The sequence below is a fragment of the Amblyomma americanum genome, chromosome 7 (genome assembly GCF_052857255.1).
Source record: "Amblyomma americanum isolate KBUSLIRL-KWMA chromosome 7, ASM5285725v1, whole genome shotgun sequence".
NCBI lineage: Eukaryota > Metazoa > Arthropoda > Arachnida > Ixodida > Ixodidae > Amblyomma > Amblyomma americanum.
Genome location: NC_135503.1, coordinates 68,193,158 through 68,254,607, shown reverse-complemented (window position 1 = coordinate 68,254,607; position 61,450 = coordinate 68,193,158). Strand labels below are relative to the sequence as shown.

Below are 61,450 nucleotides of genomic sequence, written 5' to 3'. Positions count from 1 at the left end.
CCGCCAACCATCGCTCGTCGCTCCTAGCGCGCTGGTTGGTCACGGCGAGCATGGACCGCGCGCTGTTGACGGGAACGTGGCGCCATCTGGCGCCGCCACCCGGTGATCCTCCACAAGCTGACTAAGCGCCCTGCCTGCTAAATGTGAAACGAACGCATCCTTCCTTGGAACCGAAACGAACGCTTATAGAGTGCAATGGCTCGATCTGATCGATTCCGCAAAGCCACTCTCGGATACATAGAGAGTAGCCATAAGTGATGAGTGCAAGGTCATAGGATGTTTACAGAGGGGTGCGAAGTCCTTTGATGCAAAAGGTAGACAGAGCCTCTGGTGGTGTATTTTGGTTTTACTTTATTTACAGTGCTTTTATCTAGGGCAAACAAGTTGGTTTTGTTAATGTAATAAAATACAAAAACTTGACGAAACGCATTTCTAGTTATTTACACAATTTGCAGTATCTTTACTCTTTGTCCAATCGTCAAGCTCGCACTAAGTGATGTCATATCCGCTGCTAAAAACCGCCACTGTATGGTGACACCGTCAGCGCCACGAATTTGTTTTTGCGAGCTAACTAAATTATTAAAAACCGCAGTATACGACCGTGCTAATAGCATCACTATAACTCATTCTATGCAACCAACAGGCAAAACAATGCACAGAAAATGTGTTTCCGGGCCCCTTTAAAGCAGACGTTATATGGTAGTAAAAATTCAGGGCCGGGGGCAGGAAAAATTAGATACAGATGAGCAGAAACTTACTCGTAGAAACAGTCGAATGCATATTGGTCCTTTACAGCAATATCTTCTCGACCGGACGGCTGGCTGCCTTCTGATTGGAAGGAGGCTATACTTATTCCTATTGTAGAACAAGGGAAAGATCTCTATGCTTTTAGACATTATAGACCAATAGTCTTGGTGAGTTGTCTACGCAAGTTGTTCAACAAAATAGTAGAAAGACTTTTTGTATTTCCTAGAAAATAACGGTATCTTGGATCCTGTCCAACCTGGCTTTCGAGCTGGACGGTCTACAACAGATAACTTGCCGCTGGTTGAGGTGTGCATTAAACGCGCATTTATGCGAAGCGCTTCTGCCTCTTTGTGAATTTTTACCTTGAAACAGTACATTACGCGACTTGGTGTAACGGCATCCTGAGAAATCTGTCAACTTTCGACTACGTAGGAATGCATTTCAAACAGCTACTTTTCTCAGCGGACCCTCAATGTTGATAAAAAAAACGCCCTATCAAGATTTTATGCACAAGGAAACGGTGTCCCTATGGACACCGGAAAATGAATTTATTGTGCAGAGTCTTTCCAGCCTAAGTTCTCTGCGCCATTTTGTGGATGGCCATCAGGCCAGCTTTCGGCCTTGCAGTTTGGGTATTTATAAGTGAACAGTGAAGGTGAAGGTTGCACGCTTGCAATGTGAGTCAATGAGAATGCTTTCAACTTCATTGCTGCGAAAACCGTCTGCGTACTTTTCTAACGGAAACGAGGGCTGGTCCCGAAGCCTTCTGTCTCTCTCGGCAGGCTAGAATTAATGATAGCGAGGGAGCGAAAATTCTCAGGTGTTATTTAAATTATAGCCTTACATTTTTATCCTACGGCAAGTGTATAAAGGAAAAAAAAATACAAAAATCTTGAATATCTTGAACGTCCTACCCCTCCCCGGGGGTACTTATATAAAATACCTGCTAGACTTTCAAGAAACACTGCGCGTGCGTAGTGTACCAATCCACAAGATAATCTTTGTCGATCCAGTACATCACAGGGGGGTTTATTTTTCTGTTTGCGCCTTCCCAACTAGCTCAGTTCGGAGCTTATATCTCGCATCCATTGCGTGGAATCTATCCAAACAGCGAACACACCTATCAAGAATGTAGGCTCTGAGTGTAAAATCCCTTATGTGTCACCCGTGTCGCCGCTCGGTAATTCAAATCTCAGCATCGAGGTTGCACGCCAGCGAACCAAGTTCTCAGCTGCTGTTGCTCACACGCATGAGAAGGCTAGTTGATAAAATTCCCTTCTGGCTGTTACAAAGTGAAATAACTCACCGCAAGCTATTCCAAAGTGTTTTCTGTTTGTTCAAGAAAAATACAATTGTGAAGTGTTGCGCACTGTTCGATTTGAATGAGCAGATTTTATTACATCTGCGATTTTTGCAAAGACGCCGTCGGCAGCCGGAACCGCTAACAAGTACACAACTGCATGCCTTCACTGCTGAAATAGGCGTGATCCTCATGTCTGTTAATAAAAACATTTATATACACGGACTCATTTAGTGTTGCATCATCCCTTTCGGCGACATTCCATAGAGGTTCTCCAAAAAAAATCTGTTGAATCTGAAACTATCGCGGGATGCATGGAAATGAAGAAACTTACAAGGCGGCAGCAACGTTAAAAAAATGGGACTTATTGATATTACCCATATTCGGCAGACAATGCATCCAACATGAGATAACAAAGTGCGGAAAACTGAAAGGGACAAAGACACAGGCAATAATCTTCATGCTATTACGTCTCATGTGGATTACTGGAAGGGAAAGCTCAAAAATCGCTCTATTGAAGTGGCTTTTACAAGTTGATGATAAGCCGTACATACCCAACGCATTCTTATCTACTCATCAAGCTGTCGCCCTGTATGCGGTAAATCTGGGCAAAACGGCTTTGTTGTGCATGCTATTATTGACTGCAGTCGAAGGGAAAGCGATAAGAGAGCATGTTTTTCTGAACTGTGCAGACGGTGCACCCCACTCAGCTTTCTAAAGGAAAGTCGGTTTTATAACTCGTCCTTTTTTATGCTATCTGCAGAGCACATAATTTTGAAGTTGTCCGATTTTGCAGTTAATTTATTCTTACTTTGTCTATTTAATGAAGCGCACTCCATGTTACATAATATTCGTCGGTAGCAATAAATTGCTCTTTGTTTCCTGGGGTGTTTCTATATATGTCAGTCTCTGGCGCAGTTTGGCCTCACATGTTCTTACGCAAATAAATATCATTAGTCGACACGTTCCTCAGAGACTTCTCTTTATGAATGCTTTTATCGCGACCTCTTTGCAGCACACTCGGACCATTAAGTTTACAATAGGAACTTCGCGGAAAACCACTCACGTAGTCCTCCCCATAGCGTTCTCCTATTTACGCTATGATAACGTTTCTTTGTCACATATGCAGCAGCTCAGCCGAGCGAGCGAGATAAAATAGAGCACGACAAATGACGGCAGCGCATTGACCCTATGCACAGGCAAATTGCATTACCCTTTTGATAGTGAGCTAGCAAGGCGTGCAGCCTGGTCTGCTACTCATGTAAGCAGTTCCGACAGGACTGTTTTGAAGAGGAATCCGGCTTTTGGTCCCCGCCTACAATTGCGCAAGTTTCCGATCATTCGCGGCTGCATAAGATGTTCGCGGCTCAGTAAGATGCTCGTTAGGTTTTCTAAGCTGAGAATAAAAAGCTCCCCTTAACTATATGCATCGCACGTACTCTACTTTGAACGCGGTACCATTTAGGTTGTCGTCTTGTAAAAACCACCAGATTTCTCTTGAACGAAATTCTCTCATCGGTTGAGAATTTCGTGACGTCATCATCCCAGTGAAATTTGGAACTCTGAAGTCTAGAAAAATGTTCGAGTACCCTCTACTGCATTATCGTATGGGATCATACATACCCCACTCACTCGGGTACATTAATCCACCCAATAATCCTTACTAATCCACCTTAATTCGCCCACTATTGCGCACTAATTCATTGATGCGGTAGCATATAGGTTGTCTTGCAAAAGCCGCCGGACTTCTCTATAACGAAATTCCACGATTGACCGAGAGGGTCGTGACGACATCATCACCAAATTTGAAAATCTGAGGACTAGAATGTTCGAGTACCTACCATCGAATTATCATATGGGACTGTGCTAACCCGGCCTACTCTTCCGCCTTAAGCCATCCATTAATCACCATTAATCCACCCACTAATTCAACTAAATTTAACTACTAATCCCCACTAATCAACTAATGCGACAGCACACAGGTTGTCGTCTTGCAAATACCACCGGGTTTCTCCGTAACGAAATCTTCTGATAGGGCCACAGGGTCATGACGTCACCAGCACCAACTCTGAAAATCTGAGGACAAGAATAGTCGAGTACCCTCCTTCGGGTTATCATAAGGGATCATAATAACGGGACCCACTCTTCCACCTCAATCCACCTTAATCTATTTTCTGGGCCGGGCCTACTTCCAAAACTGGCAGGGTCCTTAGGAATATTCGGAGGTGGGCCAACTTAGGAAGACCCTATCTGTTTTTATCACCTTGTGTGTCAAACCTTTTTTTTTTGACAATTTTCCTCACTGCGATTCTTCCCACGCAAGTAAACAGACTGCCTTTTCCTCAAGTCCAGGCCATCCTCTTCATTTCGTACACCTTGGAGGTTCGAGTTGTACTCCTGCCAAAGCATACCTTGCTCTCATCGTCATCACCACCACGGCGTCATCGTCATAAATCTGACCACGCCCACTGCGGTACAAAAGGCTCCTCCTTTAGCTTTCCAATTAACCCGGTCCTGTGCCAGCCGCGGCCACCTTGCATCCGCAAACTTCTTAAACTCAAATCTTCGACTTTCAATGTGTGACTGAAAAGTTGCCCTCCATCTGGAATAAAAGTTGGGATCCCGCGCCTTCCCGCAGGCTTCAATGCGTCGGCCATTGAAAGCGGGTCCAAGAGGAAAAAGTAGGACCCGTGACACGTGAGCAGGTGACTTTAGATGAAGTTTTTCGGCCCAACGTTGTCATCACGAGGAACACGCAGCTCTTCGAAGAGACAGTCCCACTTCCCTCAAGCTGTCTGCCTTTCAGGGTGACCCGAGAAACGTTATCCTAGCTAAGTATTCTCCTACAATGCATTACAGGTCATCCATAAGTGAACCCACACCTGCCAACTAAATCCCCCCATTGTTGCAATAGCATTCTCATCGATAACGGCACAAAGCCGCTTTGTAACACCGGTTCTTTACCTCAGGCACTCTTTGTCGCTATCATTTGTGAAACCGGCGACCTGCGCGTGTCTGTTAAATCGCGCTGACTGCGACGCGCTCTGTGAACAGCAACGCGCGCAGCGCACTGCCATATTCCACACACCGCGATATAGTGGCAGAAATCGGATCACGGAAGCCTCTTGACGCACCGGGTGAGCCTCCTGCTTTTCTTTTTTTGCCTTTTCACACAAAGCGTTTGATGTAGCGCTCGCCATGAAAATATGGTGATTTATAAACATCTATTTCTCACGGCTGTATCATTCAATGGCGCGTATGCTACAAGAACCTGACAGAAACGAATTATGTAGTTTCCATAATCAAGCTTGCGGGCTCTTTAGACGTTAGCTACTGAAGAAAAAATTCTTAACTTGAACTTCGACCAAGCCATGTCAAAAGGGAACCGCAGACTTTAAGTTCTGCAGGCCTCTTCATATGCTATTGCACCCAGCGTGCTGCCACGCCCACCGAAAAAGCAAGTAAACTTTGGGAGCGATATTGTTCCTTCTTCATGCTTAAGGCCTAGAGCGGCATGATGGTGGACCTTGTGTGCAACGGCTGTCAGGAAGCGAGAAGTAGCTTCACTAATCGTTCTGTGCTAGCAGCACTCGACATTCTGGGCAAGCCGATGGTCCGTACTACCAAACTTTAGAAATTTCAACGAAATGACACCCTTGCCTGCCGATAGCCATGAAGTTGGTAGAAGGCGGGAAAGCAATTACCATAATTTCCGGCATAAAGTCCGTACCTGATGCATAGTCCGCAGAGCTCAATTTCGGATCCGTTTTTTTTTTATTGTTTTTCCGCACCAAGTACACAGCCAGCAACAGTCACGTGTGAAACCTGTGCATAAAGATATACGTGCACATAAAGCAAAAGTGTCACAAACCGTTCGTAATAGAATAAGCATTGAGAAATTCTTGCTATATTCGGCGATACTTACAAAAAGAAAATTTATGGTCTGCCCCTCTGGATACTACGCCAAGCGCACTATTTAAGCCTCTAAATATGTATAGCTTCCGGAATGTGTACCGAAAATTACGGTAACAGCTCCGCGGTGGCAATGCTACTGCATTTTTCGCCATTACAGGTGCAGTTTGTTTTGCTAACCCAATCCGCACATTCCGCCATCAAAAGAAACGAACATCTCTAATAAAATGCCGAAATCTTAGAGAGGAAAAAATGCCGCGCCACAGAAAAACACCTGCCCGATATCGTTCCTTGCCCTCAGGCAGAGAGGTGAGTGCAATAAGCGCAGCCCCCCGCGTCTACAAGTGGACAAGCGAGCAGACAATGTACCTTGCGCATCACTAAGTCCGCCACTAATTTTTAAAATATGCTGTTGGAGGCAAAAATAGCATTGCTTGGCAGAATAATACCAGTGTTTGGGGACAATGGAAAACAGGTGAACCATGATGACCAGTAAGTTGGTTAACTGAATAATAAGTAAATTTTTAAGTACATTTAGGCACCTGGTTGCAATTAGGGATGTCATCATCAGCCTCACTACTCCCACTGCAAAGCAAAGGCCTCTCACTTTGCGTGCAACTTTTTGGTCACTTACAAATCTCTTATTGAAGCCATATGCTTACCTTTATTAATGAAAAAGTACACCATTATATTTTAGTTAACCGCTTTCTTGTTGCCACTATTCGATTTTTGTCCGACGTCTATAAGTGCTGGTATTCCTTTGCCGAAAAATTCATCCTTTTAAACTCAAAAAAGCCTCGTTTAAAAAATCAGTGGCGCGCTTCCCAGAAACACCTTGATACGCACGTTTTGGAAGCGCGAAAAAACATTGCAGGAACACCGATGACGCAAGAAAAAGCGCAATCTACACTTTATTCCGACAGGATAAACGGCAAATCAAACCAAAATCTGCAATGAACCTGAGGAGTAGCAGAACAACAAAACAAAAGCTAAACACGGACTCTCATGACCGACCATCCAGAAACTTAAGATTCCCTGAGCGGGATAAAAGCGTGGCGCATGTTCCAGGCTCCTGCCTTTGCGATTTGATTTGCTTACACTATTTCATGCACCCGTTGAACTTAAAATGGCACCAGTTTCAACAAAACCGGAAAGCTATCCCAAGAGCGATAACGGTGAAGAAAAGTGGTCATGGTTTATCATTCTAAATGAATTTTTGTTCCGCCTTGCCCCATTTGCCGAATGATCAAACATTCGCCCTTTCGGCCCATTTAGTTCGTTCCTCACGACGCCGGAATGCTTTAGACGACGGAATCGTGACGGAGCTCAAAGCGTTCCTCATTTTTTACCGCTCAGCCACCTGAACTTGCAAGGAGACTGGCGAGAAATCGAAGCTGGCCATCATTGGTACATCAAGGCATTGTAATGCCGACGACGCTACTTGTAACTTAAATCGGAGCTGTTTTAAGCTAGGAAAATGAAGCGCGCATGCGGTCGGAATTGAATTGCAGTAAACCGATTGGTTTTTTGGGCGTGGATTCCAGTAAAAAAGTTCCACTGCTATTCTCTTTAAAGCTATGCTCTCGGAGTTTGTGTAGGTCACGAATTTTAATCTATTGGCGAAAAATTTTCGTACTGCAATTTTCTCACCAAAAATAAAAACCATTTTTCTACGGGGCAAACGTGAACGCTCCCAGATAGAGCCAGAGATTAGAATTTAAAGAACTGCTGGGGTTGACTATGACTTGAACCAAGTTATCGGAGCGAAAGGTCTGTTAAGCATGGTCTCAACTCTCTCAAGCCAAATGTCAAGGTCAAGCTCTGGTACCCAATGCTCTTAGTCATATGGTCACGTGGTCATACTCCATAGGCACCACGCAGTTAAGTTCGGTTTCCCATTGTGAGGCACTAAAGGTCTTTGTCGTTGTGGTGCAAATTAGGGTCAAATTCTAAGATAAGGGTGAGGCACCCAGTGGTCAGTAATATGATGACGTGGCCAAACTGCCATATTTTGGGCCATACTACCACGCAGTTAAATTCGATTTGACCTTGTGAGGCTTGAAGGTCATTGTCTCATCCACATCGAAACCGGAAGTTCTACTCGGAGGAGCATAGCTCTCGCTCTAAAAACAATTTTTATGAAGCTTTCCTCAGTGTCTTTAACTTTCCTCCTTGCGTCTGATCAACTTCCAGAGGGTCATATTGTCTATCTTGTTTTCAAAAACTATAAATTTACACCAACGCTGCCAGCTTTAAGTTTCAAACTTCATATGCCAAGTGTCCTATAGCTAAGTTACCCGAAGAATAAAAATATACCTGGACAAAATAAATTCAAGGGGGCACTTTGTTTACCTAAAGTGCGGTGAGGCGAAAGCCTTTAGCGGGTGTTTTGGTGCTTGTGTCACTGATGTGTGGTGAAGATATTAAGCACAAAATTGTTTGTGAATCTTAAATGCTGGAGACACTGGAGGGCGTTTGGGAGGCATCCGTCTTATTCGACGAATTTCCGCAAACACTCTCCAGCGTCCTAGACAAGAAAAACTACATATTCCTTGGCAGGAAGTAGCGTAGTCGTTAGGATGGTGGTTGGAATTCCAGCGTGCACAAAGATGTTTTTCTTTTCGAGTTGCTGAAGAGCGTGACGTCGGACGGACAGGCTCGTGGCCGCGAGTGTGACCCATTATAGGCTTTCGCCTGTGTACGTGGTGGCAACGTCAAACCACAGTGATCAACCGATGTTGACCACTGTATGTGGGAAGATCGAGTATTTTTATTTTGTTCATTTCAATAACCAAATTTAGAACATTCAGTTTGCAGCTATTTCATTTCCAGCTACAGTGTCAATACCAAAATGTAGACTGTCCCAAAAAGGGTCTAATTCTTCAGTTTTTATTTTGTTGTGTGCAGTAGACTAATATGTTACGCGCTGAGAAGGAAGCGTGCGAAATGTGCGAAAACTCCATTTGACCATATGCTCGCAGCGCGCAGCGGCAGTAACTACCTCGAACAAGAAATTCTTTAAGGTAGCCGCGTATTGTTTCGTGGCTCTATTCGCCTCCTCACATTCGCTGCGCCCTTTAACGCGGCGGCGTTCACGAATTTCGTGTTTTAAGATCGCTGATGTGGCAGAACGCGGCGCTTGGTCCCGCGGAATTTTTCCATATTTCGCGTGCTTTCTTATCAATGAAGAAGCAACTTGTCTAAAGCACGTATACAAATAAAAACTGATGAACTGGCCGTTTTCTGGCACGATCTGGAATTTGACACCAGAATTTTCGTCGTAAACGCAATGCTCGGACTGACCGCACACAGTGGTCAAACAAGGTGGTTGAAGTTGCCTACGCCTATTGTGCTACCATGTGTTTTTAAACCTTGACCCTGTCTTGTTCCTGTACATATGTCCCACGGACATTAGACATGTCGCAGGCGATGGATACAAACCTACCGTACCCCTCCTAGACCACATGATCGCTGCTGGCACATTCACAAGAGCATTCATTCCACTGTACATGTGGGCCTTGCGACTCAGGCCTAAGGCCAGGAAGGTCATGGGAAAGAAGGTGGAGCTAATTTCGGTTGCGACGTGCTGCGCCAACGCCGCGTGTGTCTTTTACAATGCAAAACATTATTCATGATCCAGTCACTATAAAATGGTAGGGATGCATCGCGTTGACAGCAAAGTTGTTAACACCCGCAGCCTCGTCTATAGTCGCAGGTACAATAAAACACGCGTTAAAAAACCACATTGTGAGCGGCAGGCAAAGTGTACAACAATTTCCGACAACGCATGCAGTCCAGGATATATTCAATAATTATTTAACAGATACCCAAATGTTAGTCGGCCATTTTCTCTATGAGCGTGCTTAAAGGACACCATACGCGAAAGAAGCCGCATTGCCACTCAAAGCGATAACTAATTAAACGTCATAGGAACGAATAGTGAAAGTCGAGACAGCAATCCTAATTTTTATCGCCAGCCATTCTTTTTCAGCTCACTGGGATGCTGTACCAGAAAGCTATGAGGAAAAAATAGTGGTTTCGTAACTTTCGTTGTATCGCATTACTTCGTCATAGTACGCATGCAATAACTTCAGAGACTGCCGCGTTTATTTCTGTTCCTGCACGTGATTCTATATTTTCTAAATGCTCATTGCACGGAAGGTTCTATCGCTATGGTCTTCAGTTAATGAACAAAATTCAATTCAACGACGCGAGAGAATTTAGTAGCGAACTGTTTCAGCGCTTGTCACATTTAAATGGCCTGTATTAAAGTTACGCGGTCCGGAGAAAAGTCTCCGTTTCATGTGTGTGCCGTTCCATTCGCAGGTTGCTCAGTCTGGTTCTGCGCAGCGACCGGAACAAAAGTATAGTCCAGGCGCCATGGCCGTAGACGTGAAATCGCCACGAGGACCCATGTACCGAATTATAGACGGGTTCACCGGAAACCGGTACTTCTCAACTGAACTATTCCGTTCGGCACTGCGGTACGTACCGAGAAAAGACGACACCTTCCTCGTCACATTTCCCAAAAGCGGAACAATATGGATGCAGCAGATCACTTACCTCATACTTAACGACGGGTTTCCGGCTCCCAGCGGGCTCGAGTTCTACAGAAGTTCCCCCTTTCTTGAAATGGTCGGCGCCGAAGACGTTGTCAGAATGAGGCAGCCGGGCGTTATCAAGACGCATCTTTACTACGACTTGGCACCGAAAAGCCCCACGGCGAAGTACGTGTGGGTATGCAGGAACCCCAAAGATGTATGCGTGTCTTTCTTTTATCACACGAAGGCTTTCACAGCGTACGACTTCACAGATGGCAAGTTTGAAGACTTCTTTGAGGTCTTCATGGAAGGTGCCAACGATTTTGGCGACTACTTTGATTACATCCTTTCCTGGTACGCACACCGTAACGACCCAAATGTGTTTCTGATGCACTTCGAAGAGCTTAAAGCCGACCCCAAGAGTCAGGTGCTAAAGCTTGCAGCTTTTCTGGGAGAAGAGTACCACCGGAAGCTCACGCAAGAGCCGGAAGTTCTGGAAAGAGTAGTCAAATTCAGTGGAATCGACTACATGAAGGAGAAGACAGCTGATACCATAAAGGCTTTCTTCGCCAACGCCTTGGAAAGCGACGAAGAGGTATGTCCGGGAATTAGGCACTATCTGGAAGCTACAGTAAAGTACCCGAGGAATGCGAGCTTCATCCGTAAAGGTGCCTTGGGGGACTGGAAAAACCACTTCACGCCAGATATGAATTCAAGAATGGAAAAAAAGATTTACGAGAAGCTTTCCGGCACGGAGCTTATTGACCTCTGGAAAAAGCACGCAATCCTGTCATCACGGGAATCGAATGTCGCATAGGCGTTTTCAAGAGAAGCTGTTGTTGTCTGAGACGTCAGCTGCCGCGTTAGCGCTGGTCCCAGCGACAAGAGTATGTTCACCGACTCTCTGCGTTCATTTTTTGTTCAAAGCCGCATGAACGACCAGAATACAAAAGAAAGGAAGAAATTCATTTTACACCTGAAAACTGAGTGGTTTATATGCGTCTAAAATCTCTTTGCAAAAAATAAAGGAAAGGACGCTTAAGGTGTAGCATTGCGTTCATCGTTGATTGATTTAAGAGCTTTGCTGTTTATTAGTAGCGACAAGTGCAAGCTGACTTCGTAATCTCCGGGAATTGTTTGAGCAAGGTATGAGTTCCGTCAGAAAGCGAAAGTATGAAAGGGGGTGAAGGTATCCCTCGCTTTTGGCAAGTTGATATTTAACGGCTGTATTTTTTTTTTACCTTGGCACCAAACTCGGCATGCTGGGGTTGAAATAAAAGGCATGATCGTACTTATAAGGTACGGCCAAACTGGGGCAACTGCAAGGGTTAACTCGAACAGCAACGCTAAAGGACCAAGCTGAACAAAGAGGTACATTTAAAGAAATTGTAGTAAACTCTGGGGGTTTGATGCCACTAAAAACGAATGGGGAATCAAATGCCGCAGGGAAGCTCTCTGGTTTAATTTAGTCCACCTGGAGTTCTTTTACGAACGCTGACACCACATAGCAAACCGGCGTTTTTGTAGGAAAGTGAAGTGCTCCTTATGAATTCTAACGAAGGAAGTCTACAGTCGCCGAAATAAAGGAAAGTATAGGAGGACAATTCGAGGCTTCTTTTTCATTTCGTTCTGTTGTTCAATGGAAAAATGGTGTTATTATTTTACGGCTAGAAGATAACCGCGAGCGCCACATCGAACGTGACACTTCTGTCTACAGTGTTTTCGGTGACACTCTTGAGGGGTGATCACAGTTCACGGAAAACGCATGTGTTTGCGGAAAGCATCCTTATACTGAGAAATAAAGCGCAGCAGCAGGGTGTGCAACTGATGACCACTAGGCAGCTAAATGGCGCGTTCCTGCTTTCCGAGGCGAATACGAGAAGGGTAAAGCTGGGCACGACAAGTCGTCCAGGCCTGCGCGCTGATATCTTAAAATTCTTACTGTAGTGAGAGCACTTTTTTCAGAACTGCCGGAATTTGCACTCTGGCTACTGAAAATATTGCGCAGAAAATGAGCATCTGTAATAGTCAAACGAGATAAAACAATTTTGTAGCTCAGTTATGTGACCGAAATATTCAAGAATTGTATTCCTGGCTGTACTATGCGGGTAATCACCGCGCACGCTTCAGCGGACCCTTTTGCAGTTTCGGTTTCTGATTTCTTTTGTAGCGAGAGCTACACTGGGCTATCAGTCTAGCATTTCGCGCTGGCTGGGAGAGCACAGTTGTGCGCATGTGCCGTTACCATGGCAACCGGAGAGCAGTAGAAGGTGCCGCGTGCGCTTCGCCGTCGCCGCGGCCGCGCGGCCGCTCCACCGTCGGAGCTCCGCGTGACGTCACACGGATGAGCAGTTGTGCGTATGCACCGATACCCTGGTAACCAGAGACGCCACTGGTGCTCCGCGCGCTTCGTCGCCGCCTCTTTTTGGCTCTCAGGGTAGCGTTTTTTGTGGGTTTCGTTTCTACTCGCTTATGAGCGCGTAACTGCACACGAATGCTGCGCATTCATTCTTAAACTGTCTTAACAGGCGACTGTTTCACTTTCATAAGCTAAGTGAAGAACAGCGATGGGAAAGGTGAAATCAATGGAACAGGCATTTGCCAGGTAGGCTTTGACCGGCATTCTCAAGACAGAGAGAGAGTGAAAGACACCACATTCACTGAGACACCTTTTTATTTCCGCCTTTTTGAAAATAAATTACTGAACAAGTGTCTGAGCGCTAAGCGGCTGTCAGTGTATCAAACTGACTCGAGGCACGTGTCAATTCCTCCACTCCTCTCCGAGACCTAGCACCCGCGTTCAAACCTAATGCCGTGCCGGGAACGCCTACACTGGGAACATACTAGCATGTAGACGTTTCAAGTTCTATTTAACGCACAAGGTTCGAAGCCATCTCTGTAATTTCTTCACAAGCACGTGATGCACACGACTCCTTCACGCATTTTCTTTTCAAGGTTGCGTGCATAGTCAGCATAAACTACCAATCACCGCTGTGCATCAAGGACCACATTGCTACATCGTCCTGTGCTAGCAAAAAGGCACTCTGCTTTCTTTGCCAACGAAAACTGCATTTTGCATGCGGCTTGCCGCAGTGTTTCGACTATGGCTACCATTGGGACGTTACAATTAGTTCACGCAGTGCAAGCAATACGCCGGATACATTGCTCAGTGCAGCCGCCGCGATATTCTTTCGATAACATCCTTATGCCGTGCAACAAAGATCGATATTCTAAGACACTTTGACTGCTTTGTCACTGTTCAGGTTTGAGTGCTCGACTCATACGCGGCTAGCTTAATATATGCCTTCATATACCTACAGGACAAAGAAAATATCGGCCGACAACATGAGAGTGGATATGCGCCTTCAGTATAGCCGCTACATACAATTTGAAATGTTCCAAACACAATGCTTCAGTTGTATACTCGCCGCTTACAGCTGCACAGACAGGAGGAGAGTAGCTTTGTACAACGCGAACGCGCATTCACGTGACAAAAGAGTTGGAATAAGGCAGCGCTTATCCTTCACTGGAATGCATTGGCTGGATGCGCAGCTCTACGTCTAGTGCCTCTATGGCATCTCTGTATGAACTATATGGCGACGCACGCGAATTCACCGGAAGTCAGATGGCCTGCCCTCGATGTCGGGCTTCGGCTGGGCTTTTCAAGGTAAAAAGCCGTGCTTTCTGTCTTTTCGTTCGAAGTTTTTTTAATTGTTCTCGTACAATATCTGCTCTAATACTAAAAGAACAGGAAAGCTGAATGAGAGAAATGTGAACATCGTTTGGAGAACCTTGTGATTCCAGAGAAATCTAGGAGGAAAACAGCCATGCAGGTTTCACTGTGCCGCTCTAAATGGGTGTGTATAGGTGCTGTACGATCAAGAGTGCTGCATCCGACCGAGCGGACGACTCGGGCGTTCTGATTGGCGCTCTCGGCAGCGCCGCCCGTGCGGCAGTACAGGCATGTACCGTAGCAAAACACGAAGATATCCTGCCGTGCGAATACTCACACATCAATATAGTGGCTCACCCGAGACATGTTTAGCTGTGAGATTTTTAGTAGCAGGTAAAACCGCGATTGGCTGTGATAGCGATGGATCTCGGCGTGACTGATTCCGACGTCCGCGAACGAAGTCGCAACAAACTTTGCAACACCGCAGGCGAGGTTCTAAGGCAGCGTCGCCGGAAACTATTAACATTTGCGCTATTTCTACTTCAGAAAGTGATAAAAGGCATCATACCACGATCGTGACGCAACTCGTTCGACCGCTAGTCGGCAGGACTCAGCTGAAGACCACCCATATATATGCGGCCGTTCTAACTACGTTCTAAGGTTTTTGCCTCCTAATATTTTAAGAGTACCCCCATTAACAGTTACGCTATACCCTAACATGCAATAACGATTTCAGAACGACGACGCGATCCCTATCGCGAATTCTCGCAGCCAAGGATACGGGACTAGAACAACCTATGGTTAGCAGTACATATTCGATCGTTTGCAATTATAACAGGAAAATCTACATAGCACAAGTTAAATCATCAGTTATTCAAACTAGCACACTGCAGTCTTTTTAAATGTATAATAATTGCCTTTATTTTATAGCTTTTCCATTAATCCATGCACACTTCAGTAGCCATCTATAAACGCTGGTTGTCACTCTCAAGTAAACAGGCCTCCTTGTTGTCTCCCCACTTTACTGTTATCGCAAAAGACACTTATCTATTCATCGCTGTAAGAAGTTTGTCTGAAATGTGCATATATTAAAAATTTTATATTTTAACACACTGCATTCGAATACGAGCCCAAATGCACGAGAAAGTTATGACATTCCCAGTAATTTGGAATATGCAAAATCAGTTGGAACTGCAGCAGTTGTGAATTTCACAGAACAGTGACCGTGCAACATTGCTGATTTCTCTCTGTAATGTTATTATATCAGTTAGAAAAGCCAAAATTGAAATAGCACAGTGTGGTGACAATTAAAGGGACAAGCCATCTATAACTGCACTGAAATGCATGGGATTCTTTTCTGCACAGTGACAGCGGGCGACAAGTTTTATTTTAGCAGTCATTCCTTAGCTCATATTGCAATGCGAATTGCACAAGCTAGAATGAAGCAGTGCAAACAAGCCTGGAGAGTTGTGCTCAGAGCCAGTCAATGGTGACACATGCAGAAACAAGCTGGCATGTTGTCTGTAAAACTCCAAAAAATTCTGAAAGTGCCCATGGGAATGAAAACAAAGTGGCTACTTAGTACTTAGTAAAAGGCCATACATGCCTTTTACCTTCAGTCTAAACATAACATTATGTGGGAGCTGGTAACCTGGTTTACATCTAGACGGCTCCTGGTTTAGTTTGGGAAGATAACTTCATACATACAAGGAAAAAGGATGCGCTGATCATGCATAGGGGTTATCTCAAGCCGAATTAGTAGAAATATATTTACAAGGTGAAAGTTGTCTTGTTGCAAAATACAGTGAAATAAAAAATAATCATTAAGCGTGTGTAGGGTATAGATGCATATATCATCTCATATAGTTTTAAAGTAGTATTTACGACATTTTTTGACCAGAATGAGAAATGACGGATCGTAACAGTCATTCTGGTTCCCAAAACAGCAGATAAAGGTGAGCATTGTCCGCACCACTTGTCATGTATAAAATTTTGGAATGAGCTAGATGTTGTTATTAGCAACATCTTCTGCAAAGTAAAGTTTATTTCATTGCCAGTTTAGTTTTCAAACTGCCAAAGTTCCCTTTAGGCATACCTTATGCTAAAGTGACTTAGTCGTGAACCTAACTGATTGAAGACCTTTGCCTAGGCTATGCCTACTTTTCGGCTTCATACAGGGAGTGTATGTGAGTTTAAACAATCCAATAAGGGCTGCATGTATTATAATGCACCAAAATGATAATCCTCCTTAGGGCCTTATATGAAAACTTGTGTTACTAATGCAAGGAAAACAGCAAACCTATGAATAAATTAATACTGAATACAGGTTTGTGCCTTTCCATGCGTTTCACTGCCGTCAATGTAAGAAGATCACATTCACACATAAAATACACAGCAGCTGTAACCTGACTCCATTCATGACGACAGAACTGGTGTGAAATTTAGCTTCATTATAGAGGAGAAGGAGGCACCCTTTTAAAAATACTGTAAATGCTGGCCCCATAACATACCTGGCTGGCCATTTCAGATGAGGATAAGAATCAAATGACACAAGCGCATACAAGTCACATGCGTAAACGTACGCACCTAGCATTTTAACCACATGACATAATTGAAGTCTATGGGTTGCTTTGCTTGAAACAGGGTAGGATACAAGCACAAAGGAAATACTGACACATATCAGCTCTTAATGGAGACGGGTATGAATGGCAGTAAAAGCTATTAATGCAATCCTATTAACGTTGGCGAATAGGCAATTCCCGAGCACACAGACGGTTGTTCTGTAGGGTAGGACTGTTGATATTGAGAGTGGGATGGCAGGCCATACATCAATAAATGAGGACTAGTTTAATAAAACAGTGAAATGAAGGTCATTCATGAATGTAAGAAAAACAGAAGGGCCTAGTATGATACCTATGGGGTTGCCCGAGATTCCAAAATAAGGAAGGCAGGATGAGCAAGAGTTAGCATGGGCCAGCTGCTGTTAGCTGGTTAGGATTCCTTGAGTGCAACGGCTGTCAGCAAGCGAGAAGTAAGTTCAGTAATCGTTCTGTGCAAGTAGCACTCGAAATTTTGTGCAAGCGTATGGTTCGTACAATCAAACTTTACAAATTTCAACAAAATGACCCCCTCGCCTTCCAATAGCCATGAAGGTGGTACAAGACGGGAAGGCAATTACCGTAATTTCCGGCATAAAGTCCGTACCTGATGCATAGTCCGCAGAGCTCAATTTCGGATCCGTTTTTTTTTCTATTGTTTGCCCCACCCAGTACGCAGCCAGCAACAGTCACGTGTGCAACCCGTGCATAAAGATATACGTGCACACAAAAGTCATAAGTATCACAAAACGTTCGTAAATAATAAGCGTTGAAAATTTCTTGCTATATTGGGCGATACTTGCAAAAATAAAATGTAGGGTCTACTCCTCTGGATACTACGCCAAGTGCAAAATTTCAGCCTTTAACCATGTATAGCCTCCGGACTATATACCGGAAATTACGGTAACAGTTCCGCGGCCGCGATGGTGTTGTTTTTTCGCCAGTGCAGATGGAGACGTTTTGAAAACCTAATCTGCATATTACGCCACCAACAGAGAGTAGCATCTCTAATAAAACGCGGAAATATTAGAGGCAATAAAACGCGCCTCCAAAAAACCGCCTTCCCGATATCGTTACTTGCCCTTAGGCATATATGTGACTGTGCAATAAGCACAGCACCCCGCATCTACGAGTGCACACGTGCGCAGACAATATACCATGTGTTTCACAAAGTCCGCTACTGATCTTTAAAATATGCTGTTGGAGCGAAAAAGAGTTTTTCTCGGCAGAGTGAAACCAGTGTTTAGGGACATTAGAAAACAGGTGAACCATGATGACCACAAAGCTGGTTAACTGAATAATAGGTAAATATTTAAGTATATTTGGGCACCTGGTTGCAATTAGTGATGTCCGCATCAGCCTCCCCACGCCCACTGTAGGGCAGAGGCCTCTCATTTTGCGTGCACCTTTGCGTGCAACGTTTTGGTCAGCTAGAAATCTCTTATTGAAGCCAGATGCTTACCTTTAATACTAAAAAAGTACACTATTACAATTTAATTAACCGCTTTATTGTTACCACGACCGCCGCGGTGGCTCTGTGGTTATGGCGCTCGGCTGCTGACTGGAAAGACGCGGGTTCGATCCCGGCCGTGGCGGCTGAATTTCGATGCCGGCGAAATTCTAGAGACCCGTGTACTGTGCGATGCCAGTGCACGTTAAAGAACCCCAGGGGATCGAAATTTCGACCGGGTTCGATCGCTGAGTAGGGAGATTTGCGAGGTAATAGCTGTCGACTCGCATATGATACCGGGTGGAGGATTCCATCATGCTCCTGCAGGCGAACGTCGCCTTACGCTGACCTCGGAAGCATTTGTGCGAAGCACGACCTCCTTACTGAGAAGTGGAGCTCTTAATACGGGCCTGGAAGTTAACGCGTTCTTGAGCTCGTCAAAAGCGGTTTGCTGCTGTGGTGTCCAGGGACAAGGTTGCGTTCATTTTGCGTATCAACTCCACGTGTGGTTGGACTTTGTCGGCATAGCCAGGGATGAAACCCCTATAGAATCCGGCAAGCCCTAAGAAGGAACGCACTTACTTTGTCTTTGGAAGCGGTACGTTGACAAGCTTTTCCACCACCGTTCCCAGTAGTCGGATGGTCCCTTCTCTAGGCTGGTGTTCAAGAAAAGAGATGTTAGTGGCTCCGATTTCACTCTTCTGCAGCTTGATCATGAGGCCGGTCTCGCGTACCCTGCAAATGGCCTATTTAAAGTCCAAAGATGTTCTTCACAGGTAGAGGTCGATACAAGAACATCGTCGATGTAATGAACGACATTGTCTATGTCTTGTAAGAAAATGCGCATCCGGCACGTAAAGATAGCCGATGATGTCTTAGTGCCGAAGGCCATATAGACGAACTGCACAGTGACCGCATTGGGTAGATAACGCTGTTTTCGGTCTCGAAGCTGCCTCCAGGGGCACTTGCCCTTACCCTTTAGCAAGGTCAAATTTTGAAAAGAACCCCTTGGTTCCAACCTTGGTAAATATTACATCTGTCCTTGGAATCAGCTCTGCTTGCGACACAAGAACATCATTCATGCGTCGAAAGTCGATGCAAGTCCGATAGGTGTCTTTCTTTTTAACCAGAACGAGAGGGGAATTGTATGGAGATTTTGAACGGTGAATGACCCCGAATTTGATCATCTCGTCTATCTCTTTTTCGACCACGTCCTTCGTGGCAAAAGACAACGGGTATTGAGGGGTATTCACGACTTCAGAAGTGGAGAGCCTGAATTGACACTCCACTAGATTAGACTTTCCGCGAATCTCGGAAAAAAAATGTCAGCGTACGTGTCAAGTAAGCTCCGAATCTCCTGCTGTTTTTCCTCATCGAGCTTGGTGGAGATCTGCACGGCTTCAATTCCTTTACCGTGGTCCGTGCTAAGGGTCGGCACAAACTATTCACTCAATATGAAAATGGTTTGCGTATATTATCTCTCCCCTATCCCAAATTAGTAAAGAATAATGTCTTCAATATTTCGTAATCTCCGTTTATCAGTGGTATGGGATGCCAGTCAGCAGGGTTGGTCGATGAGGTATCTGTCTTGGAAATCCAAACGACTCGGCCATTTCTGAAACGATTCAGGAAAAGGTGCTGCTGGAAACAATATTTTACGTCACCTTCTTCGATTACGACGAAAGATGACGCTTGCATGATCTCTTGGGACGCACGCTCTTCGTACCGTTTCAGAATATTGATGTGGAATCTAAAATCCTAGCGTCTAAAATCTCTTTGCGAGAAATTACGGAAATGACGCTAAAGGTGTAGCGTTGCGTTAATCGTTGATTGATTTATGAGCTTCGCTATATAGTAGCAGTCACAAGTGGAAGCTGACTTCATAATCTCCCGGGGGGTTTTTTTTGAACAAGGTATAGTTTCCGTCAGAAAGAAAAAGTGTGAAAGAGGGCGAAGGTATCCCTCGCCTTTACCAAGTTGATGTATACCGGCTGTTTTTTTTTCTTTTTTGCTTGGCACTAAACGAACCATTCGGGGGTTGAAAGAAAAGGTACAACCGCATTTGTAAGAAGAGCTCAAACTGTGGCAACTGCAGGGGTTAACTCGAACAGCAACGGTAAGGGACCAAGCTATATCCAGAGGTTAAGAATTTAAAGAAATTATTGTAAACTCTGGAGCTTTAATGTCACGAAACAACGAATGGGGAACCAAATGCCGCAGTGGAGCTCTCCGGATTAATTTAGGTCACCTGGAGTTCTTAAGGCACGCTGACATCACATAGCAAACCGGTCTTATTGTAGGGAAATGAGGCGCTCCTGATGGCATTCTAACGAAGAAAGACGGCAGTTTACAAAATAAAGAAAGTATTGGGGAACGTTTCTAGCCCTTTTTTATTTTGTGGTGTTCATCAAAGGAAAACAAGTGTAATTACTTTATGGCTAGAAGATAACCGCGGGTGTTACTTGGAACGTGACACTTCTGTCTACAGCGTTTTCGGTGACATGCGTGAGCAGGCACAGTTCAAAGAATCTCCATCTCCTAGTGAAAAAATTACCCGACGCTGAAGCAGTGACCGAATATCGAGCTTTGACACAAAGTTCGCCGGTTCGAATTCCTGCCGCGAGCTACTGTCAGCCTTAGCTGGTACGTTTATGCTGTATAAAACGCGAAATCGTATGCCGCCATCCCGAAAACACTGTGACAAGCGGTTGAGCCACAACATTTATATGAAGATTCGTAAAGATGTGGAATTTAGGAAATTTAGGTAGCCGATTCGAATCCCTGCCGCGAGCTGGGCTATAACTAGTAGGTTTATGCTGAGCGAAACTCTGAATCTTACGACACCATTCGAAACATTCTACCACAAACGATTGGCCCACAAATTTTACAGGAATGTCTCGACTAAGTGACCCGACTTTGACGCCTACCAGATATATATATATATATATATATATATATATATATATATATATATATATATATATATATATATATATATATATATATATATATATATATATATATATATATATCGTATCGAATCAATTTACTTCCGAGTTGTGGTGCCCGGGGGTCAGGCTGCCGCCTGTTATTTTTTCTACTATATAACCGCCTCCGTTACCACGGCAACCACAGGGTTACGATTTGCGTTACAGCGCTTATCGCTGATGCTGAAGTCTCCTTACGTGCTATGAATGCGGAAGCATTTATGCTATACTAGTGTTTTCTTCGCTGCGCTTGCGCTTGATTAATGCTTCTGGTCTCGTGACACCGAGCTTGACGCTTCTATCGCCTGGCCGCATTCACTCGTTCTCGATGTTGCGTGTCTGATGCGTGCTTCTATCTCTCGAGAATCGCTCTCCATGGCAGCGACCGTTCAGGACTGAAGGGGCACTCCGAGCGCCAATACTGATTTTGCACGCTTGAGAGTGATCTTGGGAGGCGAAAATGCCAAGGCGGACAAGGCGACGGACGTCTCTGCAAGACAGAGAATCTTGGCTATGGATGGTTCTTCATGAGGACCTACAGACAATGGAAGGGTTGTACCGAGGGCATACCAGGGAGGGGGGGGGGCGAGTGTAGAGTAGGAAAAATGTGCTGAAGACAGTGGTCTTGCGCCGTGCGGCAGGTGCTGAAAGCGTAGGCGATGAATGGCAGAACACGGCCCCAGTTGTTGTGGCTTGAATTAGTGTACATTGAGAGTATGTTGATGATCGTTCGGTTTGTACGTTCAGTTTTAAGAACGGTAAAGTGATGAATGAGTGTGTAGCGCAGGAAGGGAGAAGCAGCTCCACAACGAACGCGGTGAATTGGCGACCATGGCTGCTAATGATAACAGATTGAGGCCCGTGGCGGAGAACTATGAATCGATGAATCGAAGAGGACACATGACACGCGATAACCGAGGTCAGGGCTGCCGTGTATCATTCTGACTTGAAAATGCTCTCACATATGTTTAACTCACTCAGTGTATATAAAACAGTCATCATACCTACTTTGGAAAATTCGAATCAAACCTGCAGCCTCTAGCAAAACCACTTTTGCCGGAACAATTTGGGTACTCACATTATGTACGAAAAACCAGCACTACCAAGCTAATCGGCCGGGCGAACTTACAACCACTCACACATCGAAAAAATTTCACTTCAAATGTCGAGTTCCTACTACTCGCACCTTGCTTTTAAACAGTCATCAGGAACAACTCATAGTAAATTTGTTCGCCGACCACTAAAATGTTCACAAGCACACTCTCTTTCCATCCACCATTTCCTTTTCCCATTCGCTCCCAGTTCTTACAGAAAAGTTCCGAATATTGCGGATAAGTTCGGCATCGTGTTCTCCTTCAGGCTATTCCTCAAGTTCTTCAAGTTCGAACAATGTTCCGTTGATTTTGGCGGCAGTATGCGCCCAAAGAATTTCCCGTTTAAAAAGTTGGCAGTGACTTAACTTCGCTAACCCTGGAATTCAGCGAAAAGCAAGGGCGCTTGCTAAGCGTCTGAGGCTCGTCCATGGCAGCTCCGCTACACGCTCGCGACAGCCGCTCTATATATGCCCGCACGACCCCGTGGCTATGACGTAGTATCACAGGGTCTTACGGCACCCCCATCGGATGTGATCACGAGGCTTCACATCACCCCACTGATGTTCTTAAGGTCAAAGGTCAACCCAAAGATCACCCAATGTCAACAACCAGAGGTCAAAGGTACTTAGTTTGTCGTACTTAGTTCGTCGACATAAAAAAGGTGCCCAGTGTAGGAGAAAAAAGTTGAATCAGGACGTTTGTCGTGGCTAGTTGGCGAATGCATAATTTCATAGCGATTCAGCCATGACCCTGGTTAACCTCGTTACCATAACGACCTTTCAGTCGAGAGCTTAGCGCCCGTCCTGTCTTGTGTATTCCCTCTTATCAATGTTCTTTCGCACTGTGGCTTCCGTCAATTAGCTATGCACCAACTAGACCGCACAAAAATCCTAGTTCAACGTTTTTTTCCTACATTGCACTCTTTTCTATGCCAATGAACTATGCATAATTCAGCCATCACCCTCGTTCTCCTAACAACCTGTCAGTCGGGAGTTCAACGCCCGTCCTGGCTTTTGTGTTTCCTCTTGTCAATATTCTTTCGCGGTGTGGTTTCCTATGTCCGGTCGCACTCCCGCCTTCCCGGTTGGCCTCCCATTTTCGGGTCCTTTTGTGTATTCGAAGTACGTGGCAAAGAGACATTTAATGTCCAAAATGAACAAATAAACCCAGCCCTCATTCGGAATGTTTTAATCTTCGCGCAGCACGAAATAAAGACAATAACACGGCGTCTGCCTCGTCACTCACATTTATTTCTTTATGAGGTAACAAAGCACGCTCTTTCGAGATGTAGCAGGTGAAGTACGTGTCTTCCCCTTAAATGCGAGCACTGGTATACCCTGCGTCGACAGGCCTTGAACTGGAATAATTGCCAGGTGGCAGAAAGGCCTACACCACGAAGTATTGTGGCGCTTACAGAATGCCGTAACTCTTCCAGATATCAATAAACTCCGTTCCAGAAAGCTTGTCGTAAATCTTTTTTTCAATTCTTGCGATCATATCTTCGGTGAAGTGGTTCTTCCAGTCTCCTACGACACCCTTCCGGAAGGGAATTACTTTCCTAGGGTACTTCTTCAAAGTTTCCAAGTAGTGCTTAATCCCAGGACAGAGTTTCTCGTTGTTTCCCAGTGGCTTGTCGAAGAAAGTCTTGACGGTGCCAGCTGTCGTATCCTTCATGTAGTCTATGGTACTGCACAAGAGGACCCGATGTAGCATTTCCGGTTCCTCGACAAGTCTATGGTAGTACTCTTCTCCTAGAAAAGCCGCAAGTCTCAGCACCTGACTCCGTGGGTCCGCCTTGATCTCCTCGTAGTGCAGGAGGAGCACGTTGGAGTCGTTGCGGTGGGCGTACCAGGAAAGCATGTAGTCGAAGTAGTCGCCAAAATCGTTAGCGCCTTGCATGAATATCTCGAAGTAGTCTTCAAATTTTCCGTCAGCGAAGTCGTACGCTGTTAGAGATTTCGTGTGATAGAAAAAAGAGACGCACACGTCTTTGGGGTTCCTGCAGACCCACACGTACTTTGCTCTCGGACTCTTCGGTATCAAGTCGTAGCTGAGGTGAGTCTTGATAAGGCCAGGATGCACAATTTTCTCCACGTCCTCGGCCCCGAACATCTCGAGCGAGGGTTGGTTCCTGTGCAATTCGAGCACGCTGGGAGGAGGCAGCCCATCGTGAAGAATAAGGTAAGAGATCTGTTGCAGCCATACTGTTCCGCTTTTGGGAAATGTGGCGAGGAAGGTGTCACCCGTTCTCGGCTCGTACTGCAACGCCGAACGGAAGAGTTCGACAGAGAAGTGCCGGTTAAAAGTTCGGCCATCTATGACTCTGTATATCGGTCCCCGAGGTGCCCTGATGTCCATGGCGAGGCTTTTCGAAATATTGGCTCCTTCCGATCGTTTCCGAGAACTAACGCGATGTCCCTGCGAAGAATAAAAGTGCACAGAGGGTTTTGCATATGCCGGAAGGTTTAAGAAAGCCTTCTTGGTAAAAGAAGATAGGAACTTAGTCACTGCTTAGTGTTCAAGACATGTTCCCTGAAACATTTTTTTTCAGGCAGGACTGCACAGGTCTTATATGTGTAGGTATAAAAAATGTATCGATCGGTTGGAACACGCCTACCTGCAGGAATAACGACGGTATAACACAGGCACTTGCGTCGCCATTTTCCTTCTGGAGATAACGAAAAGTCGGAAATCTCGTGCAGGATTATAGCTTTTACTTCCGTGGTTGGTGGATCCCAAGCACTGAATGCCTATTCTAGGATTGGTCTTACATTGACCTTACAAAGGAAATCCTGAGAGGCTAATGAGCAATTTCCAGCATTGCGGTGAAGAAAACCCAATGCACGACCCGCCTTGGCAATTTTGTAATCGACAGGTCGATGCCAATTTAACTCTGGAGTAAAATACACATCTAGGTATTTGTATTCAAATACACGGCAAAAGACAAAACTATTTAGGACGTAGGTTCGAACTTGAGGGTTTCTGTTTTTTGTGCATACTACGTACATATATTGTTTTGTTCTGGTCAAGTTCATACGCCACTGTGCGGACTACTAAGAAATTTTATACAAATCATGTTGAATCTTGTAGTTGTCTGTTGCAGAAGTAATTGTTCTGTAAAGCACGCAATCATCTGCAGACAGCCTCATATGGGATGCAATACCGTTAGTGATGTCATTAACATAGAGTAAAAAAATATGAGATCAATGCGGTAGCAGCATTGGAGGAATGCGCGAGCATTGACGTCTCCTCGCCCCTCTTTGCTCCTCTTTGCCTAAATGAATCAAGTTCCATAATTGCCCATGTTGAGTTTTCAAACTTGGCGCCACGCTTCGCTCCGTCCACACTCTCGGTTTTTGAAATTATGCGCCACGCTTTCGCTCCGCCCACTTCCGATTGTAGACATTGTCAGGATGGCGCGAAAGGAACAAGGACGAGAGAGGCAGAAGAATAGAACAGGACACTCGTCCTTGCTCCTTTCGCGCCATCCTGAAATCATCTACAGCCATGAACCAACTTGCCCAAACCAAAGTATTTCTTGACCACTTCCGTCGTTTTAAAATTTGGCGGCACTTTTGCTCCTTCCCCGCCCACTTTTTGGACATTTTTGGCGACAGAGAACAATAAACCGTGTTCTTACGCAAGTAATCTGTGACCCAACATATCACACGAGGATTTATATGGTAAGTATATATTTTTTGAATAAGCAGGTTATGGGTTTCTGTATGAAATGCCTTCTTAAAGTCTAGACACATACAGTACGTCATGTGCTAAGTCATGTGCACATTCTTTTAGTTGGGTGACGCAGGAAAGCCTTTTCCGAAAACTTTGTTGACGTGTGTTAAATAATGAACTCGCATTCATATGCACAATGACGCTAGTGGGCAAGGCAAGTTCTATTATTTTGCACGCAACACACGTCACAGATACAGGGCGGCAGTTTGGGGCAGAGTTTCTCTGGCCTACTTAATGCACAGGCACAATGCACGCACTTATCCAGTCATTTGGCAGAGACGCCTTCCTCGGCAACTCGTCAAAAATTATCTTTAGGAGGAGGAGGAGGGCGAAAGGCAGGGAGATTAACCGGAAGAATAATCGGTCTGCTCTCTCCCCAATTCCACGTACTAATCTTTCATCTTTAGAAAGCTATCTCACAATGCATCCGGGTCCCCACTTTCTGTACCTTTCAATTGCTGCAACAATGCGTCAATCCCTCGAGTACCGATCACGTCTTCTATATAAGTTACCTGCCTATTGCCAGGCTGCTCGCTTGAGTCACCTTTCTCCGTGCCGGAGTGAAAACGGAACTGAAGTACTGACTAAAACATTCTGCCTTATCGACGACCTCGTGCTCACAGCTTTCGCCAGCTGCAAGAGGCGGTATCGAAAGATCTTTTCCGTTTCTTTGACATGCTTTCAAAAGTTGTTAGGTTTTTTTTTTTGTAGCAGTAAATGAAATGATTCGCAGAACGAATCTTTAGTTGTGCGTATAGCCAGTTCTACTTGACCTATTCGTAATTCAGTTTATCGCAGCTTTCAGTAATATAGTCATTTTTAAAATTACAACTTATCTGTCTCTTACGAGTGGCACTACGCACCTGTTTTGTAAACCAAAGTTTACTGATACTTTGGCTACCAGTTAATATTCTTGATGGAGAAAATAATGTATCACTTCGTACATCTTCTTTTGTATGCTCCAATTTCTTTCTGTGATAATTTGATATATATATGCAGCAATTGCAACAAACTTGAAAAGAGCAGCAACACTTCTGCTTAAGAATCTGGTTAACCGTAAAAGCTACAGGCTGTCACAACTTGCCGGTTTGGAAGCACCAACTGGCACAAGACAACTTCTCATATACCGACATCAACTATGATTTGAATTGAAGATATTTAGCTGTCTACTAAAATAAATATTCATCCGCAATCGGTGCCTCTATCTTTCCTGTAGCATGTATCGGCAGCAGGAAATAGCTCATTATCAGTAATACAATCGCTTAACCATGAATCTGTGCCCAATACTACGGACGGCTGGATCGTATTCAAAATGTCTGCAAATTCTTCGGCTTTATTTTGGTGCTCCGGCAGTTTATAACAAAGACCGGAAACTTGAATCAGAATGACCCGGTCACTTATAAGCGACCACTTGCTTTTGTCATCGTCATAAACAAATTTGCCTTTGTTTGGGCTTAACGTATTATGCTTAAGAATTACGTTGTGTCTTTCTTGCTATTGTGATTTGGCAAAATCACTCAGAATCTTTAATTTCCGGCGCTATCCTTCCGAATAGTCCTCCGATATACTAATAAAGTCCCCTTCAAGGTTTTCGCATTCCCTATAATATTTTTCTTCTCTTTCTACGAAGCAAAAAATGCTATTAACGGTCGGTTATGGCCATCTTTCGATTTTCCCAATTTATGAGCGCGGTTTATACCTGAAAATTGCGCTCCCAATTTTGATTTACAGATGTCTACAATTAATCTCCCTGACTGTGCATTTGGTTCAGATGCATGTGTGTATTTTACGCCGAAAAAAAATCAAATTGCTACGTAGGCTTCGATTCACGAGGTCATCGGCCTTGGCGAATAGTGTTCCTATCAGGCGTCTCTGGCTTTTGCAGTCACTGCGACATTCATTAATGACCTCGTTTAATTGATCAATACATGTGTCACTATCTGTCTAGAACGTGAGTCAGTACCAGAGAGGTGTACGTCTCCCAAAACAAGATTTAATGAAACAATTAACATCAACTACAAAACTCAATAAAGAAGGGGTTTACATAACACAGGTAAGCATGCAAAAATCAGGCAGAGTTTCCACACGCAGGTGGGGTCAAGAATAGCGTCAAATTGTTCTAAATAGAGTCTTTAGAGTCCATGTAGCAGTCGAATGGAGAATAATGAAAACAGTCCAATCGGTTCTCAAGCTGGATAGTGGTGAGGAAAGTCGCTAGAGGAGACGGGGCCTGCGGAGCGTAGCCGAAGGAGCGTCTCGACGGTCCGGATCGTTGCCGGGATGCATCGGCCTAGGAGGGCAGCCTCAGTGCGTGTTTCCTACACCGGGTTCAAAGCTCGAGTCCCTCAGTTGCCTCCCCTCGGGGCGGCCGCACGGAGGGGACGCCGCTGCATACCGTCCTCCTAGCCCCGCGGGTGCTTTGCGCCCATGTATCTTGACGGCCGTGGATTCACACGCACTTGCGGTGCCCGGAGCTGTGCCGTCTGCTTTTCTTCTACCTACACGCAAACGATTACTGCTTTCGCGCAGACGCGCGCACTTTGCGCCGTCTGCTTCACTCCCTCCCAGTGTCTATGTCGGCTTCGTCCACTGCGTGCCGTGGTTTCTTTAGTCGTTTCATTTCTTGCCGAGGCGTCTCGCACTCACTCGTGACAACATGTGCACTTGCATTCTAAAGACTCAATGCGGGAGCTTGGGTCTTCCATGACATTCTCATTTTCAGTCTGTGCGGCTTCTATCGCATGAAGTTTAGCCTTTATCTCAGTTTGACCTTAAGAAAGCTCCTGGCGAATTTCCGCTGTGAAAGCCCCCGGATTTAGCTGAATATCTCCGCAGAGCAGAAAAATAAGCAAGTAACAGGCATAACGTTGCAACAATATGAAGCAATGCCTGAAGCGACATTTCGCCTGAGAATGTAGTCATACATGCAAACAACGCTTGGGGTGGAACCGGCAAAGCATAGATGCTGATTGTTCTAATTTTTGTTCGAGAGCACTACTTAACGGGGTAAAACCCAACCAAGAATCTTACGTGAAGGCTCGGAGTAACTCGGATAAGCTCGGGTTAGTTCGCAGGAGCGTCGCGCAAGCTGCAGCGATTAGGAGGAACCTCGGGCAAGTCCGGAGGAGCCAGCTGTAGCCAATGGGAGGAGGGCGAGCGGCAGCTGCCGCCGAGTGCAGAGAGGGTGCGGAAATTAAGAGCGAGGAACCCGGATGCGTGCGCATGCAGATGCCAGAACGAAAGGACGAAGAATGAACACATATGCTTTCGCATGTCTACTCATTTTAACCGCGTTAAAAACCTGCCACTATTTTACTAAATCTAGTTCACATAGAAGCACGTCTACATCTTTCTTTTTTAAATCCTGGTTAGGAAAATGAAAAGAGCTGCGTATTTCACTGAGCTCAGTGCGAATTTCTTCACTCGACTTGCTCTATGCTACTTTTTTTGTCTCTGCCCCATAACAGTCCAACTTACTTACAAGATAAGTGTGCACTTTGACAACTTCCTTAATACTGTTAGGCTGATTTTCTCAAAGGCTCTAGGCTATATCGACTAAAGTTAATTTTGCAGAAGTCTTCACAAGAGAAGTTTTACAACCTTAACCAAAAACCAGGCTCCCAGCTCAGAACAATAGCTAACACAGCACCATTGGCAGCAGCAGCGACGACACGACAAATATATCGAGGCGTACAAGTGAACACAATTTCACCAACCTGGAATAAGCAGAAAAGTCTGGTTAATTTGTGTGCGCGCTCCGTCGCTGCCGCTTCTACAATGATCGTAGCCTGAGCCGCGACGCCCACTAGATATGAACGATAAAGGCTCGTTCACATTACGCAGACGAGACGCCGATGCCAACTTGAAAGCGACAACGGCGATTGGCCGACGATCGTAGGTCGATGTGGTCGTTGGTAGGCAGGCTAGTCATACTACACCGATGACGACGACGACGCCTCTAACGACGAAAAATCGTCGTTGTGTGATGACCAAAAATCGCTCTTCTGTATCTCACATGAAAAAAAAAACTAACATGGTCAAAACGAAGTCGCAATGGTCACCATAAGTGACTCCTATCATGCACGGGGAAACGCAAAGGCGCCCGTGTGCTGTGCGATGTCAGTGCACGTTAAAGACCCCCAGGTGGTCGAAATTATCCCGGAGCCCTCCACTACGACACCTCTTTCTTCCTTTCTTCTTTCACTCCCTCCTTTATCCCTTCCCTTACGGCACGGTTCAGGTGTCCGCCGAGATATGAGATGGGTACTGCGCCATTTTCTCTCCCCAATAATAATAATAATAATTGGTTTTTGGTGGAAAGGAAATGGCGCAGTATCTGTCTCATATATCGTTGGACACCTGAACCGCGCCGTAAGGGAAGGGATAGAGGAGGGAGTGAAAGAAGAGAGGAACAAATAGGTGCCGTAGTGGAGGGCTCCGGAATAATTTCGACCACCTGGGGATCTTTAACGTGCACTGACATCTCCCCAAAAACCAATTTTCATTTTCATCATGCACGTCGCAGCACCCCGCATTTATTTCTTTTCTTTTTCTGTGTTCGTACATAGTGTATATTACCCGCTACCACTGTCTTTTCTTAATATCGCTCCCCCTTTCTTTCCCTCTTCCTGTCCTCTCCCTGTCCTTTTATTGCCGCTAGCATCTGTTTTCGATGGCAGATGCCGCGACTAGCAACATCTTTTATTTCCATTATTATTTCGTTAATAAATGGCCACTAACAACAACAACACTGTAAGTATCCGCGAGCACGCTCAAGAGCACGTACGATGGAGACTGTGGAATCATCCTTGAAAGCAAAAGCGAACGCATGTGAAAGAAAGCTTCTTTGTGTGTTCCAAAAGCATTAAACTTTTTCGAGGCGTCTATCTTTGATCATCTCTTGAGAATATCGTACATATACAAGGGGATAAAATTTGCCGTTAGTTTGGAGTATTTTATATAAATTTGCATTTGTCTTCACGCTTCGCTAGAGCCACTTTCTATAGCAGCGCTGTTTTTGTTATTGTCGCAGATATTGCAAAGTAGCTGTTACATACATGAGCAAGCACCCTTTGCCTTAGCTTTTATGACCTGAATGCCAGGTGACAGAACTGTATGGGGGGTGTCTCTTCGTCAAGACCGCTATGTCCCTGAATGGCCACACTGTGAGGTTCTAGCAACTTTGTAACACACAGTCTCGGCTTGCCGTGCCTTTCAAGTGGCCCTCGTACACCTATGCCAACAGAAGTGGGCTGGGACCCGGCCCTTCATTACCTCTGCCCCCAGACGCTGTATAGGAAGCCGCCATTGCAATTCACACCACCCACACATTTTGTCCGGTACATTTTGAAGACTAGAACTACCAGTATAAATTTTACTCGATGCCGAGTCCATGTGCCTGCTCCTGGCATACTGGGCTCGCCCGATGCACCTACTCCGTTAAGAGCAGCTGACTGCACCAGGATGTCAAATGCTTGTGCTGTTTTGCGCCCAGTGGCTACCTGCAGATGTAGATTTTTAACTTGCTCCTCCTGCAAGAAAAGATACCATCTTCGCAAAGGCTGTTCGGCGGTTGCTGAGGGTACCTATATTAAGATGGTGATCGAGAAACGCAAAGCTTGGTCTTGCCAGACATGCAGGCAGTCTGGTTCATCCAAGTGTGATGTTCAGTTAACTCATCACTTAACATCTGTGAATCAGAAACTGATTCAATTCACGACTACTGTAGAAGAACTTGTAGTTGAAATGGAAGAACTTCTGGCCTTTGAAACAACGGGAGAAAAGTTGGCCGAAACTGTAGGAGAACTGCAGACGTCCATCGAGTTTTTGTCCTCAAACAATTCCGTACTCTTTGCGGCCGGCCGATAACAAAGCTGAACTTGGCCAGCTTCGCGCCCAATGCTTGAAGCTGTCCTTGACTTGCTTCCCAGGCTTCAGTCATTCACCGCATGACTACAGTGATCAATTCTCTGGCTTTCCAGTTGAATACAAGACTTTCCCGTTGAACGCAATAAGGTCCTTATATCTGTACTTAGACAAGTTAGAGACAGGCTTGATATAAAATTTCAGCCTTGGGATGTTTCTGTTGCACACAGGTAACCGGCTCGCAAGGATTTAATTCTGGCTATTCTCGCTCAAATGCAGACTGTTACAAGAGTGGCTGGGTGCTCGCACTGGTCTCCCAGATCTGGTTTTCAATGACTTGCATCAGAACCCTCGTCTCTATTTCAATGTTAATTTGACGCGCGCCACCCGACACCTAATTGGTTCTCTTTCGTCCTGGTTTCTTCCTGACCTTTCTCCGAGGCCCGTCCGGTTCGGCCTCACCTGCCTTAGCGGTGTTCGATTCGCTTCTTTTACTTTTCACCTTTTTTCACCTTTTTCTCCTGGGCACGCCAGGTTCATTTTCACATGCATCATCCGAGCTACGCTCTCGTGATGAAGCTACTGGGTCAGCTCCCTTTTGTTCTTCGAAGACAGAACTTTCTTCTTGGTCAGATGTTCTCTTCTTTCTCTTTCTGATCTTGCCTCGTGTAGCATGCTGAGAGCATGGCTCACTAGAGGCTGGAGACTCATTCTCCTCACTACTGCTGAATATTGCTTCCTCAGTTTCTTCCTTCACTTCGTGAGTTTCGGCGCAGTTGTCGCAAGACTTTCTCTCAATTTACTGCATTTCTTGAGCTGCACTTTCGCCTTCCTCCGCGGGAAAGGCCCCCTCGCTGCTCGAGGCTTCACTCGCCACAGACTCCTTTTTTTCTCTTGTAGACTCTCTGCAGCTACACTGACATCGGAGTTTTCGTACTCTGGCATTCGACCACTCTGTCTCATGGTTCCTACTGCAACATTCAGGCGAGCACCCCTCTGATTTCTCGATGGAGTTCCACCTTTCTTCCCCATCTTCAGGCGGCTGCCCTAAGGTGCCGTCTGACTGAAGCGTCAAGTCGGCCTTCTCCTCTATGCCTACTTACTCGGTAGTAGCTACACTTCCACTTTCTTGGGGAAGCAACACTCCGGTGCTGTCCTCACTCTCAGTTGCAGGAACCGGCTATTCCACAACCACACTCTCACAAGTGGAGCTAGTTACAACCTCTTCCGTGGTTGTCAGCAAATCAGACTCGTTATTAGTCTTCCACCCGGCCTCACCGGAGGTAAGCTCCTCTGGCTCCCTGACGTTGTTCAAACGCCCAACCCCAGCAAGCTTCCTCGCAATGATTGCATGCTCTATTTGAAATTTTCGTTCTCGCTCCAAATCGAGCTTCGCTGCTTCTCGTCTCCTCCGCCATTCTCTCTTTCTTTCTTCTCGTCGCTCCCTTTGTCTCTCTATCTCGGCGGCTTCTCTAGCGCGCTATCTTTTTCTCTCTTATTCTTTGAGAACCTCTCTCTAGTTCTGGTCCACACACTGAACAAGTTCAGCTCCTTTCAGACCCCTTTTAAGGCCCAATTCAGCAATCTTTTTGAGCTTCATTAGGAGCCTGAACTCTTCAGATGCAGCACAAAACCTATGCACAGTGAACCTCACGAACCGCTTCAGCGCGGTACCTCACAATATCACTCTGCTGTTAAGACTTGTTTACGACCACTTCGTAAACACCTTTTGACTCTTTCTCCGTTACCTGCGCTTACAAAGCACCAAACGTCCTGTCTTGAACGCCAGAATATGTCACCTCTTCGTCCACTTTTGCGTGCACTCCCAGGCACCCTTAGAGCGCGTCGGGGTAGCAATCCCGGTCACAAAGGAGATAAACTCGACTCAGCGTGGCAAGCTCAGCCGGAGACCTCCTACCAAGTAACAAAGGGGGTGGTCGTTTGGTGCCCAGCTTTCGCCGGTCGCAAGCCAGAGAATGGGTCGGAGCGAAAGGTTGACAAACAAAACAAAGTTTATACAGCAAAGAGACGATACAGAGTAATTCGCAGTGACTCGTACGAGCGCATACAAAGTGGTTCACAAATACAATGCAACGCGTGCAAAGTAACAATCGAGAGAGATTACAATTCAGCAGAATCTTTGCAGCTAAAATGCACTAACACAGAGAGAGACAAACAAACAAAACACAATTGGTTCACCGGGCACTGCGACAGTCCGACGACCTGAGGAACACGATGGTGCCGCCCAGCAGGTTGGCGCACACTGCCTTGCTGGTCCGTGGCTGGGCGAGGAGTCGACAGCCTCCCGGTAGCCAGGCGGCGCACCGACAACCACCCGCCTGCTGACTCCAGCCTCCCGGTAGCCAGGCAGCCCACCGACGAGCACCCGCCTGCTGACTCCAGCCTCCCGGTATAGCCAGGCGGCCCACCGACGAGCACCCGCCTCCTGACTCCAGCCTCCCGGTATCCATGCGACCTACCGACGAGCAACCGCCTGCTGACTCCTGCCTCCTGGTAGCCAGGCGGCCCAGTGATGAGCAACCGCCTGCTGACTCCAGCTTCCCGGTAGCCAGGCCGCCGACCGACGAGCACCCGCCTGCTGACTCCAGCCTCCCGGTAGCCAGGCGGCCCACCGACGAGCACGCGCATGCTGACTCCAGCCTCCCGGTAGCTAGGCGACCTACCGACGACCACCCACCTGCTGACTCCAGCCTCCCGGTAGCCAGGCGGCCCACCGACGAGCACCCCCTGCTGACTCCAGCCTCCCGGCAGCCAGGCGACCTACCGACGAGCAACTGTCTGCTGACTCCAGCCTCCCGGTAGCCAGGCGGCCCAGTGACGAGCAACCACATGCTGACTCCTGCCTCCCGGTAGCCAGGCAGCCCACCGACGAGCACCCGCCTGCTGACTCCAGCCTCCCGGTAGCCGGGCGTCCTACCGACGAGCACCCGCCTGCTGACTCCAGCCTCCCGGTAGCCAGGCGGCCAACCGACTAGCACCCGCCTGCTGAATCTAGCCTCCCGGTAGCCAGGCGTCCTACCGACGAGCACCCGCCTGCTGATTCCAGCCTCCCGGTAGCCAGGCGGCCGAGTGACGAGCACCCGCCTGCTGACTCCAGCCTCCCGGCAGCCAGGCGTCCTACCGACGAGCAACCGCCTGCTGACTCCAGCCTCCCGGTAGCCAGGCGGCACACCGACCAGCACCCACCTGCTGACTCCAGCCTCCCGGTAGCCAGGCGGCCCAGTGAGGAGCAACCACATGCTGACTCCTGCCTCCCGGTAGCCAGGCAGCCCACCGACGAGCACCCGCCTGCTGACTCCAGCCTCCTGGTAGCCGGGCGTCCTACCGACGAGCACCCGCCTGCTGACTCCAGCCTCCCGGTAGCCAGGCGGCCAACCGACTAGCACCCGCCTGCTGAATCTAGCCTCCCGGTAGCCAGGCGTCCTACCGACGAGCACCCGCCTGCTGATTCCAGCCTCCCGGTAGCCAGGCGGCCGAGTGACGAGCAACCGCCTGCTGACTCCAGCCTCCCGGTAACCAGCCGGCCGACCGACGAGCACCCGCCTGCGGACTCCAGCCTCCCTGTAGCCAGGCGGCCCACCGACGAGCACCCGCCTGCTGACTGCAGCCTCCCGGCATCCAGGCGGCCCACCGATGAGCGCCCGCCTGCTGACTCCAGCCTCCCGGTAGCCAGGCGGCGCACCGACGAGCACCCGCCTGCTGACTCCAGCCTCCCGGCATCCAGGCGCCCTACCGACGAGCACCCTCCAGGCAGCTTACCGACGAGTTCCCGCCTGCAGATCCCAGTCTCCCGGTAGCCAGACGGCCTACCAACGCGCTACTGCCTGCTGGTACCGGCTTCCAGGTGTACAGGACATCATCCGCGAACCGGTTGCCTGCTGATACTTCCCCAGTGACGCGCTGTACCTGCGCCGCTGTGGGCTTCGGCGCCGGCAAAGACTGTCGCACCGGAACAAATAGTAGGACGTTGGTGTTCATCTTGTCATCTGTAGGTTGTTAGTGCCCTGTAGTGTATCTGTGTGTCAGTGTGCAAGCGGGCGAGGTATGCTTTCGTCCTCGTCGCTCAAGAAAACAGTGTCGTGATGCTGAATGCGGCCTGTTTATTGCCCAGAGCTCGTGGACGGACCAGAGCCCATTTATTACCTTGCATCTTCCTAAGTTTACATCTGCGGCATCGTGGCTATATTTGTTTTCGACCCTCCCAAGTCGGTCTGCGTAGCTGTCTTTTTCAACGGAAGAGTGCATACTGTATTTGGCAAAAGGTATGCCAATAAAACGCGACGAACCTGAAATCCCTAGTCCTGCCCTTTTGTATTAAATACGTGGGGTTTCTCATTCCTTCCAACTTTCACGATAGGCACCGTCACAAAGTCCGGAAGAGAGTCGACGGGTTTTTAGCAGCCAAGCATTGAAGTAGCAAATACGGTAAAGCCGGTCAGGCTGCCTCGTAGTTGGCGGAGTCAGCATAATCTCAGTGGTCATTGTCTGATTTTAGATACCGAAGAACAATAATAATAATAATAAATAATAATTGGTTTTTGGAGAAAGAAAATGGCGCAGTATCTGTCTCATATATCGTTGGACACCTGAACCGCGCCGTAAGGGAAGGGATAAAGGAGGGAGTGAAAGAAGAAAGGAAGAAGAGGTGCCGTAGTGGAGGGCTCCTGAATAATTTCGACCACCTGGGGATCTTTAACGTGCACTGACATCGCACAGCACACGGGCGCCTTAGCGTTTTTCCTCCATAAAAACGCAGCCGCCGCGGTCGGGTTCCAACGCGGGAACTCCGGATCAGTAGTCGAGCGCCCTAATCACTGAGCCACCGCGGCGGGGAAGAACAAGACACGCCTACCAATATTTTCAATGGTTGCTTCTTAATGAACCTTCGGACATATGGTAGCGCAGCGAAGCATTTTAGACCTTCGCAAGAAAGAGCAGTGACTGCAAGACGAACGCAAGTAGCGCACATTAACCGGAGGAAAAAAAATAGGAAGAGAAAGCTACGTTAGGGTGGCTAGAATGGGGAGGTGTGAAGACCGCGGCGCTTTCTCTCGGCTGCGCGTGAACTATCTGCGCACTGATGCCGCTAAGCGGAATGTGGCGCTGCTACTAGCGGTGCGGTATGCTCACCCGCTCAGCCGCGTTGGCCTTGCACACGCCGTTGGAGTTAGTTCAGTTCGTTTCGTCGCCTGTATTGGAGTGTCTGTAGCAGTGTTTTCTCATGCGGGGGCGAGATGCCTTCAACGGCAAAAGTGGATGTAGACCGTCGCAGCTATGCTGTGCCACACAGCGATGCGCGGCTGATTTATTACATTGCAGGCTATGTGGCTACGAAGCGTGTTTTGACAACTCATTGTGAACCTTGCAGAGCAGTACGTCTCTGTGACCAAGGCAAAACTCCCAAAGAACTTCCAGCTGAGGCAACTAATGAGAGGGACCTCGGAGGCCTTTTATATCCGTCAGTATCATTTTACAATCTTGTGAACGTCCTTGAAAACAAACTTACACATGCGTTTAAGTGAACGCGCTTGCATGCAGAAGCTGTGGTAGAGACTTTACAGACAGTTGGCGATGTGCCAAACTTTGTTGTTCTGAGCATTCTGTAGCGCTGACAGCATCTGTTGTACGTATTTAGTCCCTCACGAGGATTCTCTTTTTGCTTAAAGGTGTAAGTCAGTAGGATAGCGAAAAGTGGGATAAGAAAAACACTTAAACCTTGTGTGTTGTAGGACAAATTATGGAAAAGTTTTCCCCCTCACATGTAAATAAACGCTTTCAATGCCAGATGTGTTGCTTCACTCTCTAGAGTCGTCGGAGATTGCTTACATGGTTGGACCCCGGAACTTTTTTTTTTGAGTGAGGGGGCAAGACTTCGAGCTTATTTTGTTATTTATTTAATGCTCATTTACACAATAAATTTTATATTTTATTATTATTTATTTTAAAATTTTAAAGGTTGATGCAAACTTACGCTATGGTGACGACCCTCCAGCAGTCAGACAAACAACGAAAAAACTTACAAATGAAACTGTTTAAGGGGCTGGCTCGCGTCCACTAAGAACTAGATGACTCGGCGGCGGCGATAGCCACACGCGTGCTCGGCGGTCATCGGGCTGAATACATGCAGTACTTGGCCGCGCTCAATTTAAAGCTCGCAACGAACCTTCGACATAAGGAACCAAAAGTAACTACAACAATCTAGGAAAATGTGGAAGCATTTTCACGTGGCCACGACAAATCGAGATAAGTCTGGTCGCATCTCGCAGTTCGAAACAAAATGATAAAGCCGCATGCCAGCGGTTTTGAGTTCGAACGAAGAAACGGTGCAAAGATTCACGGCAATATAAAACGAATCTAAATGGGAAGCTTTCTAGATGTGAAGCTTTACGCACCAGGAGTGATCAATTGCAATAAAAAAGTTTGTGCACAGTTTGTTTAAATTCTGCCAATCATGATCATGTACATGGGTCCGACAGTCGACTTCTTTTGGGACATGACTGGTTTAGGTTACTCATATACGAAATGCTTTGCAAATGGTTATACAAAGCCAAGTGGATCATCCCCACTGTGATTTGCATTAAAATAGTCCTAGTACTGAAGTGTTTCAATTGTCAGCAATCTGATCCAAGTGCCAGCAACTGGAGACGGGGGCGCTGCCCCCTCTAGAAAAATGGGGGGGGGGCACCGCCCTCCTTGTTCCCCCCCCCCCTCCCCCCCCCCCCCTGTTCCGGGGTCCCTGCCTACATGAAGGTCAATGTAGCATACATTCTAAAGGTTTGCTAGCGGCGACAAAAACTGGTTTGTGAGTTGGGGAACCTTCAGCTAACACGACTGCAGTTTTGAGGTCCTGTGGCACACATTACTGCCTGGAAGCCGCCGTGGTGGCTGAGTGGTTATGGCACTCGGCTGCCGGCCCGAAAGACGCGGATTCGATCCCGGCCGCGGCGGTCGAATTTCGATGGAGGCGAAATTCTAGAGGCCCGTGTACTGTGCGATGTAAGTGCACGTTAAAGAACCCCAGGTGGTCGAAATTCCCGGAGCCCTTCACTACGGCGTCTCTCATAGCCTGAGTCGCTTTGGGACGCTAAACCCATGTAAACCATAAACCATTACTGCCTGCTCTTCTCGCCGTACGTACGTGGAGTGGCTGCGTTTCGATGGTGGCGCAACGCAGAGAATCAGTGCACGTTTAAGAAACCCAGGTGGTTGAAACTATTCCGAAACCTTCCACTGCGGCGTCCCTCACATCCTGGGCAGCGTGTCGAAATGTGCACGCACAAAACGTGCTTCAGTCCAGCTATGCAATGCAAACTAGGCTGGTGAAGCAGCACACTTCACGGGAATAACGATGCGAGTTGACGAAACGTTATTTTGTGGTAAATATTCATTCTCTGACACTCCCAGAAAACGCGCGATAAGCGAAACGGGCTCATCCTCGCCTCAGTGGTAAAATTTAGCCTCCGCGATGAGCTCATTTCGGCTGCGCGCCTTACCGCGCCTGTGCCCTCAGCGCCGCCACACGGCATCGGCACGCAGCGGGGACATGCTTCCCCGGCCGCTTTTCACACCTCCCATTCTAGCCATTTTACCTACGTGATCTCGGTATTTTCAGTTGCAATCCCAGTGCCATCATCCAGAGCCGTCCAGAGCTTCTGCTTCCACACCAGTGCCAACAGATGGCGACACAACTGAAGGCATTGCAGGTCCGCAGGGAAATCATTTCGGCTCGGTCCGATCACAGCGCGTCATATCGGGCTCCATAGCTGTCCATCTCTTTCCACAACCTATTTTCGAGTTTCTAACGTGTTTGTGTCTCTATCCTTATCCTCGCGACAGTAGTCCTTCAATTTCCGCTGACTATAATGACACGCATTTCCTGCTGTGTCAAAAGCTCCAAAAACATCGCGACTGACCGAGCGACTGGCCAACATATTAGCGGTTTCCTTTTTTCTTTTTATGAAACTGCACAGCTCCCGCATGCTAACTGCTGAATGACAGCTTTATAATATGCTCCCGTCAAAACTGTTTTGAGCTTTGGGGACTGGCAAGACTCGTGGCGGAAAAACAAGGGTTTTCTCTCAGCAACAAACGGGCTCGCCAATGACGCCTGGGTAAACAAGCTCCGGATATTGGGATTTATTTATTCAGGAACGTTTGGGTCTAAGTTTTCGCTCGTTTATAATGCAGAAACAAAATTAACCGAAAAAAAACAGTCAGTTCCAGAAAGTCAGGCATCAGAACATCCACCAGTGTTATGTACACAAGCTTTAAACATGCAGAATGTATCTAAAGCACAACGCAAATATTCGCACATTATGAACACTGCTAAGAAGGCGATGTAGCCTTGCTAAGAAAACGTCAAAAGTATCCAAATAAGCGTAAGGGTACTTAGGAAAACCAAAACGAAGCGGGGAGCACTAGCATGAAAAGAATACTTCAGAAGTAAAGAAAATTCTTCCAAATGAAACCTGAGGCATTTTTTTAGCCTTACGACTTCGATGTCAAGCGACACCTCATCCCAACTTTTTTGGACGAGCGTCAAAAACTCATTATGATGTTGTATGCCATAAGGTAGAGCCCTTTTGTTAGCGTAAGTAAACATTTCGGAGTATAAGATGGAATCGCGAAGGCACACGGAATATAGCTGGGCCGCGTAGAAGAAAAAGCGAACAAATACATAGAGGTCTATGAAACGTCTCAAAATGGTGCACAGCAAAAAAAAAAAAAAATGCGAGACATATTGCATGCAGCAGCGTACGATGTAAGCAGTATTTTGACGGAAATGGAAGCGGGAAAAGAGCTGCTTCCGAAGCGGGACACAGAAAATGTCTGTAATAAGGCCCTCCTGATGCGAAGAGGCCGGTAAAGTATGCATAAAAACTACATGAAGATGGGTCCGTATATTTATTTGAAGCTTGAAGAAAAAAAAGAAAGAAATGGAAACGGAAGGCCACGGATCTCAGCTGTATATCCTCTGTGATAGCGCGATGGCAAATATGTCGCAGGCCCCAGATATGTTCTTTCGATTTTTCAAGGCACTACTGGGGTATTAACATCCACGCGGTGTAGCGTATGGAACTTGCTTGTTGCGCCTGATCGTCGTAGGCGATTATTTCCATCCGGCTTAACATATTGTAAACAGCACCTTTAACTCGCACTGAGATAATACATTACAGTAGCCATCTTGTGTTTACTCATTCACTATGATAGCCGTCTTCTGTTTAATGATATTTGTTGTGCATTCCGGTTTAGCCCCTTTGTAAACGCCGCAGCGATAGAAACCGCGTTGGTGGGTTCTAACTTTGCACCATTGCGGGCACGAGCACTTTTTAGCTTCAGGCAAAATTTCCGTCATTCACCACGTTCATTTGAATGACGGTGCTCTCCGAGATTCGTGCAAAGGTCGTAATCTTTCGTAATTTTTAGTAGCGACTCCGGCAATATCATGTGGCTTACCGTTTTAATTTTTTTAAGTGACAATGATCAATTACCAACTAGCCCAACAAGAAGTTCTCATAACCTTTTGACATTATCGACTTTTATCTTTCCCGTAATACGGCCGAAGATCCTTGTCTGAACAAATACCGGCACCAAAGCAGCGTTAGCCTCTCAACAAGTTTTTGTCATAGTTTCCAGTTGGGGTTGTACGACAACAGCACACAATCTGTCATCAGCGTTCATGGCGGAAGGTATACATGCACTCCACTGAGGTATCCAACCACTAAGCCATTGCTGCGGCTTAAAGGGCTTTCTCCTTTTGAGCTGGATGCCACGAGGGCGAGGCCAGCGCACAGAGCGAACTTTATGACCTTCGTCGAGGCTGTGCAACACATTAACGACGAGAGAGCCACGTCAGCTTTAAACCTAGCTTCCCCCCTGGTGCTCATATAATTATAAACCTTCTGAGACCGTCCCGCTTCTCTGTTAGGGTTTTCTGCGGCGGTTAAAGCTAAACCTGATAGCCGCAAAGTGCACGTAGCCGCACCCCCAAACTAACGCTCCTTCGTGGCGTACTCGTCACGAGTCTTTTTCTCAGCATCCGGAAGTTTAACCGTGATCCTCGATTCAACGTTTGCATAGCCGCCCTGCCACGAAGCCAGGATAATGGGAATTATGTGGTTCGTAGCACCACGGGGAATTACGATTATTTTTTAATTAAAAAAAACGCTCGAAGGGTGATTGAAGCAGGCGAGCTTCAAATATGTAACTACAATGTGAATAATGTTAACTTTGTTCAGGTATACACAGACTACCAGTATTGTTTTCGGAACTATTGCGATGTAACTTCTGTCATGAGGCCTATCGTGAGATTAATTTGCCTTGTTTCGATATGGTTATGATACAGTTCGTTGTATTGTTATTCTGCGTTGTTGTATTTTTGGTTGTATTTCCATAGTTAATTCCAGTGCCTTTGCTTTACCCTTACTATTAGTTGTTTATTTTACGATCTTCACCAAAATGATGTATTTTTCGAACTGTTATTACTAACCCTATTTTACCCTCCTGCAACAATCCCAAACGGGATTAGCAGTATGTATGTATAAATAAATAAATAAATAAATAAATAAATAAATAAATAAATAAATAAATAAATAAATAAATAAATAAATAAATAAATAAACTATCATAAATATTTGTTAAAGTTTTGACTTCTTGAGATTTCGAAAGTTTCGATATTTCACTTAACTTACTTAATAACTAGTATGTCTTGTTTTCTACCTCGAAAAGCCGACACCTAAATGTTTCTGATGATATTCGCTACTGCTGTGCTGCTTATTTGGTGTGGTGCGTCTACTGCGATGCCTCTGTGTGCCTGTATAAGTCTCACTAAAGTACTTTCTCGGGCTAGTTGGCTAATTTCTTGAAGAACCACGAAGGTTTGCGCGAATTAGGCGACATGCAGCAAGAACCCAGTACGATGCGCTCGTCCTGCTTTCTTAGAATATGTCCACCAGATACGCAACATATCTAGGCCCCATACCGTGGATCAAGTGCGAGGTGTTTGCCGTTTCCAGACATTACGCTGCATATGCGGCAAATGAATGCGGAAACTGCGGGCACCCAAGGAGCTCTCAGGATCAGATAGGCAATCGTTCTGACGGATTCCATAGTAGGGCTGGCAATCGCTTTACTTGGCATGCATCAGCAAACACTTACTATATTCAGAAAAGGCTTTCAAATCCGAATAACCTTTCAGGAATCAAAATCGAAGTGTCATGTACTTCACTGGACAGTGTTGTTTGCGTCCGACAGGACAGGCGCGCCACCGACTCAACGTATAGGACAATAAGACAGCAACAGGCGCGGACCATTACAGAAAGGTTATTGCGATATGAAGGATTGCAAGACGAGACCCGTGGCGGTGCGCAGTGACTGGGGCGCCCAGCTGCTAACCTCGAGAGAGCAGGATTGTATGCCGATGTGGCACTCGCGGCTGCATCTCGACAGAGGCAAAATCTGAAAATGCTTGTGAATGGTATGACGTCACTGAACGCATAGATGATCGAAGGTCATCATCCTCATATTTAACCTCCAGCTTGAGGTCGATAAACTTTGCATGTCACCATAATTGCAAAAAGGGTTATGGAAAAGGAAGTTTCTCCAGTTCTTCTGTTTTGTTCTTTTTTTCTGAATATGTAATTTACTCGTCATGTATATGTGTCCCTGCAGAAAGCTCCAACACTGGTAATACCATAACTAACTATTCTAGAAGCAAATTATTTGGGCAGAATTTTAGCAACACAAGAGGAAACGAACATGTTTTCTGTTCTTTTTTTTTTTTCGTGGAATTCGACGCTGGTTTCTGTTTCGCTCTCTATTTAACACGAAACTATCTAAATGATATTGGCTGCTTAAAGCAAGCAGACGTTCTAACCTTGCGCTAAATTAATAAATAATGTAAATGAAAGAACTATTTAGAAGCCACTAGACAGAGTTCAATTAAATTTGATTGGGAGCCTCAAGAGGAGCCGCAAATTGCTAAATTTTTTCCTCAGCTTTCTGGTGAAAGCGCTTCTCGCTTACAAACCTCTACCGGCATAAGCGCATGTTCTGATTACCCGCTTCTCGGAAGCCTTATAAATTGCTGGTGGTCGACACCGGCACCCGAGTTCCGGTCAGTGCGAGCTTATACAGTAACTCAAATGCGAACTTTAGCGTGAGTTGCTTTCTAGCGCCCTCTAGCGTGCGCTGGAAGAGGCAGTTGGTAACAGCGGTGCTTGCTAGAGGCCGCAACCTTGTTCTCCTGCGCGCTCTTTCACAGCAATGAGGAAAAAATGCGCGCAAAAAGGTGCATCTCCACAAAAAAATTTACGCGTGGTTTCTTTGGACGGTATACTGCTTTCAAATCAAATATGCTTCTAAGGAAAAATCGTATTTGGCAAATTTCGCATTTAAAGTTTCATAAAATGGCGGCTGCGCGTCACCGAAATCACAATAACTTCTTATAATTTAAAAAACATGAATCGCTAAATGAATTTCCGGCTTTTTAAATCCGAGAGGAGCCTTTTTATTCATATGCAAGATGGAGAAGCCAATTACATACCAATGTCCCAGATGAGCATTTTTCGCCTTCGATATTTTGAATATTTCAAAAATGGGCTTGCATTCGATGTTGAGGCCTTCAATTTCACGATGCAATCTTGCACCTTAAAACCCCAATTAAGAAATTGATTATTACATTTTAGTTAATGATGATAATTTCGGGGAACTCTTTAACATAAATAATGTTCGCCTTGCTCTTAAATCCGCATGCACAGACGACACTGCGGTATTTCGCACTGTTTCTGAAATAAAAATTTTACGACATCAGAAAATAATTTGGTATAGTGTTCAAATTTAGACTTCTATGATTTTCCTCATTAACCATGAACTGTGCACGAAAGCCGTAATTGATTTATATGAGCAAGTGGGCACAGAGAGACAGGGTCATGCGCGCCGCCCCTCTCTTAATTTGCTAAACAATTAGGTAAAGTTTTATTAACTGCAATTAGCCCGCTTGTTTGTATTAGAAGCATAGAGCTTGTTTTCTTAGCAGATTCTTCCACTCGGTAGAAATCTCTTGCCACGTCCCTGTTATAGAAAATTTGCTTCCGAATTTCCAGCTGAAACCACGTAATATCTCATGCACGGCAGCATTATTGACGGCCCTTCGTAACGCACCTGCCAGCTCCGACCACTTCCCGGTGTCTTCTCGGCTGTTGACTGGCTGTTATGTTCGTCGAGCCGCCGCGGTGGCTGAGTGGTTATGGCGCTCGGCTGCTGACCCAAAAGACGGGGTCCGATCCCGGCAGCGGCGGTCGAATTTCGATGCAGGCGAAATCCTAGAGGCCCGTGTACTGTGCGATGTCGGTGCACGTTAAAGAACCCCTGGCGGTCGAAATTTCCGGAGCCCTTCACTACGGCGTCCCTCATAGCCTGGGTGGCTGTGGGACGTTAAATCCGATAAACCATAAACCATGTTATGCTCGTCCCACCGTGGAAGATCATGAGCATCAGTGAACACCTCTTTTTGGTCAAATTAAGACGAATGACGTATCACAGAAAGAAATAGGTGCCGTTATGCTTCGTCACTTCGGGCGAGACCGCAAGCCGTCCTCTGCCTACTGAGAAACTGACTAAGGCAGAGGGGTGACGGACACACCTACTCTTCCGCTGACCACAACGTGGGAGGGAAAGTATTTTGGCGAGTGGTCGAAGATGTGATCATGCACGGCATTATGATTCGAAGACGTCACATTGTACTACATGAAACCTTAAACTTTCCGAGGCTTACATAATCCTGGGAATGAAGGATTGTTTGCGCTGCTAATGAACAGTGGAGGTGGCTTCCGCGCAGTCTTTAATCTGCTTTTGTACCTATGTATAGCAGCTAGCGAGACTTTTCAACGTACATTAGTATTTTCACCGCTCAGCGGTCCTGGCTGTTAAAAAACCTGTCTACTCTTCTGCTTGTTTGTTGGACAGGTGCGCATTTCCCAACTTTTGGCCTTCATTAGGCCAGCTGCGGTGTCGCATAATCGCTCCTGGACCCGCTGACTTCTACCGGTGCTTCATTACAGACCAGCACTAGGGGGCGCTAAATGATAAGTGCAGGCAGAAAACCTCATCCTAGACGAAACAATATTGAGGGAGTGTAAGTGCATTCACTCGCATGCTTCTTCTCTTTCTTGGCGTCATGTTCTAAACATCGCGATATACCAATATCTATGCATAATAATAATAATAATTGGTTTCGGGGGGAAAGGAAATGGCGCAGTATCTGTCTCATATATCGTTGGAGACCTGAGCCGCGCCGTAAGGGAAGGGTAAAGGAGGCAGTGAAAGGAGAAAGGAAGAAAGAGGTGCCCTAGTGGAGGGCTCCGGAATAATTTCGACCACCTGGGGATCTTTAACGTGCACTGACATCGCACAGCACACGGGCGCCTTAGCGTTTTTCCTTCATAAAAACGCAGCCGCAAAACGCTCGTTTACTTTCCTGAATGCGGACTCCTTCATAGCTTCGCCTTCCACAACGTCCTGATGCGCAGCCTGCCTCTGGGCCCATTATCATGTTAAAGTGCTGAAGTGCAAAAAATAATAACTAAAACCTGGGTCCAGGATGCGAGAGGAAGCCTTAAGTTCACCAACGCAAGTAATTTCTGTCTCGAGGTGACCTTCTTCGTCCTCCCTAACCTGCCCGCAAGGAGCAGGTTTATTCCTTACAGTGGCGCCCACGTGTCAACGTGGCTATCTAGGGCCTTTAAACCTCTTGATAATACAATCAGAACTGCGGGCGCTCTATATAGTCACTCTACCGCCCTCCTCTCCTCCCTGCCGCCACATGCAGAGAGAGAATCACGCTTATCACGAGCAAGTAAAAAAGGGAGGGGGGACCAAGGCTGAACTTCGGGCGAATGGAGGTGCGCCACAGCTAACTTTTTCTTGCCCGCCTAAAATGTATTGCAACGTCGTAAGAATTGAATCGCGATGAGAACTGAATGGAATATTCACCTAGCGAGCAACCAGGGCTTGGAGCTCCATTTGACGTCCTTATAAGTAGACACCATTGGATGATTTCCATACTTGGAATTAGTGTGGGGACGGCAACTTAAAGCCACACGGTTTCTCATTGTACACTGGACATTGTGCACAACTTATCTGAGAAATCTTGGCACCGTCAGCAGTAGTAAAAATGTTGACCATCGTTTGAAACGATGGATGCACAATGTCTAGTGCGCAACGGTGCGCGTGGTGCACATTGAAAAACCGCGTTGCGTTAGGTTGCCGTCCCCACACTAATTTCAAGTATGGAAATCATCCGATGGTGTCTACTTGTAAGGGCGTCAAATGAAGTTGGACGCCTTCGTTGCTCGCTAGATGAATATTCCAATCAGTTCTCATCGCGATTCACTTCTTAAGACGTTGCGATAAATTTTAGGCGGGCAAGGAAAAGTTAGCTGCTGCGGCACACCTCCCGTCTCCTCCCGAAGTTCAGCCTTGGTCTCAAAATGTAGACCAACGTTTGAAACGATAGTCCACGTTTTTACTATATATATATATATATATATATATATATATATATATATATATATATATATATATATATATATATATATATATATATATATATATATATATATATATATATATATATATATTTATGAAGGGGGCCAACAGTCACCGAAACCAAGGTGCATAGGGGAACGTTAATTTTTTTTTTTAATGTGTTATGCTTATGAGTGGGATAATAATACTTAGATTAATAAATTGCTTAAAGAAAATTACTTATAAAGCAGCAGTAAAAACAACCATGCCGCCGGTGGGATCCGAACCCACGACCTCCGAATATCGCGTCCGGTGCTCTTACCAACTGAGCTACGGCGACGGCTGTCCAATCTGCTGCTGTCGTGGGTATTTATGTTTACTAGGTGTAAGCGAGCCTTGAGAGTGTTCACCAGCGCCACCCTCGACCATAGCGGCGGACGTAGCTCGTCCTGTAATACCGCGATCGTGACGTAGAACGTCAACTAACGGTGAGGGCGGAAACTGTGCGAGAGCCCTCTTATGCTACCTATGGCATCAAGACTGCCAGAACCGAGACCCCCGTTAAGCTATTAGCAGACAAGTTAAAGGAAATGAGGGGCCCGTTTGACAAATTTATGAAGGGGGCCAACAGTCACCGAAACCAAGGTGCATAGGGGAAGGTTAATTTTTTTTTTAATGTGTTATGCTTATGAGTGGGATAATAATACTTAGATTAATAAATTGCTTAAAGAAAATTACTTATAAAGCAGCAGAAAAAACAACCATGCCGCCGGTGGGATCCGAACCCACGACCTCCGAATATCGCGTCCGGTGCTCTTACCAACTGAGCTACGGCGACGGCTGTCCAATCTGCTGCTGTCGTGGGTATTTATGTTTACTAGGTGTAAGCGAGCCTTGAGAGTGTTCACCAGCGCCACCCTCGACCATAGCGGCGGACGTAGCTCGTCCTGTAATACCGCGATCGTGACGTAGAACGTCAACTAACGGTGAGGGCGGAAACTGTGCGAGAGCCCTCTTATGCTACCTATGGCATCAAGACTGCCAGAACCGAGACCCCCGTTAAGCTATTAGCAGACAAGTTAAAGGAAATGAGGGGCCCGTTTGACAAATTTATGAAGGGGGCCAACAGTCACCGAAACCAAGGTGCATAGGGGAACGTTAATTTTTTTTTTAATGTGTTATGCTTATGAGTGGGATAATAATACTTAGATTAATAAATTGCTTAAAGAAAATTACTTATAAAGCAGCAGAAAAAACAACCATGCCGCCGGTGGGATCCGAACCCACGACCTCCGAATATCGCGTCCGGTGCTCTTACCAACTGAGCTACGGCGACGGCTGTCCAATCTGCTGCTGTCGTGGGTATTTATGTTTACTAGGTGTAAGCGAGCCTTGAGAGTGTTCACCAGCGCCACCCTCGACCATAGCGGCGGACGTAGCACGTCCTGTAATACCGCGATCGTGACGTAGAACGTCAACTAACGGTGAGGGCGGAAACTGTGCGAGAGCCCTCTTATGCTACCTATGGCATCAAGACTGCCAGAACCGAGACCCTCGTTAAGCTATTAGCAGACAAGTTAAAGGAAATGAGGGGCCCGTTTGACAAATTTATGAAGGGGGCCAACAGTCACCGAAACCAAGGTGCATAGGGGAACGTTAATTTTTTTTTTTAATGTGTTATGCTTATGAGTGGGATAATAATACTTAGATTAATAAATTGCTTAAAGAAAATTACTTATAAAGCAGCAGAAAAAACAACCATGCCGCCGGTGGGATCCGAACCCACGACCTCCGAATATCGCGTCCGGTGCTCTTACCAACTGAGCTACGGCGACGGCTGTCCAATCTGCTGCTGTCGTGGGTATTTATGTTTACTAGGTGTAAGCGAGCCTTGAGAGTGTTCACCAGCGCCACCCTCGACCATACCGGCGGACGTAGCACGTCCTGTAATACCGCGATCGTGACGTAGAACGTCAACTAACGGTGAGGGCGGAAACTGTGCGAGAGCCCTCTTATGCTACCTATGGCATCAAGACTGCCAGAACCGAGACCCTCGTTAAGCTATTAGCAGACAAGTTAAAGGAAATGAGGGGCCCGTTTGACAAATTTATGAAGGGGGCCAACAGTCACCGAAACCAAGGTGCATAGGGGAACGTTAATTTTTTTTTTTTAATGTGTTATGCTTATGAGTGGGATAATAATACTTAGATTAATAAATTGCTTAAAGAAAATTACTTATAAAGCAGCAGAAAAAACAACCATGCCGCCGGTGGGATCCGAACCCACGACCTCCGAATATCGCGTCCGGTGCTCTTACCAACTGAGCTACGGCGACGGCTGTCCAATCTGCTGCTGTCGTGGGTATTTATGTTTACTAGGTGTAAGCGAGCCTTGAGAGTGTTCACCAGCGCCACCCTCGACCATAGCGGCGGACGTAGCACGTCCTGTAATACCGCGATCGTGACGTAGAACGTCAACTAACGGTGAGGGCGGAAACTGTGCGAGAGCCCTCTTATGCTACCTATGGCATCAAGACTGCCAGAACCGAGACCCTCGTTAAGCTATTAGCAGACAAGTTAAAGGAAATGAGGGGCAGATTGGACAGCCGTCGCCGTAGCTCAGTTGGTAAGAGCACCGGACGCGATATTCGGAGGTCGTGGGTTCGGATCCCACCGGCGGCATGGTTGTTTTTTCTGCTGCTTTATAAGTAATTTTCTTTAAGCAATTTATTAATCTAAGTATTATTATCCCACTCATAAGCATAACACATTAAAAAAAAAAATTAACGTTCCCCTATGCACCTTGGTTTCGGTGACTGTTGGCCCCCTTCATAAATTTGTCAAACGGGCCCCTCATTTCCTTTAACTTGTCTGCTAATAGCTTAACGAGGGTCTCGGTTCTGGCAGTCTTGATGCCATAGGTAGCATAAGAGGGCTCTCGCACAGTTTCCGCCCTCACCGTTAGTTGACGTTCTACGTCACGATCGCGGTATTACAGGACGTGCTACGTCCGCCGCTATGGTCGAGGGTGGCGCTGGTGAACACTCTCAAGGCTCGCTTACACCTAGTAAACATAAATACCCACGACAGCAGCAGATTGGACAGCCGTCGCCGTAGCTCAGTTGGTAAGAGCACCGGACGCGATATTCGGAGGTCGTGGGTTCGGATCCCACCGGCGGCATGGTTGTTTTTTCTGCTGCTTTATAAGTATTTTCTTTAAGCAATTTATTAATATAAGTATTATTATCCCACTCATAAGCATAACACATTAAAAAAAAAAATTAACGTTCCCCTATGCACCTTGGTTTCGGTGACTGTTGGCCCCCTTCATAAATTTGTCAAACGGGCCCCTCATTTCCTTTAACTTGTCTGCTAATAGCTTAACGAGGGTCTCGGTTCTGGCAGTCTTGATGCCATAGGTAGCATAAGAGGGCTCTCGCACAGTTTCCGCCCTCACCGTTAGTTGACGTTCTACGTCACGATCGCGGTATTACAGGACGTGCTACGTCCGCCGCTATGGTCGAGGGTGGCGCTGGTGAACACTCTCAAGGCTCGCTTACACCTAGTAAACATAAATACCCACGACAGCAGCAGATTGGACAGCCGTCGCCGTAGCTCAGTTGGTAAGAGCACCGGACGCGATATTCGGAGGTCGTGGGTTCGGATCCCACCGGCGGCATGGTTGTTTTTTCTGCTGCTTTATAAGTAATTTTCTTTAAGCAATTTATTAATCTAAGTATTATTATCCCACTCATAAGCATAACACATTAAAAAAAAAATTAACGTTCCCCTATGCACCTTGGTTTCGGTGACTGTTGGCCCCCTTCATAAATTTGTCAAACGGGCCCCTCATTTCCTTTAACTTGTCTGCTAATAGCTTAACGAGGGTCTCGGTTCTGGCAGTCTTGATGCCATAGGTAGCATAAGAGGGCTCTCGCACAGTTTCCGCCCTCACCGTTAGTCGACGTTCTACGTCACGATCGCGGTATTACAGGACGTGCTACGTCCGCCGCTATGGTCGAGGGTGGCGCTGGTGAACACTCTCAAGGCTCGCTTACACCTAGTAAACATAAATACCCACGACAGCAGCAGATTGGACAGCCGTCGCCGTAGCTCAGTTGGTAAGAGCACCGGACGCGATATTCGGAGGTCCTGGGTTCGGATCCCACCGGCGGCATGGTTGTTTTTTCTGCTGCTTTATAAGTAATTTTCTTTAAGCAATTTATTAATCTAAGTATTATTATCCCACTCATAAGCATAACACATTAAAAAAAAAAAATTAACGTTCCCCTATGCACCTTGGTTTCGGTGACTGTTGGCCCCCTTCATAAATTTGTCAAACGGGCCCCTCATTTCCTTTAACTTGTCTGCTAATAGCTTAACGAGGGTCTCGGTTCTGGCAGTCTTGATGCCATAGGTAGCATAAGAGGGCTCTCGCACAGTTTCCGCCCTCACCGTTAGTTGACGTTCTACGTCACGATCGCGGTATTACAGGACGTGCTACGTCCGCCGCTATGGTCGAGGGTGGCGCTGGTGAACACTCTCAAGGCTCGCTTACACCTAGTAAACATAAATACCCACGACAGCAGCAGATTGGACAGCCGTCGCCGTAGCTCAGTTGGTAAGAGCACCGGACGCGATATTCGGAGGTCGTGGGTTCGGATCCCACCGGCGGCATGGTTGTTTTTTCTGCTGCTTTATAAGTAATTTTCTTTAAGCAATTTATTAATCTAAGTATTATTATCCCACTCATAAGCATAACACATTAAAAAAAAAATTAACGTTCCCCTATGCACCTTGGTATCGGTGACTGTTGGCCCCCTTCATAAGTTTGTCAAACGGGCCCCTCATTTCCTTTAACTTGTCTGCTATATATATATATATATATATATATATATATATATATATATATATATATATATATATATATATATATATATATATATATATATATATATATATATATATATATATATATATTAAGGAAGCCAACCGTCACCGAAATCAAGGTGCATAGGGGAATGTTTTTTTTAAAGTTTAATATCTAGTGCCAATCAGTTTTTTTAAAGAAGATTACTTATAAAGCAGCAGAAAAAACAACCATGCCGCCGGTGGGATCCGAACCCACGACCTCCCAATATCGCGTCCGGTGCTCTTACCAACTGAGCTACGGCGACGGCTGTCCAATCTGCTGCGCTCGCGGGTATTTATGTTTTGCGTGTAAGCGAACCTTGAGAGTCTTCACCAGCGCCACCCTCGACCATAGCGGTGGACGTGGCACGACCTGTAATACCGCAAGTGTGACGTAGAACGTCATCTAACGACGAGGGCGGAAACTGTGCGAGAGCCCTCTTATGCTACCTATGGCATCAAGACTGCCAGAACCGAGACCCCCGTTAAGCTATTAGCTTGTTGTTTTTTCTGCTGCTTTATAAGTAATTTTCTTTTTAAAAAAAACTAATTGATTGGCACTAGATATTAAATTAAAAAAAACATTCCCCTATGCACCTTGATTTCGGTGACTGTTGGCTTCCTTAATATGTTTGTCAAATGAGCCCCTCACTTCATTTGCCTTGTCTGCTAATATATATATATATATATATATATATATATATATATATATATATATATATATATATATATATATATATATATATATATATATATATATATATATATATATATATATATATATATATATATATACTGGCTTCCCTTGCAGGCGCATTTAAAAGCTAGCGAAGACACTCGGCCAATTCAACAAATTATGTGGACCTCCGTTATCCTTAGGGTGTAGTGCATCATAGCTTTGTGGAATTGCATTACCCCCAACCCTCTCCTCAAGGTCTTTGATAACGGTCATGAGCAGTTGTCAAGAGCCGCATAGTTTACGACTCTTCTTATCGCCTTCCCTCACGAAACGGCCCGATAGGTGCCGCTACACTGCTGGGCATTTCTGGTATTCTGCTGTTTTTTCCCCTCACCTGTCCGACAAGCAGCAACGCGTGGAGTGGAGCGTGCACTTGCAAGCCACCTACCCGTAGTACGTGCCAGATTTCGGAACGCGGCATCGGTGGCAGCAGAGGCAGCGGCAGCTCCTTCTCAAAACAGGTTAGACATTTCTTGGCCTTGTCCCAGTCGGCGGCTTGTTGATGGCAATAGCAGCATGGAGAGCTCAATAACTGCAATTCTAGCGGCTGTCGGGTCATTGGTTACCGCCCTTCCTGGTAGATGGGAGCCTAGCGTTGGCCTGAAGATGTTAACAACTAAAGAAAAAACTGAATGAATGCAGAATTTTGACCCATCGTTGGAGATAGAAAATCGCGGTTTTTCTACCAGTCTCCTTTCGCTTCGGCGTACAATGCGTAAGAGTAAGATACCGTGACGAGTTCGTCAGTACATTGCGAGGACACGGCTTCGACTGTCAAATCAGCGATACAGCCACTAGCTGCGGCCCCAAAGCTAACAGGCTCGTGGAAACTGTATATGGTTCCTAACCGTACGCGCGAACAGTTGCATGAACGTAGCGCTTCCCTGCAATGCTCCTCAGAACACGGGAAGCATAGCGATCATTCAGTGATGATGTGACGCTTGAGCACACCAGGAGCACTGTTCGAGAGGTTAGTAAGCTTGCCCATTACGGCACTAACCCTGCACCTACTTCCGACTAGTCCGGATCCCGACCACTAGTGCATCACCGGCAGCTTATTAAGTACCATTACCACTGCGTTAGTGGTCCAAATTATGGCGCTTTTCTCTCTCTTGACGCCTGTATTAGTCCTGGCCTGTGTATGTGCGAGCGCTAGTGAAAATTATGTATAATTGTCTTAGAACCGAAATGGCGCTGAGTTGCCCAAAGCGACAGCGAATAGATAGAAGAGAGGCGAACCCCACAGCACTCAGGGTGCTTGTGTCTCTTTGCTTTCTCCCTTGTTTTTTTGCGCGATTTAGCGCTATTTCCGTTCTGAGGCGAAATACCAGATACCCGCAGACTTTTCTCGCTTGAAGCCTATTCGGCCACCGAAGCAAAAATTCTGCAATGAAATGCCAATTGGTACAAAATAGAATAATCGTTTTGCGAAGAAGTAGAAACAAAAATAAGACGCGCAACATCGATGCCGACGCGTCCGGCATTTCAGCAGCAGGCAACATACCTCCATCGTTATGAACCCGGCCAGTAGGAACTCTTTAAAATCAGGGGTAACCAGTCTAGCCATTGCTACTAAACGGCACATCTGGTTATTACTTGAGAAAATGGACGGAAAGTTATTGTCAGCAGTGTACGGTGCAGTCGTGTTCAGAGTATGCCATACCGGATAGCAGATCATAGCTGCCGAAAAAAAAAACACACGAACACACTAAATATTACTTTTTCTACCTAGAAAACATGAAGCGGGAGCTCGCAAAGCAATATGATTTTCCAAACATTGTGTTCTAGGCGCAAGTTGTATGCTGCATGCAAAAGTTGTGAGAAGAAAGAAAACCAGCGTGCTTTCCTTTTGCCTTTATTGAGTACACGTGAATAGCAACCTCTGCCTCCCGATTCTTGGCCGATCCTCCAGTGTGGGTATGTGCTATCTTTTGAAATGCTAACAAAAACAACAACAACAACTTCCGTGACGTGCTATTGTATTCTCCTCTACACTGCGGATAGGATAACATCCGAAACGACATTGATTTCGTGTTCCTGCACCAGCTGTATTTGTTCTAAACGACATCACGGCTAAGGTTATAACTGTAGCGTATTGCAGCAAAAAAACTAGCAGTCCCCAAGATCAGAACGATAAGCAGCCTTTAAGATCAGATATTGTCATGCCGCAAACATCCCACCTTAAATCCAAGCGATGCCCAGCGCAATTGATTCATTTTCTCTTTTCTAGGCTCAACGGTTTGGTTCTCGCCACAGGCGCACGCACAATTTGCCCGAACGTCATGGAAGTGAGGTCGCCTCGAGGACCTGTCTATCGAGTCATAGATGGCTTCCCAATAAACAGGTACTTCTCTGTCGAACTCGTCCGGTCGGCGTTGCAGTACAAGCCTAGGCCGGATGACATTTTCCTCGTCACTTTTCCCAAGAGCGGAACAATATGGCTTCAGCAGATCGGTTACCTTCTTTTCCACGACGGTGTGCCAGCACCCAGCGGGCTGGAATTCTACAAGAGCTCCCCCTTCCTTGAGATGTTCGGGCCCGAAGACGTGGAGAAAATGGCGCGGCCCGGCTTTATCAAGACGCACCTCAGCTACAGCTTGATACCGAAGAGTGTCAATGCGAAGTACGTGTGGGTCTGCAGGAATCCCAAAGACGTATGCGTCTCCTTCTTTTATCACACCAAAGGTTTCACAGGATACGATTTTTCTGATGGGAAATTCGAAGACTACTTCGAGGTCTTCCTTCACGGCGCCAATGATTATGGTGACTACTTCAATTTCATCCTTTCCTGGTATGCCCACCGCAATGACCCAAATGTGCATCTCATACACTACGAGGAAATGAAGGCCGATCCGCGGAGTCAGGTGCTAAAGCTTGCAGCTTTTTTGGGGAAAGAGTACCACCGAAAACTTGTCCAAGAGCCAGGGCTTCTAGACCAGGTCCTAAGGTTTAGCACAGTAGACTACATGAAGGATAAGACGGCTAGTAGCATCAAGGCTTTCTTCGACAGTCAAGTGGGAAGCTACGAGAACCTCGGTCCTGGGATAAGGCACTACTTGGAAACTACTGCCAAGTACCCCAGAAATACAAGCTACATCCGCAAAGGTGTCTTAGGAGACTGGAAGAACCACTTTACTGAGGATATGAACGCAAGACTGGAAAAAAAGATTTACGATAAGCTTTCTGGAACTGAGTTTATTGATGTTTGGAAGAGTCACGGTATCCTGTGAGCACCGCAGTACTGTGTGGCATAGGCCTTGTTGCAACGATCCTATTCCGCCAGCTGCATTGTCGTGTCGGCATGGTGGACAGTTCGGAAATAAAAGGAGGACGCACAACTGCCCAGTTACTTCTCGAAAATTCCTGCAAGATTATTTCTTTCTCATGAAATAAAGTTGAGTGACAGGGCAAAAACACTGCGATAGTTTTCATTCAGAATCCGCGCGAATATTTAAAAAAAAATTTCAATGTGGAACAAGTAAATACATTTGTCGTTCGCATTGTTTCCCAAATCTGTTAATCTGATGTATTGAAGGCACCTGAAAGGGTTCGAATAATTGAGGGCAACCATATGTTCCGGAGGTGGGGGGGGGGGGGGGGGGGGTGGAGGGGGCTGCAATATCGAGCATTGGTTTTCTTTTTCACGGGAAGAACTTCGCGGACATGACAACATGGCGGCTCCGCGAACCATTTTGTCGGCCTTAAGGTAGTGATTGAATCGCTATGTCGCGCATTTTGACTCTGCATCCGATTCCGTGGTACTGCGCCGAATCCACTCATGAAGGACATGATCAATGGCGCTTAGGAGTCTGGGAAGCGGGAAAACGAAGGGGATGTATATCTCTAAGAGAAACGAAAGAAAGAAGCTTAAGAATCACGTTGCTGGGGGCGCCGTCGACATGACGCAGCTAGTGCGCAAAGTGTACAGAGTCGATCGAACTTGCCTAGTGTAGTCTGACGGGCACTCCGAATTGCACGCGCGAAGCCTGGCGGAAATCACAGGCATACAGATCGCTTGGTGAATGGCGCCCCGAGCGTAGATGCTGCTGCATTTGCAGCCGATGGACCGTGATTTGCGAGTCGCGAGCGTCGCCTCTGTATTACTGAAAGAGCACTGGCGCTTGAGCCACAAACACGCATGAAAAACATGGGCACTGATGTCCCTGGTAGTACCGCATCACGAGAGGCCGTGGCGCCCAGCGAGCAGCGTGGCGGCAACGTGACACAATCGTGGCACAGTTGGCAGTGCTTTTTCAACGATGGACACCCGGTGCTTACGACCCGCAAACCACCGAGGCCCGTATCTCCGTCGGCCGATAATTCCATTGCATCCAAGCTGGTGGTGCTTTTCACCAACTCATCTGCAACCCTGTGACAGCCGCCAGGCGTCAAGCGTGCTGTTCGGAGGGCTCATCGAAACACTATAGACATTTCTGATCGACTCTGATTACAACACTAAATGAGGAGCATGAATGGGGCCATTACTTTATTTCAGATTGTCCAGGGCAAAGAGAACTTCTGAGAATGCATTTGGAGTGTTCGCGGATTCACGGCGCACCTATAAAGAAAGCGCCATTGCGGCACAGTGTGGCATATTAGCAAGATATGTTATCCTAGCCACGGTTGTTCTCCACAACAACTTGAGGGGGAGGAGCAGAACAGGATAATTGTGCACCTCTTATGATAGTTAAGATGCGGAGGACAACCTGACCAGTAAGGCGCTTCTTTCTTTTACAATTAGAAATAATTGTTCAAGAAATGATTTACATGTTAGGCGAGGGCAAAACTAATGCATTCTGTTCGCCACTGTACTTCTTAAAGTCCTGATAACCTGCAAGAAGATTGAAACAAGAAAAATTACCGTATATTACAAAGAGATACGGCCAGAATAACAAAATAAAAATAATAAATTTTTCACAATGTACAGAACGCTGAATTGGCTAGAAGTGAAAAGCCGAGGCAGGCGACTCAATTGTGAGACAAATGCTGCATTATTCGCTTTAAAGGCGCGATGATGCAAACTCCATCTAAATGTGCTTCTCGGTAAAAATTGAGCCGTAGAGTCTTTCTGAGTATGTTCATGCTCGTTTCGCAGCAAGGGACACATTTAATAGTAAAATTGCATCTAGTAACCTTCTAGGCACAATGTTCAAACTGAAGGTGTCTACGCTGAGTATGTAATTATCATTTTGAAGTGAATCATGCTGTAACCCAGAGATTATGATCCGCACCGAGGCAGCAGAGTCGACATACCGAGCATACTTCTGGTGAGGATGACATCTCAATTTTATTTTTTGGCGTTATCTAACTTATGGAATGTTAACCGATAGAAGGAAGTGATTTTTGTATGTTTTAAATTTTTATGAGACATGAGCGACTAAGGCTATAAATTTGCCGAACAAGATTTTGGAACATGGCGGCTAAAACTGATCTGCGACTTTTTTTTTCTAGGCAGAGCAAGTTCGTTTTAATATTTTGTTCTTTTAGCAAGCGAGGTACTAACAATAAGCCTACTAATGTATTGTCCCGTACTTTAAAACTATGATGGGAAGTGCATGGCTCGATGCCTAGCAGAATCATATTGTTTGCGGTGTGTTGTGAGTGTTGCAATATTGTGCACTATATCTCCTGTTATTGGCTGAAATGCGTACCTGGAGCGTAGAGCTTTCAGCTCACAGGAAGTACTCTATTCACAGTGCTCTGTTCCGATATTTTCTTAATTACAGCATACACAGTGCCGTATTCGGCCGTGAAATTTAGCGCGCTTCGTAGTAGTTCTACTGATTTTCCATTTCTTCTTGCACATATGGCATAAAGGGCTACTTTTCGCTCGTCAGCGTAAAATTTAGAGTATTTGTCATATTCTTCTTTTAGTGCAAGTTTTTCTTGTATGTTATACTCCTGAGGGGCTTTTCTTTCTTGCTGAAGTGTGTCATGCATAGATCGCCAACTTTAGCGAAGTCGTATCGGGTTAAGCTAACTTCGGTGTTGCCTTAGTGTGCTTTTTCAAAAATAGACGATTGACGAAAATAAATCTGCAATGAAAGGTGATGCACTTCATGCACGAAGCATGGGGTCAGCACGAAGGCATACAAAGGCACGACAGTGATGATGCCAGCTTGTTATAAGCATATTAGAGACACACCATAAGCTCTGGTACCATGAACTACTTTGTATGACAGCAACGACACGCAATATGCCTACGGGATTTTACATTTCATTTCATTTCATTGATTCAGTGAAATTTGTGCACCGGGGAAGTTCATGCTTCTTTACGAAAAATTTCCAAGCATGACAGAATGTACGTTCCTATTATTTAGAAAAACATACCGCTGGAAGCATATATAATAATTAAGTTTGACTCCTGTACTTAGCCGCTTCATTATGGCATAAATTCTCATAAAAACGTGGAATCCCACGTTCTCGCCTTTCAGGCCACCAATACTAAAAGCTTAGGCCTCTATTGCTGTCAATGATGATATAAAATGATATATTCATCATGCTTTAACTACTACTACGTGCAGAAATGAGACTGAAAGAGTAGTGTAGCGCTTAAAGAAAACGCGTTTGCATTTCGCCTTCCTGTGATCACATACTTGAATTGGGCACCATCTTTGCCAAAAGTAACTAGGCCGCATCGCTTGCTTCTCAATCGTATGCGGAGCAGTTAAACCACTACTCAAGCTCTAAATCTGAGTTAGGCAAGCAGAAACCTCGTCCGCCCATTTCAAGTCATTTTGATTTTTAGTGAAGCCATTAGGGCTCCACTATAAAAGTGACATGCGAACCATGCAGCGTGGCTACTTTTGGAAAAGACAGAACATAATACTTTTGATTGTTTTCACACCACCGCCAAACATACGCAATGCCCGAAGCTTTGCAGGTAGACTGCAATCAAACAACTGTGATGTTGCAAACAAACTTACCTCTTTTAGCGTGTGATCAAATGGTGCTTCACTTTACGACTGCTATTTGCTTCTAATACACATACTCTGTACATTCATCACAGAATGATAGCACCTGCAAATCAAATAGTGCGGCACAGTGAAAAACATCGAGTCAACGTCTATTATTTTCTCGGCCTAGATTAAAATTATTTCAGTCGTACTGTAATCATATATGTTGGGTCTGTCAAGCAATTTTATTTAACTCTATAGCTAAGCCCATTATGCACGTAGCTTCTACTCGTCTCCACCTGTATCAGTAGAAATATTCGCCGGCATTTGAATCTAACAACTCATGAAAAAAAAATGCTTCTTATGCATCAAGAAAGCGTTTAGTATAAGACTACAATCATGGAAACATAACATGAATTTAGGCAGGTGTTTTGGAGCTACTAATCTGCAAGCAGTTGTACAGAGTCATGATACACTACTTTCTTAATTTCAAATCATGAACAGCTGCTATGCAGTTCACTCGACTTGGAAGGAATTTCACATACTGCGGGTGTCATAAACCTGTTTTGTTATATATGGAGTATAGCTGCCATGTTAGTTTGAGGTTTCATTGCTCTCTATAGGACATTATTTTTTGAACCGCTGTAATCAGAACGGATACAGAGAGGTAGAGAGTCAAGGACGAGCGCTTTTGAAACGCTCGACCATGTCTGTCTGTCTCTCTCTCGACGTGTTCATTGCAAAGCTTCCAAAAATGCGTATATGCACCAACTAGCCCGGTATGTCACCCAACACGACATATTAGGAGGGGAACGTCACGACATTCCAAGTGCCAAGCAAGCGCAATGCAGGTGCTCAAGAAAGCAGGAAGCAGCAATGGCAAGGCAGCTCAGAAGAACAGGCAAGGTTTAGAAGTATATTTATTTAAATAAGGTCAAGTCAGCTGGCAGGGGCGGTTGGTGTTCAAATCTGTGATCACAAGATCATTATAGCTCAAGTGCATTCACATCAGTTTCGGTGCCATGTAAGAATACGCTGAAGGTGACTGCTGCCTGGTAGACTTGCAGCATGGCCAGCTGCCATTGAGGCCGTGCGAGTATTTCTTGCATAATATGTGCAAGAACTGTGCCAAAGGCCGAACACTCACCCTTAACAGCCAGGCCTGGTTAGAGTTTCCTCCTCGCGAGCAGTGTCTGCAGATTCTACGTTTCTTTCTTGGATGACGTCAAGACAGCTTGTAGGCGTGGAGTGTTATCATGGCAGCGCGATAGTCGAGATTTTTGTTTCCTGTGCATACATTATTTATTTTTAAAGCATACACTTTGGCTGCAAAGCTCGTTACCCCCATTAGGTTGGTGACTGAGTTCGCTCCGCCGTCGATTTGGTCAAAGAACATTTTCCGACGGGTATAGTCGGTGTCTTTGGCCGGTGACGCTGTCACACAACGACAATGTTTGG

At 46.1% G+C, this 61,450-nt stretch overlaps 3 protein-coding genes across 3 annotated transcripts; 2 read left to right on the top strand and 1 right to left on the bottom strand.

Moving 5' to 3' along the window:
- The first annotated feature begins 5,061 nt into the window (after nt 1-5,061).
- Nucleotides 5,062-11,542, top strand: LOC144097193 (sulfotransferase ssu-1-like). Its single transcript, XM_077629944.1, has 2 exons — nt 5,062-5,184; nt 10,286-11,542. The coding sequence occupies exon 2, from the start codon at nt 10,340-10,342 to the stop codon at nt 11,315-11,317; it is 978 nt and encodes a 325-aa protein (XP_077486070.1). The 5' UTR covers nt 5,062-5,184; nt 10,286-10,339; the 3' UTR covers nt 11,318-11,542.
- Nucleotides 11,543-23,591: 12,049 nt separating this feature from the next.
- On the bottom strand, nt 23,592-29,907 carry LOC144097192 (sulfotransferase ssu-1-like). The gene is made up of 2 exons (XM_077629943.1): nt 29,753-29,907; nt 23,592-24,719 (listed from the first exon to the last, which is right to left on the bottom strand). The coding sequence occupies exon 2, from the start codon at nt 24,657-24,659 to the stop codon at nt 23,712-23,714; it is 948 nt and encodes a 315-aa protein (XP_077486069.1). The 5' UTR covers nt 24,660-24,719; nt 29,753-29,907; the 3' UTR covers nt 23,592-23,711.
- Nucleotides 29,908-53,402: 23,495 nt separating this feature from the next.
- On the top strand, nt 53,403-56,512 carry LOC144097191 (sulfotransferase 1B1-like). The gene is made up of 2 exons (XM_077629942.1): nt 53,403-53,557; nt 55,327-56,512. The coding sequence occupies exon 2, from the start codon at nt 55,379-55,381 to the stop codon at nt 56,324-56,326; it is 948 nt and encodes a 315-aa protein (XP_077486068.1). The 5' UTR covers nt 53,403-53,557; nt 55,327-55,378; the 3' UTR covers nt 56,327-56,512.
- The last annotated feature ends 4,938 nt before the right edge of the window (nt 56,513-61,450 follow it).

Coding starts and splice junctions, on each gene's coding strand:
- LOC144097193 (XM_077629944.1), top strand. CDS start 10,340: ATGGCCGTAGACGTGAAATCGCCACGAGGACCCATGTACCGAATTATA.
- LOC144097192 (XM_077629943.1), bottom strand. CDS start 24,659: ATGGACATCAGGGCACCTCGGGGACCGATATACAGAGTCATAGATGGC.
- LOC144097191 (XM_077629942.1), top strand. CDS start 55,379: ATGGAAGTGAGGTCGCCTCGAGGACCTGTCTATCGAGTCATAGATGGC.